Source organism: Anopheles gambiae, chromosome 2 (genome assembly GCF_943734735.2).
Source record: "Anopheles gambiae chromosome 2, idAnoGambNW_F1_1, whole genome shotgun sequence".
NCBI lineage: Eukaryota > Metazoa > Arthropoda > Insecta > Diptera > Culicidae > Anopheles > Anopheles gambiae.
In genome coordinates this window covers 64,474,240-64,546,328 of record NC_064601.1, presented here as the reverse complement: position 1 = coordinate 64,546,328, position 72,089 = coordinate 64,474,240, and the positions used below count along the sequence as shown (strand labels likewise).

Sequence of the window (72,089 nt, the reverse complement as noted above, 5' to 3'; positions counted from 1 at the left end):
TGGGCACTGCCGAACAAATACAAAATCATCTTCTGATCCTGTTTTGAACCATGATACCACGAACACTGGCATAGCAGAAAAAGTATGGTTATACTTCACGAACATCAAATCGCATGTCTCCGCTGATGATATGCGTGTGTGGCTTAAAGCTGTGCTGCCAACCGACAACATAGATGTTTACCGTCTCACGACAGGGTGCAAACCTTGATTTGATGTCCTTTATATCGTTTAAAGTGAGTATTCCTAAATCACTTAAGGATCTGGCGCTTCAATCTACTATTTGGCCAGTTTCACTTACTGTTCGTGAGTTTGTTGATCGTGGCCTACCAAAGCAACGTATACATGAAAGGGCCCGATTTGACCCTTCTGCGCTTACTTCGCATCGTTCAAGCAGTGCAAATTGCTCTTCAGCTGCGCCAAAAAGCACCGCTCATCCGGATCATTTTTTGGATCATCGATCGCCATCCCCACAGCGCGGGAATCAATCACTATCCCAGATGACCGAGATCCTAGAGGCTATCCAACCGGAGTTTCCTCCCACACCCCCTCAGTTATCACCGGGGGTGGGGCTTCAATCACAGAACAATCTCAGCAATACGAATCGCTCACCACAGATCAGCCCGTTTGCCAAACGGATAGCTCACAATTAATAGTCCCCTTCGTGATCTATTACCAAAATGTTCGAGGCCTTCGCACCAAATATAATGAATTGCGCCTTTCTGCGAATGAATCAGGGTTTGAAATGCTTGCCCTTACTGAAACCTGGTTAAATGAATCGATTCCATCCAATATGGTCCTGGATAGTGATTCTTACAATATATACCGTTGCGATCGCAGCAGGTTAAACAATGAACGATCGCGTGGGGGTGGTGTGCTGCTTGCATGTTCCAGTCGTTATCCGTCTGTGGCACTTAACATGAATCAACCTACGCTTGAAGCTTTATGTATTCGTGTTTCTTTTCCTAAGTTTCGTCTTTATGTGCGGATTGTTTATGTGCCACCGTATTTGAGCAGCGACCGCAACTATTTCGAATCCCTTTCTGCTTTCATCAGCGATGCATACATGCATATGAAACCGAATGATCATCTTATCCTTCTTGGCGACTTCAATCAACCGGCGTTAGGGTGGTCGCCTGCAGCCGCAGTAAGGTCAGATTCATCTTTACCTACGAAACATTATGTGCCTCATATCTCTTTGAATTCATCCAGTTCCTGCTTTTTGGATGTGTTAAATTTGCATGAACTCTATCAGCTGAACGGGGTGTATAACCATTCAAATCATTATCTGGACCTGGTGCTCTCTAACTCTGCTGCTGCTGCTTGTTCTTCTGTGTATCCTGCTTCGTCACTGCTCCTGCCCCAGGATGCCCATCATCCTGCTCTGGAAATTGCGTTACCGTCTTCTTTATTTAGGGCTAGTAGGGTTAGGAATGAATTGCCTTCTGCTCCTAATTCATTGAGTGTTCGTTATAATTTTCGTCTTACAGACTATCGTAAACTTAATTCTATTCTATCTCGTGCCGACTGGTCTTTTTTTTTTCAATGTACATCGGTCGACGAGGCTGTCCAATCGTTTAATGCTTTGTTAACCTCTGCACTCCTTTCATGTACACCTATTTTTCGTTCCCCTCCTAATCCTCCCTGGTCCAATCGTACTCTTCGCAACCTGAAAAAGGATAGAATGAAATATCTTAGTAGGTATCGTCTGAACCGATCTGCATACAACTTTCGTTTATTTAAGTACGCTGCCTCTGCGCATCGACTATACAACAGGGCTCGTTTTGAGGCCTATTCGAGTAGACTGCAATCGCGTTTCCGTTCTGATCCAGCATCCTTCTGGCAATTTGTTAGGATTCGAAGAGGGTGCAATACGTTACCTAATGAAATGGTACTTGATTCTCGAACTGCCTCTACGCCTGTTGAGATCTGTGAGCTATTCTCTGCACATTTTTCCCAAATGTTTGAGCCACCGGTTAGTGACCCTAACCTTATTGAGGGTGGGCTACTCTACACGCCAGAGAACTTAATTAATCTCTCCGATATTTCGGTTAGCTCTGAAACAGTTGTACAGGTGTTAATTGGGTTGAAACGTTCTTTTACTCCTGGTCCAGATGGCATTCCTGCCTCAGTTTTAATAAACTGTAAGGACGTGCTTGCTCCACACCTTGCTAAAATTTTCAACCTTTCACTTTCTCTCGGGGTCTTTCCTGCTCTTTGGAAATCCTGTTGGCTTTTTCCGGTACACAAAAAGGGATGCCGTAGCATGGTTTCTAATTATCGTGGGATAACTCAAACATGTGCCACAGCCAAAACTTTTGAGCTATGTATCTTTCCAACCATACTTCATAGTTGTAGTTCCGCTATTAGCCCTAAACAGCATGGGTTTATGCCTGGTAGGTCTACTTCTACTAATCTCATGTCTTTTGTATCCAATATTTTTAGATCTTTTGAGGCAGGTACCCAACTTGATGCAATATACACTGACTTTCATGCTGCATTTGATAGTTTGCCCCACTCTTTACTATTAGCTAAACTATCTAAACTTGGTTTTGGTGATGGCATTATTAGCTGGCTGTCCTCATACTTAAGTAATCGATCTTGGAGGGTTAAAACCGGGTCGTACTTATCTGAGGAGTTTTTTTGTACGTCAGGTGTCCCACAGGGTTGTGTGCTAAGTCCACTTCTGTTTTCTTTGTTCATCAATGATGTCTGTAATGTTTTACCTCCTGATGGTCATCTCCTTTATGCGGATGATATCAAAATCTTTTTACCTGTGTCCTCTTCTTCTGATTGTATGAGTCTTCAGCATTACCTTAATGCATTTGTTCATTGGTGTTCATCCAACTTACTTCGCTTGTGCCCTGATAAATGTTCTGTTATTTCTTTCTCTCACTCTCTTTCTCCTATTTCATTTAACTATACTCTCTCTAACTCGTCTCTCTCTCGTGTTTTGTCCATCCGTGACCTTGGTATTATACTCGACAGTCGTCTTAACTTTAAACTGCAGCTTGATGAGGTTCTACTAAAAGCTAATCGAACTCTTGGGTTTATTTTACGTTTTACCTCTATTTTTGGAGATCAAAGCTTCTTAAGAAACCTTTATTGTGCTCTGGTAAGGCCTCTTCTTGAATATGCTAGCATCATCTGGAATCCTCCTACTATTGATGGCTGTTCGAGAATTGAAAGCATTCAGCGCCTTTTTACCAGGGTTGCTTTTCGTCGTTTGTTCGGTGCTGCCTCACTACCTCCCTATGAAACGCAATTGCAGTTATTCAATCTTCACTCTTTAAGCTTCCGCCGCCAAGTGTCTCAGGCATGTTTTATTGGTGGCTTATTACTTTCTGATACTGATGCTCCTGATTTACTCTCGTCCATCTCGTTGTATGTTTCTTCTCGTTCCCTTCGTCCTCGTGATCCTCTGTCAATTGAAACACGTCATACTCTTTATACTTTCAATGATCCTATTCTATCCTGTTTCAGGTTGTTTAACCACTTTTACTATCTCTTTGATTTCGACTCCTCTCTCAACTCTTTCCGTAACCGTATTTTTTCTTCTAATTCTCTTTAATTATTCTTCTAAGTTTCATTAAGTTTTGATAGTCTCTACGCTCTACCTATGTTTTTTTTTGTTTAATTTTTTTGCTAGGTCTAGACTAGTTTAGTTAGGCTTAGTTTTTCATGAATTATTTTGTTTATTTGTTAGGGTTTATTTAGTTTTAAGTCTGCCTTATTTAGCCTTGATGGCGGATATTGTATTAATAAATGAAATAAATGAAATGAAATGAAATGAAATGAAATGAAATATTTAAAAAAAACATGTTTGAAAACTATGCAAAATAGCTTAATTGTGAAATGGTTGATATTCCAATTAATTCAATCATTCATAAAGCCAACCATACTCAATATTGGTGCTTAATCACCTCGAATACTACATACACCGTCGTCATCGGCAGATAAGTGTGGTACAGAATAACCTGTAACACGGGTTGCTATACCCAGGACGTCGAACATGTACACTCCCTCAAATCTTCTTCTATTTGGCGTAACGTCCTATGCGGACATGCCGGCCTGCATAGGCTTTTGAGACTTAATTCATTACCACGTAGCTGGATAGTCAATCCTTGCTACGGGGGGACGGTCCATGGGCTTGAACCCATGACGGGTATGTTATTGAGTCGTTCGAGTTGACGACCACGTACGACGAGACCGCCCCAAATCTACTACTCCCTCAAATCTACTACTCCGCAATATTGGTTGAGTCGGGACCAGGAAAACGCATGACAATAAGAGGTGGATGTAGCCGAAAGACCCTAAGCGGCCATATGCTAAAAAGCCTTGCTGAAATTCCGAGGAAGAAAGCGGCGGATGTTGATGGCTTGAAAGTTAAAATTGAATTTGTAACGATTTGCTCGCGGGCGGGAAGAACTACTTATTTCAGGATGTCCTTCCGAAACAAAGCACTAAAGGGAGAGATGGTTCATTGCGCAACATGGCTGCAACATGCTGCGCGTTAGGTGAGACAACCGTGCGCCCTGCATTTAGCCGGATCAGCATCAACTGCAGAATGATCCACAATGAAACTATGCTTACTGTAGCGTGCCCAAGAGGGCTGAAAAGATTCTGACTGTATCTATCAAGAGTGATGGCGATATCTACCATATGATGCTATCACCGTACTATGGTGTTGATTAAGAACAACCACGTTATAAATAAGGACATGTCAAATTAGAAGCAAAATCTGAAAGATGTGGGGTGGCAAGAGTAAATAAAGTAGTTTGGAAGTAAACGTGAGTTAATTGATCTGGGAAGCAGCAGCGGGTTTACAGTGTCGGGGGCCCTAAGCAGTAAGAAGTGTTGAGGCCCCTTTGTACATGATTACTGGGGGGTACTCGGCATCCGTCTTTGATTATGTAACATTTCAACTTAAATTTGGTTGCTGCCGGGGGAGGGTGCTTAGGGTTCGTCTAGCGCGGGGCCCCAACGTCCATCACCCACGGGGTCCTCCTTGCTAATACAGTGCCATATTCTATTAACTGTTATGGATAATGGACTAAAGATTCCGGGTCCCCTCATTGACGGGGCCCCCTACAATTGCTTACTTTGCTTACCGTTAAATACGCCACTGCTGGGAAGGCTGTAACAGTATTGAACCATTCTTTTCTATAACAGTATAGATCGGAATATTAGAACTACACATTTGGAATGGTAATATGAGGGGATATGTTCACTGTTGAAATTTGATATTTGGCACAACAATAACAATTGTCTCATACACAAATACCAATTCCATTTAATACTTCAAAACCAGTTTCAGGATAATAAAATAAAATTTTGATGGCGTTTTGGAAATGACCCTCATAAAATTGAAGACCCAGAAAATTTACATTGAAATTGTTCTAAGCATCTATTACTTATTACATAACTGAACGATAGCTCATAAACTACTGTGATATTTTTGTGGTTTCCAAAAGTATGTTGCCGCGTCGACTGTCTGATTGCTACTAAACCTTTTATATTTTCGTCATAACCCTGACAGTCCTGCTAACACTAATACTAACGTAATCCTATGTACCCTTTTTCCTATAATCTTACAATCTATAAATTTGCAGCCATTTAGGCGCCAACATGAAACATAAGTCGAAAAAAAGAGTAGAAATGGAATTCGAACCACGTGCGATATCATATTTTTGTAGTTCAATCTTACATTTATGGGCACAAAAAACACAAAATGGATTGAAGCAAAAGTGAACATTTCATTTTTAATGTTTTTAAGTACGCGATTGGAATTTAATCTAAACATGTTGTATATGAATTAGCGGCACCCTAATTTTTTAATCCACTGCACATCCATACATTATTCAATGAACACGTTGTTGAGGTTACTACTTAGCTATGCTTTCCATAAAATCACGCCGATAACTAAAAAATGATAATCCAAAAAATATACATTTATGTCAACAAATGCCTCTGAACGTACTGAACAAATGCCAAATGAACGTATCAGTTTGAAAAATACAAAATTGCATGACTTGGCTCAAAAGTAGCCTCATCGATATTTACCGGTTCTGCAAAGTACAGTAAGAACTGTCCAGGAAGTTACAAGGTTAACACATTCGTGGTGTAACGCATAAGAACAAATAGGTGTTTGAGTTATGGTTGTTGCCACTGAACGTGGAGAGTTTGAAAATAATTCGAAATTTGAAATCACTAGCAACCAGAACCAGAAGTTCAACAGAAACAACTAAAGCCCGTGTCTGCACCTCATGAAGTCGAACGCGCTGATAAAATTTTATATGCAATTTGACAGATAATGTAACTCGGCGCTCTAGCAGCAATAGAACTCGACATCGAACAAGAAAAATGTATAGGACTTCACATGTTCGATTTGTGGGTTATCACATCGAACATGTAAAATCCCATATATTTTTCATGTTCGATGTCGCGTTCGATTGCTGCCAGAGCGTCCCAATCATTTGTTGGGTTAAATTCCCTAGTACAATGTTCAGATCGACACTTCAGAAAGGCCTTTTGGCTACCAGAATAAACGGTAGACCATTTTTAGATTTTGAGATTGCCAAGATTTATTTAACTTTGTCGAATGGTTTACAAAATTGGATGTGTTGATGACAGCGCCGCATAATTAGGTCATCACGGCCTGGGAACTGACCGACCGAACGAAGGAAAGGAAAGATGTTGGTCATAAAGGAAGGATGTTGGTCAGTCGTGAAAGAAGAGAAACCGGAACCAATAACGGCAGCTTGGAGTAAACTGGACGAGCTGGCCATGGCTCATATCGGATTATGCATGGAAGACAACCAGTTGATTCATATAAAAAAGGCGGGCAATGCAGCGGATGCATGGAAGAAACTGGAAGACTTCCATGTGAAGAAAACTATGACGTCGAAGGTATCAATAATGCGAAAAATCTGTGGCTCGCGTTTAGAAAAAGATAGCAGAGAAAATTGGGCATTTACAACCAGAAAAATATCTCTGTCAGAGAAACTGTGGCTACTAGATTCGGGCGCTACTTGTCACATCTCGAATGAAAGAAGTTTTTTTTGAGATTTTGGATGAAACTTTCGATGAAGAAGTAAGCGTAGCGAATGGAATGAAATCAAAATCAAAAGGACGTGGATCAGGTAGGCTGATCGTGCTGGATGGAAGCGGAAATGAACGAATTGTGACGTTGAAGGATGTGCTATTCGTGCCGAGTATGAAATCGAATCTAATATCAGTGAAACGTCTAGTGCAAGAAGGATACACCATTACATTTAACCAGGCTGGTGCACAAATCCAACGTGGTGGAATAATTGGTGCAGTAGCTAAGATTTTTGGTAATTTGTTCGTATTATGCCTAGGAAGAGAAGAAAATTCAGTAGCTATGGTTAATTCAACTGACTGTATACACGTTTGGCATCGTCGTTTGGGACATGTTGGATGTCATAGTATTTTAAAAATGACGGAACTATCAAGAGGAATTATATTCAAGAATTGTACTTGTTCGGATATTTGTGAAATTTGCCTGAAAGGAAAAATGCAGCGAATTCCGTTCCCGAAGCAATCTGAACGAAAAACAAATGCAGTGATGGATCTAGTTCATACAGATATATGTGGACCTATGCGCAATGCCACTTTGGGAGGAAAAAGGTATTTATTAACATTTATAGATGACTATAGCAGATATACAGTCATCTATATGTTACATAAAAAATCCGAGGTAATACAAAAATTTGAACAATATGTTGAACTGGCCAAGACTCAATTCGGCAAGAAGCCCAAAATATTACGATCTGATCGCGGTGGTGAATTTACTGGAAACATTTTCAAGGATTTTCTTGCAAATCAGGGAATAATTCAGCAACTAACAGCCCCTTATTCCCCGCAGCAAAATGGTGTAGCGGAAAGAAAGAATCGCACGTTAGTTGAAATGGCAAAATGTATGCTTATTGATGCAGGTTTGAACGAATGTTATTGGGGTGAAGCAATTAATACAGCAAACTATTTACAGAATCGCCTACCAAGTAAAGCTATAGAGGATACCCCGTACTATAGGTGGTTTGGACGAAAACCTGATCTTGGACACGTGCGAGCATTCGGAACAGAAGTATATTGTCATGTACCAAGTTTGCATCGTGGTAAATTGCATGATAAGGCGGTAAAGTTAAGACTGATGGGCTATAGTGTCCAATCAAAAGCTTATCGTTTAATAGATACTACAACTGGTAAGATTACTATAAGCCGTGATGTTAAATTTATAGAATCAAACAATTACCAAATACCTAAACCCAATTTAGAAAAATCAAAAAATAGTAATGAAGTAGTAGTGTCACTACTCGATAATTCTCAGGAAACTAAATTTCAACCTAATGAAGATGATGAAGCTCAAGGGGATGTAATACTAACTGATAGCGAGACGGATTACGATACTATATCCGAATCGGAAGAAAATTATTCAGATGAAACGTCAAATGAAGAACAATTGCGTCGATCTACAAGAGTTACACGTGGACTTCCTCCAGCACGATACGCATGTACAGTGAAACCAGAAGAAAAAGAACCACGAAATTTTAAAGAAGCTCTTGAATGTGACGACAAAGAAGAATGGAGAAAAGCAATGCTAGAAGAACTAAATGCATTGAAAACTAACGACACTTGGGATTTAGTTGAATCACCAAACAGAAGACGTCCAATTGGTTGCAAGTGGGTATATAAGATAAAACGAGATGAGAAAGGTAACTGTTATAACTGCTTTCGGATGTCGTTCAAACTTCTGCAAGCCGTAGACTTATTTTAGGCAGCTTGAGGCGAGCGCCAAAATTAAAATCTATTTACCAAAGGATTCGATCCGAAAAGAACGTTCGTATAGCATTCGCTCCTATTTATAATCTTTCCGTTTACCGCCATTCCGTTTCCATCAAACCTTTTTCTATCGTTTTGGCCGATTATCCTTCGCTAATATTTCACGCTTCCGATCTCTCAATCCTATGGCATAGCTCTAGCCATCCTACACTGTCAGTGCCGCTCAACTCTATTCGTAACATTCCCTTCCACAGTGTGACGTCAAGGTAAACAAATTCTTGCGTCTCACTCCCTCTCATGCACACTGACAGCTGCTACCATGTGCTCGACCACGCCACTATTCCGTCTCGCCGGTGCTAAAATCTACTTCTGTTTTCCCACCTCTCACGTCTAATACGGCCAATTACGTTGCTGGCCCTTTGTAAATACCCTTTGCGTACCTGCCGTGGCTCGTCTGACTTGTACATCTTTCGCGTAAACTACGGATTCCACCCACCCATTAGGCCGAAGTTACGTGGTAAGTATTCATCAACAACTATCGTCTTCATCGATCGGCCGGGAGGCTGGCCGACACGGTTAAACGGCCACTTTACGCCGGAACGAAGAACTCCATCATAGGCGCTTCGTAGTCAACCTCGGCAACCCCTTCCATCAACTCGCGGGCTGCTTCCGCACTGTTTGTTCCGTGGCCGGTGGAGAGTGACGGCGCTGCTCCCGAGTGTACCGCTCTGACCGTAACGCACATGTACCATACGCCCCGCCGCTCCTCTGTGCGTCGTCCTATCGAAGCGCTTATAGGCCTGACGTGGACGATCGCGATGTTCACGAATGCTCGCTGTCTCATCAAAGTTCCGGGATCCAGTTGACTTTCCTTCATCGGGGGATCGAGCTTGGCCCGAATGCGGTAGACTCGACAGGCTTGGGAGGCATCCGCACACGTTTTCGGCAACCGCGGTATTCTGAAGCGCGGACGGACTTCGTTGATGATAGGAATATCGTTGCGGTGCCTGAAACGATCACAAAACTCATGGATTAATATAAGTGTACCACGATGTTTTGAAAGCAATTTGATTCGACTACTCGTTGGCGGGTTGCGTGCACTGGCGTTGATCAAACGCCCATCCACTACCAGTAGCCCTCGGCCGTCGAGGACGGTGTGAAGCGAACTGTCCTTCTCCGAATCGCTATGCCTGGAATGAACGATCTCAGTTTGACGCATGGAACTACAGCTATCACGTGAGTATGCTCCCGGTTCGATCTGCTTAACCAAAGTGTTTTCTGCATCCGCTAGCTCCTGTTGCGTCAACATTGCATCTTCTCTACGCCGCCTCTCTTGAGACGGTCTTTCGGCTCTGATGGTTTCTAGTGCAGAATGCTTCTTCAACGCTGTATTTTGTAGCTCTTCACTTACTCCATCACACGAGCGCACATGAACGTTCGAGTATGTCGCGCCTGGGACGTTCTTGGCGATTGGACAGGAACCGTATATAACCCATCCTAGCCGAGTTTTGGAAGCAACGGGCTCGTTATACCTTCTTTCAACACTATTGAGTGGTCTTGTCACGTGACAATTATCAATTCCTATAAGAATTCGTGGCTGGATGGTGGCGTATGAGTCGATCGGAAGGCCCTTTAAGTGTTCGTAACTAGAAGTCAACTGGGGCACTAGCAACGACTGTTTAGGTAAGGCAAGATTATTTACCGTTCTGGTGTTATGTAACTCGTATTTACGATTTCCGTTCTTTCCAGATACGACGATTTTCAGCCTTACTGAATCGTTTTCCTGACGAGTCACTCCCCCAGTCCATTGCAGGCAAAGGGGGGAGGGAGTGCCAGTTACTCCAACTTCGTTTAGAAGCGCGCTGTCCATAAGTGTTGCCGACGATCCGTCGTCTATAAACGCATAGGTGTCTACGGAGCCACGAGGTCCGTACACTTTAATTGGCAGGTATTTCAATAGAACTCGATCCTCGGTACCTGAATGCGTGCTGCAGAGTTCCACTGATGACCTGGGCGCCTGTACCGGAACACCGTCGTGTAACAGAGCATGGTGCACAGCTTCGCACCCATCCATTCCGCAAAGAGCAGTTATAAGACAAGGTGTCTGGTGGGCAACTAGACACTTCATGCAAAGTTGCCTTGAGTGAACGAACGCTCTGCGTGCTGCTACCGAAAGCTGCAAAAACGCACTGCAGTTAGATAAAGATTGACACGTTCCTTTGCACAACTTGCACTGGATTTGTACGCCCGATGAACCTTCTCCCGATGACGTTTGTGGTGACCGTATCGAATTGCCAACTGTCGTGTGTGTGTTCCAGTAGGCGGTTTGAGGTGCACGAATCGCTGGTGGGTGAATTCGAGGAGGCTGACGAGACGCTTGATGATTTTGTGAACGAAAGTCTTGAGATGGCTGCCGCCTTCCCGTACTAATCCGCTGCTCGTTTGCGATACGACTAGGAGGGTCTACGATAGCGTCGCTAGCGTCACGTGCCAATTGACTAATCCAGTGGCCAAATTCTGACAAACTTACAAACCGCAGCTGCCGTTTGTACCGTGCCCAATCAAGTGCGGCTTCCGATGGTAGTTTCGAAACGAGCTCACGTAGTAGTGCAACATCGTATGCATATTCGGGTAGTTTGAGAGCCTCTATTGTCGCGCACATATTTCGCACAGAAAACCCAAATTTCGCAAGGGACCTTAAACAACCAGGATTAGGAGCCGGCATTCTTCTCACTTTCTCAACCGTCGCTTCGATGATCTGGTCGGGACGACCGAACTGCACCTCCAGCGTTTCCATCACTTCATTCAGCCCATCGGGCAATAGCAGCAAATGTCCAACACTTTCTTTAGCCTCTCCGATCAACGCTCGCTGAAGCCGTAGTAAGTTTTCTGCCTCCGAAAAACCACATAACTCCGTCGATCGCTCAAACATCCGAATGAACATCGGCCACTCTTCCACCGCACCACTGAATACCGGTAGTTCTTTTCCAACAGCACCTTGTCGGGCCGAAATTTGCGATTGTGTGAGGTTAGCGCTTGAATATATGGTGGCGCCAGCGTACGTTCTAGAGCGATAACTCGGCGGCATTTGGAAGGAAGTTCTTCTATGAGCCTCATCATGGTACTTTCTCCAGGTAGTATAATCAGGAACCTGGGGATGATCCTGATATAACATTCGTGGTGGGTTGGCGGTGCTAGCGAAACATGGAGTAGGGGGTACCATACCCGGAGCCGAGTTTGCGCCACAGTGATCGGTAGCGGACAGCCATTCTTCTGCTTTAACCCGTTGCGCTGCGCCATCGCGCTCACTGGCTTCTGTGTAGCCTGCATCTTCAAGCTCTATCAACTCCAGTTCCATCTGTCTCAACTTCAACTGCTGCTTCTCCACTTCAACTCTCTTTCTTAAAATCTCGGCACGCCGAGAATGGTGTGCCGTAGGAACGGCGGTGCGTTTTTCCGTCACATGACCTTCTGCTAACTCCTCTTCAATCAACCAAACTGACTCCTCTGGCGTCGCAATGCACTCCGCCATTGAGTTGCGCAACGGTGATCGCAAATCCGCCTCGTTCCGTGGGCCGTTCGGCTGTGCCGTGCTCGATTCCGTGTTCGATAACCCTTCCGCAGTCGGAAAACCTCCGCTCGCAATTCCACCAACGACTTTGTCGCTTCGCGGCACAACCGCTTCAACTTGGCCACTCTCCTGCCTCACCACCGAACTGGCAACCTCTCGGGTTTCCTTCTGCTGGCCGGACGTGACACCGAACATTTTCCGTTGAACTGCACTCACAAACAAAAACTCAGCGGGTTTCTTCACAACTACAGATTTAATTTTGGAATGTTATAACTGCTTTCGGATGTCGTTCAAACTTCTGCAAGCCGTAGACTTATTTTAGGCAGCTTGAGGCGAGCGCCAAAATTAAAATCTATTTACCAAAGGATTCGATCCGAAAAGAACGTTCGTATAGCATTCGCTCCTATTTATAATCTTTCCGTTTACCGCCATTCCGTTTCCATCAAACCTTTTTCTATCGTTTTGGCCGATTATCCTTCGCTAATATTTCACGCTTCCGATCTCTCAATCCTATGGCATAGCTCTAGCCATCCTACACTGTCAGTGCCGCTCAACTCTATTCGTAACAGTAACATTTGTCGATACAAAGCACGATTGGTGGAAAAAGGTTTTAGTCAGCGTTATGGAGTAGATTATGATGAAGTTTTTGCACCAGTCGTTCGGCAAACTACTTTTAGGACATTCTTGTGCATTGCCGGAAAAAGACGAATGCTTGTAAAGCAATACGACGTAAAAACAGCTTTTCTACATGGCAACCTTAAGGAGGAGATTTATATGGAACAGCCACCTGGCTTTATAATTAAAGGTGAAGAACATAAGGTATGCCATTTAAAGAAAAATATTTATGGATTAAGGCAAGCAGCTAGAATTTGGAACGATCGTTTGAATACAGTTTTACAGCAGGAAGGATTCAGTGCTTGCGATGCAAATCCATGTTTATATCAAAAATTGACGGATGAAATACACTGTTATGTGTTAGTTTATGTTGATGATCTGCTAATTGCTTGTAAAGATGAGACAATTATCAATCAAGTAGCTCAAGCACTTTCAAGATCGTTTGAAATAAGAAGTTTGGGTGACATTCATTATTATCTTGGAATTGAAGTTGAGCGAAATGAAGCTGGTGATTTTTACATAAATCAGAAAAAATATATTAACGAAGTAGTTGTATCGAGTGGATTAGAACAAGCAAAACCTTCGAATATTCGATTGGATACGGGATACGAAAAACACGAACAAGGAGAATTTCTAGAAGATAACGAATTATATCGTAAGTTAGTAGGACAATTACTGTACATTTCAACCAATACTAGGCCAGATATATCAGCTCCTGTATCGATCCTGAGCCAAAAGATTTCGAAACCCACGAAAAATGATTGGATGGAACTGAAAAGGATAGTGAGGTATCTCAAAGGAACAACTGATCTAAAGTTACGTCTTTCCGATTGCAATACAGATTCTGGACTTTTTGGTTACGCAGATGCAGATTGGGCGGAATGCAAAGTTGATCGGAAATCAAACAGCGGATACATATTTAAATTTTGTGGTGGAACAATATCTTGGAGTTGTAGAAAACAGACCTGTGTTGCGTTATCAACTGCAGAAGCAGAATTTATTGCGTTATCTGAAGCGTCACAAGAGGCAATTTGGCTACAAAAGTTGTTGAAAAATCTTGGAGAAGAACATTTTAACATTATCATGTATGAAGATAATCAAAGCTGTTTGCAGATGCTAGAATCAGAGAAATATAGCAATCGGACGAAACACATTGATACTAGGTACCACTTTGCGAAACATTTGAAGAAACTCGGGATAGTGAAATTTGTGTATTGTCCGACTGAAGAAATGCTTGCTGACATGTTAACGAAACCCTTATCAAGAATCCGCATCCAGACTCTGAGACCATTGTGTGGTTTAGTATTTGCATAGTGAATATTGCAAGTAAGAACACAGCGTTGAGGAGGAGTGTTGGATATATCATAGAGTACAACGTTGTGTTGTTGGATCAAAGTAGACTTTAGTTTAGAATAAAAGGTTTTAGTTTTGTGTGTAACTTAAAAGGATACAGAACAGTTTAAGTTGTGTCAATTATTTTATTTGAAAAATCTAACACAGACTCGGTGCGGAAAATATATGGTGGCTCCAGAGAGGATTAGTAGAGACCTCGCAACGTACAAGTCGGAGGTTAACTTCCGATCTTGAAACCCAGAGTCGGCAGGAACATACAAGTCGGAGGTTAGCTTCCGATCTTGACGAACGTATTCCTGACCGATAGAGAAAAACAACCGGCGCTCCAACGGAGGAAGGTTCGTAAAAGCGGAAAACATCGCGAATGTATAATAGTAGCCAAAAACATAAAGTGCAACAAACCAAACGAGTGCAAAAAAAAAACGCCTGAAACAGTGCTTAAGAAGTCCAAGGTACAGAGACAGAATTCAGTAAGGCGCCGTGCGATCACCGATATATTGTGATTGAATAAAGACACCGGTGGTAAAAAAAAAACGACGTTCGCTATATCGTTTCGGTCGTACCACAGGTTTGTAAACAAAACAAAAAGGGTGTGTGTGTGCAGTGAAACGCAACCTCAGAAAGGGCGTTTAAAACGGAAGACCTGAGAAAATCTGATCGAAAATCATTACGTAGCGTACTAGTAACAAAGTGCAGTGTAAACAATTACGCATGTGGCACACATTCGCAGTGAGAACGTAATAAAACCCACAAGACGCTAACGACCGCGGTTACGGACGTTCCCGTAAAGCACCGGCAGTGTACTCCAATTACAACAACACAAGTAGATGTGCGGATCAAGAAAAGATCAACAGTTGGGGAGTGTAACAATACGGGACGTGCATACAAAAAAGAAATCTTCGAGCTAAACCGTATCCGGCTTTAGCATTTCCGGGAAACCACAAACATAAAGGTGTTGATAAGAGTGCGAACTAGTGGAGTAGTACGTGTCCAGCTTATTGACGTGTGTTGATACGGTGATCGGTAGCCAATGGTCATCGCCCCGGAAGACCCGATTATCCAACGAAAAAGCGTGGCGGCAATACTACCCAAGCAGCGGATCTGAAGGCGACCAGAAGACAGGGGTACTGACGACACCGCGGGGGATCACCTGAAGACGACCTCGAGCAGGACAAGCAGGGGCGTTGTAAGAGCAGCAACGACACGACGACACCCATCCAGATCGGCAGCGACAGCCCAGTTACTTTATCCACCGGTTACGCAAAGTGAGTAGTATGGATATCATATTTAAAAGCAACCCGAAAGGCAATTGCAAGCTATGCAAGAACCCCGATGAGTGGGACACACAAGTTAATTGTATCGAGTGTGACATATGGTTACATCTCAAATGTCTGAAGCTAGAAGGTCCCGTTAAAAAATATGTGTGTCCAAAATGCTACACAATAGCTGAGGAACGCAAGGGAAATAGGGAGGCCTTAATGTAAACAGAGAGGCTACTAAAAGAAAAAACTGAAGCGGAAAAAAGAACTAGAGAAGAAAACGAAAGGTGTGAGAAGGAAATCGAAAGACTAGAAGACATATTAAGAAATGAAGAAATACATAACCAATCCGACACAACTCACCTACAAGACGACCTACAGACACTTACAACAAACGTAAATAAAATGGCAAACTTGGGTTTTGCTCCACGCAAGAAGACAGTTTTAAAACTTCCGGATTTCTATGGCAATTATAGAACATGGCCTCGTTTTAAACTACTGTTCGAAGAAACCACTCGAACAGAAAAATTTACGAATTTGGAAAACCTTACACGGCTCCAAATTCACCTTAAGGGAGATGCATTGCGATCCGTTAGCGGGTTGATGTTGAACCCAAGTAACGTGGATGCAATCTTGGAAAGATTGGGGAGGTTATATGGCAACCCAGTTAGCATTTTTAACGCCTTACTAAAAGACCTTATGGTGGTTAAACGGGCATCTTTGGAAAATCCATCTTCGATTATTGAGTTCTGTAACGCACTGAATAACATGGTGGAAAATATGACCATGTTGAACCAAACGGAGTACTTGATGGACCAAAGGCTCCTTACAGATCTGGTCGCAAAACTCTCTCCGGACCTTAAAACCAGGTGGCTCAGAGATTCACTTAACGAGGAAGGTGACAAAATCAAAACCTTGAAAGATTTCAGCAAATGGTTGAAACCAACAGAAGACGTGGCGATCACACTTCTTGCTATGGAAGGTGGTCAAAGAGACAGACCGGCGAGGCTGAATACTCACTATTCAGCCAGCCATCAAATTTCAAATAAAAGCTGTCTAATTTGCAGCCGTCCTCATGAAACCATATCTTGTTACAAGCTAAAGAATGCCTCAGTAAACGAAAGATGGAAAATGCTGAAGGAGAAAAACGTTTGCACTAACTGCTGCAAATTCTCTAACCATGCGACCATTAACTGTCGCTCAAGGCCGCAGTGTACAGTGGATGGTTGTGGACGACGACACAACACCATATTGCATGAAGAAAAATTCAACTCAATGGGCGCGGCGTCAAAAGCACATTTAAATTTTCATCAAAACTCGGAACAATACCTATTTCAAGTTCTGCCAATAACTGTCTATAACGAAAACAATTCCATCGAAACATTTGCATTGATAGACCCAGGATCCTCAACAAGCCTCATGACAGAAAGCCTAAGACAGAAACTAAATCTGCATGGAAGCCGTTAACACTTTCGTGGACAAATGGATGCAACCAGGTAGAGGATACAAGCACGTCGGTATCTCTGAAACTCAGAGGTCCAAACGGCAGGCTGTTTTATGTCAAGGACATTAGGACAGTAAATGAACTGGACCTACCCACTCAAAGCATCAATGCAAACGTGTTGAAGAGAAAATTTTCCCACTTACAGACGGTAAATATTTCAAGCTACAAAAATGCTAAACCCACCATTCTGTTAGGACTTCCACATGCTTATTACACGTAAGCTGTGGAGTCCAAATCAGGAGCGCCCAATGAACCAGTGGCACACAAAACACACATTGGTTGGGTCGTATTTGGAAAGTGCAGAGATGGTGATGCAAAAGAAAATCAACATCTTTTCACAATACAGGATAAGAAAGAGGAGGAAGAAAAGTCAATGAGGGACCTGATGAAAAGGTTTTTTTCAACAGAAGAATTTGGCTTAAGGGAAACCAAATTCACCCCAAAATCAAAGGACCATGAAAGAGCCCTAAGTGTAATGAATGACACACTGAAATATACAAATAATCAGTATGAGATTGGCCTACTTTGGAAAGATCCCAATGTATCCTTACCAAGCAGCTACGCACAGGCGCTAAGAAGGCTCGAAAGTCAAGAACGGAAAATGAAAGGTAATGACGAGATGAAAACCTGGTATAAAAATCAAATTACTGATTATGTTCAGAAAGGTTACGCTCGTAAACTAACACCATTTGAATTGCTGAATAGAGATCCAAAGATCAATTACATTCCCCATTTTATGGTCATCAATCCAAATAAGCCAACTCCAAAACCAAGACTGGTTTTCGATGCAGCTGCAAAGAACGAAGGGATTTCACTTAACTCTACTCTCTTGTCCGGACCAGACGCCACTACGTCAATTTTTGGAGTATTAATCCGCTTTCGCGAATACCCTATCGAATACCCCCTACCCCTGTTCAGGGGACATCAAGGAGATGTTCCATCAGATACGGATCCGCAAAGAAGATCAAGTGGCTCAACGATTTTTATTCAGGGATAATCCACGCAACGAACCCCAAGTATACGTTATGAACGTCATGACCTTCGGTGCCACATGCTCTCCTGCTTGTGCCCAGTTCGTTAAAAATGAAAACGCCTTAAAATATAAAGACAAATACCCCACTGCAGTGGAAGCAATAGTAAAAAACCACTATGTTGATGATTATCTTGATAGTTTTCGGACTATCAATGATGCAATCAAGACTATTAACGAGGTTTGCCTCATACATGATAGAGCGCATTTCTTTATGAGAAATTTCGTTTCTAACTGTCAGGAGGTAATAAGAAACATCCCAGATGATAGATCCTCACAACAAGAGCTGCTGCACATCTCTAATAAAGATATGAATTTTGAGAAAATTTTGGGGCAATACTGGGACAAAACAAACGATGTGTTAAGGTATAAGCTTGAGCATACCCCGTGTTCCATAATTTCAAAAAGAGAAATGCTAGCCTACTTGATGAAAATATATGATCCATTGGGGCTAGCGGCAAACTATACTACGCAAGCGAAGGTCATCATCCAAGAAATTTGGAAAACAGAACTGGATTGGGATAGCCCAGTACCAGAACGCATAATGGAACAATGGCAAAGATGGAAGGAAAGAATAAAGGAACTAGAACACATACAAATACCTAGATGCTACTCGGTGGCTAGCAATATCGAAGTAACTGAGTTACACACTTTCGTTGACGCTTCGGAGAAAGCGTTCGCAGCAGTAGTGTACTTAAGAACATTAACAGAAAAGGGGATTGACGTAAACATAGTGGCGGCAAAAACGAGAGTGGCACCAATAAAACCACTCTCAATCCCTAAGCTGGAACTTCAAGCTTAGGCAGTACTCGGAGTCAGACTCGCCGAGACTGTTAAGGAGGAATTAAGAATTACCACTGATAGGGACTATTATTGGTCAGATTCCAAAACCGTCCTAGGATGGATCAATGCCGATCCACAAAAGTACAAACAATTTGTGGCGGTAAGAATTGGAGAGATTTTAGATACTACCAATGCTAGTCAATGGGGGTCAAAGTGGGTCTCCTCCGAAAGTAATCCTGCAGACGAAGCAACCAAGGTAGTTACAAGAAAATCTATATGGCTGAATGGCCCAGTATTTCTTAAACAAAGGGAAATTGAATATAGGGACCCCAAGCTAATCATTACTCATGAAGAAATCCGTCCAAATCTTATGATTAAAACCATAGAGAAGAGAACATTCAACTTTATAAAAACCGAATGGTGTTCAAATTGGCTAAGACTGAAGAGATCACTGGCAATCAATTTAAAATATATAGAATTTTTGAAAAGCAAGGTCAAGCGATTAGCATTTTCCCCGATAGTAGAAAAGGAAAACCTGGATAAAGCAGAAAAACTCCTATTGCAAAAGGCACAATGGGAGATATACGAAGATGATTTAGTTCAGCTTTCACTCAATGGACAAGTCTCTAAAAACAGCACAATAAAGAATCTCAATCCACAAGTAATAGAAGGACTACTACGAGCAAGGGGACGATTAGCAAATATATGCTACCTCTCCGATGACGTGAAACAACCCATAATATTACCCAAGAGGCATCACGTGACAGAATTGATCATACAGCATTATCATGAACGCTACATGCATAAAAAGATGGAAGCAGTTATTGCGGCAATCCGGCAAAGGTTTTGGGTAATCGACCTTAGGGCCGTGGTAAGAAGCGTGATCAGCAAATGCCAGCGTTGCAAAAATGAACGCGCACGTCCCATTGCCCCGATGATGGTCCCCCTTCCAGAAAGCCGAGCCGCTGTGTTCAAAAAACCCTTCACCCATACAGGTGTAGATTACTTTGGACCCATGACAGTGTCAATCGGAAGAAGGGTAGAAAAAAGATGGGGAGCGATATTCACGTGTATGACAACGCGCGCTATACATTTAGAAATCGCTAAAGACTTAAGTACAAATTCCTTCATAATGTGCCTAAAAAATGTGCAGCATAGGCGTGGAAAGATTTGTCACATATACAGTGACAATGGTACAAACTTCGTTGGGGCAAACAGGCAAATAACGGAACTCATCGAAAGATGTGCAACCAACGGTATCAAATGGCACTTCAATCCCCCGGCCGCGCCTCACTTTGGAGGTGTATGGGAGAGAATGGTCCGAGAGGTCAAGAGCTTGTTGCCAAATAATGATAATGTGCCAGAAGAAGTATTAAGATCGGCCTTTATCGAGATCGAATTTATTCTCAATAATAGACCTCTTACTCACATCCCCCTCGAAACTGAAGACGACGAACCTCTCACACCGTTTCACTTCTTGATAGGGTGTTCCGGAGAGGCCGAACCTACGCCAGCCGGGATTTCAGCAGCTGAAGCTAGCAGAAACAACTGGAAGAAGGCACAAGTTATCACCCAAAACTGTTGGGAACGTTGGTTGAAGGAGTACCTCCCAACATTAGCCAAACGAGAAAAGTGGATAGAACGCTCAGACCCAATACAACCTGATGACATAGTCGTCTTCCCAGACGAACAACGCGTGGGTAGGTGGTTAAAGGGCCGGGTAGTAGAAGTTTATCCCGCTAAAGACGGGCAAGTTAGATCCGCAAAGATTAAAGTTGAAAACGGCGAATACAAACGCCCTGTTATCAACTTATCAGTACTAGAAGTAAAGGGCAAGAAAATTGCAGACGTACCTTCGTGGGGAGTTAAAAGACCGGTCAACATCGCCTTCTTCTTCTTTGGCTCAACAACCGATGTCGGTCAAGGCCTGCCTGTACCCTCTTGTGGGCTTGGCTTTCAGTGACTAATTGATTCCCCCCCATAGCAGGATAGTCAGTCCTACGTATGGCGGCGCGATCTATTTGGGGATTGAACCCATGACGGGCATGTTGTTAAGTCGTACGAGTTGACGACTGTACTACGAGACCGGCTCAACATCGCCTACGTCAAGAAATTAGCTGAACAATTAAAAACTCCTCCTGCAAAAAGGAGGAAGCATCTCGTAAAACCTTATAATGGCCCGGTATCTATGCATTATAAGCCTGTTAGCCGCATGGAAACTAACAGACAATCTTTCAGTTAAACCAGTTGAAGAAGCTGGTATATTCTTCGACCACGAAGGAACGCTTCTCTTGAAAAGGGGTGTGTGGGAAACAACCTTCCACACGAAAATACACCCCGAAAATGACACAGAGACTTTACTGACAATGGAGAAAGAGGTGACCACAGTATTCAAGGCACTGAGCGACATGGACACTAATCTTCCAAATTTGAAATTGACATTACAACAAAACATTCGACACGCACTTCAACTCTCACAGACTGCAGTAAAAAGACGAACCAAACGATGTAGCGGCATATTTGGATTTTTGAAAGGTATTCTTTTTGAAGAAGACGATATTGACGAACAGTTAGCCCTCTTTAGAGCTTCTGAAGACCAGAAATTGAAACATATATCGGAAGACATGACTAATAAAATCAAGCAGGGTGACAGACTTAGAAACGAACTTAATATGAAAATAGACCACATGAACGAAGGTATTAAGAGTCTTAATAAAAGCTTCAATGAAAACAAAAAAAAAACGTACTTATAAAGCATGTCACAGAAACAATCATGCTAGCTGAAGACATAGTACAATACATTACGACAAGGTATCTAGAGTTAGAAATCCAGCCCCTTAGCATATTCGACTCGACGAAAATTTCCGAGAAGATACAATCAAGGTTACCCGATGGGTATATAATTCTAGACCACCCCCGAATTTCTAGCAAAGAGTTATTTAGGGGAGAAATAATAGTACATATTGAAAACGTCATCGTTTCGCAAGAGAGATTCGAAATATTCGATATCACTGTAATACCAAACCTAAAAATCTTTACAACTCTGGACTTAGATGAAAATGTAATAGCTATAAACGATATACACTATATATACCCTACAGATATTACGCGATATAATAGCACTCATCACGTGTCCTCCGATGTAGCCGTTAGAAGAGATTTGGATTGTATATCCTCATCTTTCAGACATATAAAAACAGAATGCTTGTGTGGTATAAAACCAATTAAAAACTCAATAACCAAATTTGTAAAGCTCTCCCAGCCGAACAAAATCCTATACTACTCTTCTCATCCTAACGAAATATACCTCAAATGTAACAAAACACTGACACATCCCGCGTATCAAGCTGGGGTAATAACACTTAGCCAAGACTGTAAAATACAGACCAAGAACATAGAAATCCAGCCAACCATGAAAATTGAAGCTGTAGAAACAAAAATGTATTTCAAGCCGCTGGCCAAAATACTGAATTTAAGCGCAGAGCAAAAAGAAGAAAGAAAATAGGGATCAGCTCTACTTCATAATAATTACAAGTACAATAGCCTGCGTCGCCACTTTAATATTATGAATAACCATAGCATGTATTATCAAACAAGTACGAGCTAAAATGTACACTTTACTCCCCCCGCCGTTTAAACCGTCACCAAATAGTAACCCCTCTACGAGGAATTACGGGGGTCAGGATGTTGATGACAGCGCCGCATAATTAGGTCATCACGGCCTGGGAACTGACCGACCGAACGAAAACAATTGTAAGCAAATCTAATGTAAACAATATCGACCAAATAAAAACTGCTGATCGCGATCGATAAGCAGAAAATTAGTATATAAGTTAGGAATAAGCATGAATAAATCGACTTTCAAGCACAAGAACTCAAAGACTAAGTTGTTTGTCTGTTCCAAGCCAAGTCGGACGGTAAAATCCTCCTGTCTTGGCGCTTCCCAACGAGTTCAGACTCGGTGCGGAAAATATAGGATGTGTCTTTGAGAAGAGAGTAAAGGGAAAAGAGATCGCGTATAGTGTTCGCTGGGTTTTTATAAAAGATGAGGCGGAAGTGTATTGCGCGGCCTCGTGGCTTATGTCACGTTGACGTCTTTGGTTAATCCGTGCGCGGTGTATGTCAGGCTGACGTTTCCTGGATTAACCGTGTGCGGTGTGTACAACCGGAGGTCAGCTCCGAACAGTGGTAGGGCCACAGCCTCATGTGACCGCTATGAACCAAATCTAAACTATCACCTTTTAATAAATGAAAGATGTTATTTTCTCGTGCTGCTCTTCATGAGACAGATTAGCTTCCATCTCCCCCCCCCCCCCCCCCCCCGCTCAACACTTCAAAGCCTACCGAAAACTACTGAAAAATCTTAAACTCCTACCGAAAACTACCGATACAATTTTTAAGCGCCTACCGAAAACCGCAAAAATAATCTGGCCACTCTGATTATCTCAGCGAAAACGGCACATCTTGGTTTGGAAATGTGCAGTACCCATAGCTTCGTACGTCTCCAAATAATCGACGGCTTCATCCTTCGACTTCATCACATAAACAATGACTGAAGTCGTCCGTGAAAGTGATGAAGTACCGCATACCGTCCCACGTCGAAGGTGAGATGGGACCACAGACGTCGCTATGCACTAACTCCGCTTTCCTTCACGACTTACAAACGGTTCTCGAGTTTGTTTTCCAGCCAAGCATGGTTCACATATCACTGATTTCGAGCTTTCATAATTTTCGCTGCCTTCTAGATCCAATCCATCAACCATTTTCTTATCGATGAGCTTCATCAGATTTCCTTTCCCAATGTGACCGTAACGTTGATGCCACAGCTGCAACTCCATGGAAACCTTTCCCGTTACCATAGCAGCATTTGGTGTTGCTAGGTAATGAAAGTCCATCGCGTACAGCGCACCAACCTGCTTACCGGTAGCAACGACACCTTGATAAGCATCTTCAACGGTTACTTTGCCTTTATGGAAAACCACCTTCTTTTACGAATTTTCCAGCCGACGTAAAGACATCAGATTCAGCGTCAGCTCTAGAACAAAAAGAACGTTTTCCATGCGGATTTCAATTTTCTTACCATCAACAAACGAGTAAACGTTGATCTCTCCGCGTTGTTTAGCAACCAGGTTGACGCCTTTCTTCGCAGTTGCTATGCAGACGGGCTCATCTAGCATTTCCAGGTTTTTGAATAATTCTTTTCGATTCACCATATGATCTGAAGCTCCACTATCCAGATACCACCGTTGCTATTTTTCATTCAACGTCGACTCTGATCCTGTCACAAACGATACAGATGTCGTAGCAGCATTTGCCTTCATAGGTTTTCTTTTCTCAAAATTTTCTGCATGCTCTTCGCGATGTTCGTTTTTCGGACAATCAGCTCTCTTGTGCCCGAATCCACCACAGTTGAAGCACTTCAGACGAAATTTTCCTCTGGTCTTTCCAGCAAAAGCAACTTCTTCTGAATTTTGAATGCTCGAACTTCTTCCTCTCCGTTTCGATTCGACATCCAAATACTTGCTTTTCACAAATTCCAGGGTCAGTTTCTCTGATACTGCTTCCATCGCTGTGTTCACAGACTCGTATGAAACCGGCATCGTCAGCATTAGGTGACACACAATGTCCTCCTCGTCTATTTTCGCACCGGTCGACTTGAGCTCCCGAATCAGTTTGTCGAAACAAAGGAAGTGAGATTCCAGACTTGAAGATTCGTTATGCTTCATCTCCAGAAGTTTTCGCTTAAGCATGAACCGGTTGGTCAAGCTCTTCCACTCGAAAACTTCATTCAGTCCATCCCAAATTTCCTTCGGACTCCTCTTGTCCTTTATGTATTCCAGGTGACTATCGGCGACAGCTCCGTTCAGGACCGAACGACACTTGTTGTCCTGTTTCTTTCGGAACGCCTTCTGCTCCTCCTTCTCCTTCTTTACAGCCGCTGTATCCTCATGCAAGATTTCCCAGAAGTCTTCCTCCTCCGCTTCCTTCTCGACACAGTGCGCGATTTCCAACTGTTCCAGGAACGCCAATATCCTGAACTTCCAATTATTGAAACCCGTTCCGTCGAAAGGCTTGATCTTGAGGAACTTCTCTTCGTCTCCCTGTCTCCCATTTATTCGAATGGCTTAAAGAATCTTCTAGGCTTGAATTGGGTTATCCTGGGTTATACTGGGTTATACTGGGTAATACTGGGCCCATAACCTATTAACAGAGCTAAAACACCTTTAGCGGAATTTGGGGCAAGTGTGCCATACGGGGCAAGAGTGCCACCAAGCATTTTTCCTTAAAAACTTTAGTTTAATGATCAATTGTGTATACAGTTGGTTCCTTTCCAATGACTAGGTATACTGAGCCGAATTTCATATAGACCAATCGATATTCCCCATTGTTTTGAACTGATTTATATTGAGTTTCAAAATTGAGCAGAATATTATATTTTTTTAATCCAACCAAATAAGCTCTCAAAAATCATGCGAACAATCAACCGAGAAAATATTTACACCACCGTATAGCTGAGAAAACGTGAAATTTTTTGTGGGGTTAGTTGAAAAAAACTTTCTTTTTGTCACTGAAAACTTCAATTTCAAAAAAGTTACAACTTTTGGGGCAAGTGTGCCATCTCTGTTTGGGGCAAGTGTGCCACCATCTTTCATAGGCGCGAGCTGTCAAAAATGTAAACATTGTTGTGGCGTGCTGCGGAATGGTGCGCTATTGTGAGCGGATTCCACGCCAGAAAAACAGAACAGTAAAAAAACCATATTGGGGTACAGTTGGTGGTCCAAAAGGGTTCATTGTTGACTAAATACATGTAGGAATACATACACTAGTGGTACAAACGTAATAATTTCCAATTATCTAAGAAATACGGTTATTTTAACCAGGTGGCCGTCTTGCCCCATACGAGTGGCACTCTTGCCCCATAGCCCAAAAAACAACGTCTTTTTGGACCCTTTTTAAAACGCTTCAAAAACTGTTTTGTTTGCACTTTTTTCAAACAAACTCATTTATAAGTGAGGAAATAGATGTAAAATGGTTATGAGATTTAAACCGGCTTTTGAAAAACACGTTTTAGTGAGTTATAACTTGAAATGATTAAGGTGGCACACTTGCCCCAAGTTCCGCTACTGGTTGATGGTTGAAAGAGGAATGAACATTTTATTAACTACATTCTGTTAACACTATTTCATAGAGTACTATGATCAATTGTAAACCAGTATCTCATAGTATACTTAAATCAATTGTAAACTTCAACAAGCAGCACATTAAATGTTCTAAGAAAGCTGCCAATACTTGCATCAAAGTCGCAAGCGAAGAACGCTGCGACACGCGCGCACAGCTCAAATCAATACCTCATCATCGTTGGCGCAAAGTATTGGACATAGCGAAAAATCGTCAATTTTTGCTGGTGTGGATGGCCTGTGCACGAGACACCCAAACCCAAAACTACGCAGAGCAACTTGCTGCTAAAATGAAATGCACAGAACGCTGCGCTTAACTACCACCGAAAACCCGTTACACAACACAAGCATACAACACACCCAAACAAAAATTCAAAGGCCCTGAAACACAATATCAATACACCGGCTCGAAGCCGGTTAATTTAGCAGGAAAAATTGACTAACATCAAGCAAGCAACGGTGCTCCAGTGGGTAGAGGTTTCATTCGAGAAACGATTCCATCGATATCGATGTGTGCGCTTTTCAATTTGGCTTGGATGAAACGTGCCTATTAGACATGGGCAAGAAGAGCGGGAATCATAAGGTTCGCTCGCTCCCATTAGAGAGCGGGCGCTCGCCGCTCTTCATTCCAGAAAAATATGATTCGCCCGCTCGCATAGAAAAATGTAAAAAAAGCTCGTTTGAAACTAGTTGCCCCGAGAAACAAAAAATCTAAATCTATAATACTGTTGGGCTTATACGGAATGTAAATAGCCGCATGTAAAAAATCAAATATTTTTATTGCGGTTAAAACTAAAACTCTAATTAACGTTTTTATTAAACAAAAAAAACATCACAAGCTACTGTCGTCGACCCACACTGGCTATTCCAAACACACGTATAAAACATCGTAGAGCGCGAGCGCATCGTATGTGCAAAACACACAGAAAAAAACAGTCTTGCTTGCAAGCGCACTGCTTGTCCAAAATACGTAGCGAGAAGATCAGGGTAGCTCGCGAGCGCACTGCCTATCTAAAATCCGTGCAGAAAAAAACTGCCTAGCTCGTGAGCGCACTGCCTATCCAAAATCCATGCAGAAAAAAACAAGGTAGCTCGCGAGCGCGCTGCCCATCCAAAATACGTAGCGAGAAGAACAGGGTAGCTCGTGAGCGACCGGTTGGCCCAAAATCCATTCATAAAAAACAGCCCAGCTCGCGAGCGCCAATATGCATAGTGAGAGGATCAAGCTAGCTCGCGAGCGCGCTGCCTGGACAAAATACGTAGTGAGAAGAGAAGGGGCGCTCGCGAGCTACCCTGATCTTCTCGCTACGTATTTTGGATGGGCAGGGCGCTCGCGAGCTACCCTGTTTTTTTCTGCACGGATTTTGGATAGGCAGTGCGCTCGCGAGCTACCCTGTTTTTTTTTCTGCATGGATTTTGGATAGGCAGTGCGCTCGCGAGCTACCCTGTTTTTTTTTGCATGGATTTTGGATAGGCAGTGCGCTCGCGAGCTAGGCAGTTTTTTTCTGCACGGATTTTGGATAGGCAGTGCGCTCGCGAGCTACCCTGTTCTTCTCACAACGTATTTTTGATAGACAGTGCACTCGCGAGCTAGGTTGTAGAGTCGCTGATAAACAGCTGGTTTTTAAAAAGCAAGGTATATTTCGACATACACAAATCGGATTTATAGTGGTTATAATACATATTACCTAGTTTGAATTTCTTCGTTGTATTCGCTGCACAAAACCAGTGATTACGATAAAGAATATCAATTGTTTTGTAATAGAAAAAAAAGTATTCCAGTTGCCGTACGCTATGTTTTTTTTATACAGGAGGACAGCTTTGCCTTATTGCTTAAAGGCTCACTATAATAATGATTTGTGTAACATTCGTTCCCATCGAAGATGTAAAACATGTGTATTTTTGTGTATTGATTTTTTCTCGCCATTAACTGTATACTCTATTATTCGAGAACAAACTGCATTAATTAAGCAATACCTCACGAAAAATATCACCTATATCTCCTGTCCAATTAAAGGTATGGCTAGCGCGAGCGGACGAATCACCGCTCGCTCGTGATTTGCCGTAAGCAAAAGAGCCAGCTCGCTCGTATCGTCGCAAAGAATCATTTTGCCCATGTCTAGTGCCTATGCTTGGCTGGGGGCCCCTATACTTGTTTTGCAGATGTGTGCCGAAAACAGACAACTGTTTTCACGCGAAAAATGGTATTCACATCTCAAGCCTGAGATCGTGGAGCGTGCCTGCTTTTAACGCAAAACCTTAAATTTTCACGCAGGGCGCTTCTCAACTTTTGTGGTCAACTGACAAATAGGGGAAATCGACACGGGGTGGTATTCATATGTCCAAAAAGGAACTGGGCCATGTTAATATTAAAATGATGTTTTATCATTATTTACATACAACTTTTTGCGTTAAGACAAGATAAAAACCCGTTACAGCTATACTGAAGCCAAAACTCAAAGGTGGTTTACGGGCCCCAACGATTATGTGGACTCTTCGATGAAGGGGCCCCGTCGGTAAGGGTCCCCATCGGTAAGGAGGCCCCGTCAATAAAGGGAACCGTCTATAAGGGGCCCCGTCAATAAGGGGCCCCGTCAATAAGGGGCCCCGTCGATTTGGTGGCTTGGTGTGGATGGTCGGTGCACGAGCTCACCAAAAAAAAAACGCGGAGACACTTGCTGCTAAAATCCAATGCACAGAACACAGAACAGAACGCTGCGTTTAACCACAAAGAAAACCCATTACAACAGCCACAAGCACACATCATACACAGACAAAAATTTAAAGGCCCCTACACAAAATTTCAATACACCGGCTCGTAGCCGGAGAAATACAGGGTTTCACACTTTATCTCAAGACCGCGGGACTCCTTCCCGAATCTGTCTTAGCCAAAGCCAAGACTGCGGTATGATGCTTGAAAACGTTGATGATACCTGAATTCATCGGATGCAATGCTGAATCTGCGGCACATTTCTCGAAACACACTGGTCCGCGCCGAGGACATGCGGCCGAATATTTTTTTACACGGATTACCTTTGTGTACAAATGATACGGCCAACCAGGCCGTCCTTACGAGAAATAAAAAAAAAAAAACCTTTGTGTACATCAGTGTACTGAAAACAGTTAATTATTTTTTCGTGTTTTTACCAAAAAAGATTATTTAAACAGTTCAAACTACTTTCATAACACTTGTAAATATTTTAATTGCAGAAATATGCATTCACTCATTTTATTAAATTGTCTTTTTTGGTAAAAACACGCAAAGGATAATTGGGTGTTTCTAATACACCGATGTACACAAAGGATATACGTGTAAAAAAATATTCGACCGCATGTCCTCGGCGCGGACCAGTGTGTTTCGAGAAATGTGCCGCAGATTCAGCATTGCATCCGATGAATTCAGGTATCATCAACGTTTTCAAGCATCATACCGCAGTCTTGGCTTTGGCTAAGACAGATTCGGGAAGGGGTCCCGCGGTCTTGAGATAAAGTGTGAAACCCTGTAAGCAGGAAAAATTGACACCAAGCTCGCGTCGCTTTAAAAAGCCTAGGAACGTCGTTTGGTCAACGGTGCTTCAGTGGGTTGAGGTTTCATTCGAGAAATGGTCAAATCGATGTCATTGTGTGCGCTCTTGGCTGGGATGAACCGTCCTGTTCTTGTATATGGGGCTCCTGCTACCGTTTTGCGATTGTGTGCCGAAATCAGACAGGTGTTTCACACGAAAAATGGTATTCACTTTCTTGGCCTGAGATAGTGGATTCCCAACGGCCATAAATCCTCTAAACGACCACTAAAGGGCTTCTAAACGACTCAAGTTCTCTACCTAAACGGAATATAGAATGACTTCGTTTAGCAGACGGCAAACGACTCATGCATTCTAAAAATAGCAAAAAAGCTGGTGGCGCCATCTGTTGTGGGATACCCAACCAGTTGAGTTTCATCGCTTGGAGGAGAGCTTTCTCATTTCCTCTGTACTGTTGTATGGTTTCGCATTGAAGTTATGCATCGCTAGAACTAGAACGGCGATACGATTGTGTAAATACTAAACTCCTACGGAAACCACCAGCACTGAAGCAAGTGAGATTTGAGTAATGGTCGTTGGTGTTGATACCCACGTATCTGACAACACGACCATTCATATAGATTTTTGCTCAGAAAGTTAGAAGGCTATATAGGTCATGATAAGATGAAACTTGTCGAAACACATTGCAAGAAAAGGATAGCAATATAATGATGAGTTGTAATACGCCATCTATTGATCAAACCAATGAAGCTGTGGAGCTTTCATTTTTTTTCTATGGATATTCAATTTTCCAGTCGTTTAAGCTTAATCTGTGGCGCTTGGGTTGTGTGTGTCTTCTAATGCAAAAACTAAAATTTTCATTCTTGGCCCTAATCGAGCACATCAAGTTTGTGGACCGAAGAGAAGGGGAAATGGGAAAGGTTTCAGTTAGAAGGAAGGGGGGAAGAGTATAAAAATACTCAAGAAACCTATGGACCATGTTCATTTACACATGGTTTTTATCGACTATTTCAATTTTTGCGAATACAACAAGACCAAAAACCGTTACAGCTGCATCTACATACAGCCATACACAGCCATAATACGAAGAACAATCTTCATTGCCTCGGCCATTTGGGGCCCCGTTGATGATCCCGTCGATTGAGGGTCCTGAAATTGGCCTAAAATTTGAACTAATTAAGCTGTCGGTAGCGGTCGGCAAAGTCGGGCCCGCCACAATATGCAGTTAGGCCCGAGGAAATATTTGCGCGATTTTGAAAGATAGGAAGATCCTATTCATTAAAATTAGCTGAACATATTTTAACATGACAGTTCATATCGTTGAACTCTTCGAAATTTCATCACCATAACATAGATTGTCGGACCAATCAATATGGTCAAATTTGAGGAGAAGTTAGAAAATAGAAACGAATAATTCCATAAAAACCTGACTGTTGATTGTACGAGAACAATGGTTACACACTATTGCTTTTTAAAAATGCAACGATTTTCTAGGAGCTTTTTTATTCTAAAGAAATACGCTATCAATTTGTCTGAACTGGCCTTATTTGTCCGTAAAGCCTCGTAATAGTAATGAACGATTGTACGCTTGTCTCGATAACTTTTCAGCTGTTAAGGTTTTTGTACCATCTTCAGATATATCCTGAAAACAATTTGCAACATGGAAGGAAGGGTACATTAAGAAGCTATATTGTGATTTTGCTTAATTGTTTGGAACTTTTTATGACTTTTTCACACTATGCTGCTGACTATTAATTGAAGAATCTTTACAATCAATTTTTGTAATTGTAATTTAATAAAATGAATTTGAAACTTGCTTGGATGATATAATAATTTAAGAAAAAACAACAATATAACTAATTGCATTATTTAATATTATAAACCAGTTATTTTGTGTATTAACTGTAATAATATAATAATGTATGTGTAAAAAAATGCATTGTCCTGACCCTCAACGCTCGATCATTTAGAAAGCAGCTGATCTAAAGCAGTGGTCTCCAACCTATGGTCCGCGGATCACTTGAGACAAACATACTTTCATTCCAGTTACTTTCGAATGAAAATTTTGTTTTTCCCGCGTGCAAGAAGTTATCGCTCTGACCGATTGAAAATGAAGTGGCCGTAATTCGAAGCAAGACGGTACTTCAGTATTCATTGTAAAGGTAAACACCAACTTAAAAGCAAAATATTGTTTTCATATTAGGCCGCGGGGCCACGGGGCTTTCTCAAGCTGAGAAAACGTTCTTAAGCACTCATTTAAGTTTCTCAAGCACTCAAAACTTGTTCTCAGACTCAAGCCCGTGGCCGTCGTCAGTTTTTCTCACTCTGAGAAACTGATATAGACACTCAAGCTTTATTTAGAGCTTTAAATAGAAAAACAGTTTTTAATCGCATATTTTTTTTAACGTTTTCAATTATAAACATTGAATACATTTTCCAAAGTGATTTCCGATAAACAAATAGCACAATTCTCCATATTTCAGTTAGCCGATCGCTGCTTTCTCAAAGATTCTCAAAGATTCTCAAAACCGATTTTGTTCCGATTCGACAAACGCTGAGAACGAAGATTTCTCAAAAGCACTCATGAGAGCTTGAGAAAATGAGCTCTGAGAATCCCCATGGCCCCGCGGCCTTATGCTCACGATGACGATTTTAAATCAAATCGTCCGTATTATGAAACACGAGCTAGGAAAGAAAATATCGTTTAGAACCATCGTTCTTGTCAATAAAAGACAAACGTAACTAGCTTAGCGAAAACGATAACTTTCCGACCTTTAACTTCTTTTGAGTATAGATAAAACCAACTCCGATCATGGCAGGTCAGATTTGTTCGGATTGTCAGGATAGGACTAAGCCCATCCATTATCTATCGACTTCTCATTTAAGGAGTTTACTTATGTCCTCCTACCCAAGGTAAGCCCTCTAAACTCCAACGTCCTAAAGATTTTTTATGATCGCCTAGACGATCAAGTGTCGAAAGTCCGCTTCGAAACAGTATCCACAGTACCCAAAATTTGAACATACCAAAAAGCCTTTCTGATATTACTGATTGTTTAGTCATTGATATCGATTAAAAATTGGCGAAAAAAAGTATTGAAATTGGGGTTTTTATTGATGCGCGGGTGGTAGTCCATTCTGCTCATGTTCATCTCTGTTTCATAAAGTTTTATACAGATGTGAACTGTATTTTGTCGAAACAGTTGATTTGGTATGCACTCACGGCTACCACGAAATTTTAGCAAGAACAGCAAAGTGGTGTGAAGATTTTTCTCAACCAAAACGTTAATCCCGCAAGCCGAATACGCACCTAAAATTTTATCGGGGTGCCTGTAAGCGGTTACCAACTCAAATTTTTATGTTCATTATCATTATGTTTTCTTTAGAGGCTCAGGCATGTCGTTTTGACAGAATAAATAGCTGCATTTTCAGTAATTTGTTTTACTGATATTCAGTGAAACGACAAAACCATGTATTACTCAATAGCTTTCAGTAAAAAATTTAACTGCAGCAAACTTAGAAAATTTGCAGTGTATTATTCGTATCACCATTTCATCACCATTTCTCTTCATCTGCAGTGTATTATTCGTACACCATTCGTACTTCATCTTCATCTTTCGTATTATTCGAGATACGACTGTATTTGGGACCGAAAAAATGTCGCAAAGCAAGGCGTAAGTCGAAAAAGTCGTATGTCGAATATCTATGAATATAAAGTTTATAACCGAAGTTGAAGAGTTGGAATCTATGATATCGTGTATTTTATTTAAAATAATGTTCGATAATGTAATAATTATATTTTAAAAGACGTACACAATATAGATATTCAAAATAGACATAAGCGCCACAGATTAAGCTTAAACGACTGGAAAATTGAATATCCATAGAAAAAAAATGAAAGCTCCACAGCTTCATTGGTTTGATCAATAGATGGCGTATTACAACTCATCATTATATTGCTATCCTTTTCTTGCAATGTGTTTCGATAAGTTTCATCTTATCATGACCTATATAGCCTTCTAACTTTCTGAGCAAAAACCTATATGAATGGTCGTGTGGTCAGATACGTGGGTATCAACACCAACGACCATTACTCAAATCTCACTTGCTTCAGTGCTGGTGGTTTCCGTAGGAGTTTAGTATTTACACAATCGTATCGCCGTTCTAGTTCTAGCGATGCATAACTTCAATGCGAAACCATACAACAGTACAGAGGAAATGAGAAAGCTCTCCTCCAAGCGATGAAGCTCAACTGGTTGGGGTATCCCACCAACAGAGAGCGCCACCAGCTTTTTTGCTATTTTTAGAATGCATGAGTCGTTTGCCGTCTGCTAAACGAAGTCTTTCTATATTCCGTTTGGTTAGAGTGCTTGAGTCGTTTAGAAGCCGTTTAGTGGTCGTTTAGTGGATTTGTGGCACTTGGGGAGTAGTTGTGGAATCTTTGGAAATGTGTGTATAACGGTTATTAGCCTAGAAATTCAAAAAAATACATCAATTTCTTGTCAATGACAACTTTTAACTGTCAAAATCAAAATCGTCGTATCTGCGAATCGTCGTAACTTGAAGGGGTCGTAACTCGGGGGACGCCTGTACGCGATTCCTCTAAATTTGACAGCTCCATGCGTTTTTTGAAAATATTTTAATTCTTTGAAATATTTTATGCTCATTTTGAATTTCCTTAATGTTCTTAATGCATTTAGTATTAAATTTGAGCAAAAGATACCTGTTTTATAACAAAAATCTTTAATGCAGAACTCTGGCGATATACTTCAACCCTCGAACCGGTAGTGTAAACTATTTTTCCATAGGAATCCGCTATACGCGAAAACTCGAGATACGCTATTGCGCTCGGTCCCGTACGATACCGTATATCGGATAATGACTGTACTTACAGACTGTTTAAAATTACGATTAATGCACCAAAAAATCAGAAATTAAAAGTTGGGCGGAAAATTTCAAGTCAATAAAAGCAATGAATCAAAAGTTATTTCAGTTTAAAATTAAAAAAAAACCCGGGTATCCGGTTGCCGACTTAAAGGTTAATCAATCTTTCACTCAGATCTGCCAAACAAACATACATTTATTGATTTTTCATCATTACATCATTTGCATCAATTGAATGTTTCTTTTTTATACTTCACTACAAGTTATATGTCGCAAACCGAACTACACTCTATTAATAGCGATGATCTTCTGCTGGAATAAGAATATGAAAGAGTTACATAATTCTACACATTGAAAGTTTCTGTTATAAACAAGCGTACCATAAAACACCTTGCAATTATGTAATGATAATCATCGTGCAGACGATTTGCCAACATTTAGTGGTATTTGTAGTTACGGTGATGCTTCAGTTTTCCATAGTTAATGGTATAGAAGAACACCATTCCTCCGACGATGACTTGAAAAAACGGAGCAATTCCCGTTCGCTTCGGCTGCATATACTTGTGCTGCCATCTCCAAAAAGCGCGACTAAAAACTCCTGCTATGGCACGAGGATTTTTGTCTCGTCGTCCAAACCAAGCGCCCAAATCGCCAAGTTTTACCTGACCGAACGGAGCATCAGCCTTCCCGTAAAATCGGGCTGGATCGTAGGGCCCATGGACCTTTGGATTGTACTCTGCCGGATAGTCACCGATAGCCATTTCCACTTTCCTTTCTTTTTCCTTTGCTGGACAAGTTAGACGATAATAAAAGAAGATGTTAAATATTTAAACGTATCAACGTTTTTATGTAAGCAATGATCCAAATCAATGATGAAACTAACTTATTCTCAGGATTATGACTTATTTTCCGTACGGCAATCGAAGAAAACGAGAAATACAGTGAGAAAGATAACTAAGTTTGGCAGGTTGACGACCAAGGTCTGGGTAGGAATCAAGGTGCATAAAGTAGACCAGGTGGTTGAAAATGGCTTGTGGAAAATTTAGCCAGCCAGGTAGCCTTCTGTTAACCGTCATGTGTACGACCTATCTCTAAGTAGCTGTACAACTTCGAATTCGACTTTCCTTAAACTGCAGCCTAAACTTCCCTTAAACTGAAACTTAAACTTCCCTTAAACTGCACCAGAAAAAGTCCTGTAAAATTAACTGTGATGCAACTTTTTTGTTCCTTTCATCCAAATTCGATCGGAAATTATGTTTCCTATCGCTATAGTGGGTCATGTAGCCATTTTACACATAAAAAATATCGATTTTTTTTATAAAATAACGCCACAACAAATTCGATTTTATTTTTCATGAAAAATCAACGCTACGAATGTAAAATGAGCTCGACGGCATAGTCCATCGATAGAAGAAAGATAAATTTACGAACACGCCAAATCTTAGCGCTTTCCGCACATTTGATCACACACAAATCCACAATTTCAAGCGTATCGAGTACTAATCGAGCAGATCTGGAAAAAAAAAACATTATCGAGCAAATGTCACTTGGGTTGCGTGGGTGTACCAGCAAGGTGTGTATATTAAGAAGGTGAATTATTAGCGGATTTTCCGGGCGCCATCAAGGTGGAATGTAGAGGAGGTGTCTTCTTAGCGCTTGGCATGTTGCCATTTTGAGATTAAGTTTAACAACAGCCATCGATATTTGTTTACAGGCAGCAGCTGAATTATAACGTGTAAAATGCCGATTTATGGAGTGTGGATACAAAATACAAATTTTTAATGCTAAACAAATGTTTCTTGAACGAAAACAATTCATTTATGATATCAAAATACCAGCAACATTCGTCGCATTTGGCGACTACCGTCGATCCTGGTTTTGTGCTTTTTTCTAAAGCCGTGATGCCCGAGTGTCCTACATGACGACACCTCCTTTCTACCCACTTTGGGCGCTATCATTGAGTACAGTGGAGCGCCGTTTATCCGGGTACCTTTTATCCGGCTTTCCGTTTATCCGTGCTGTTGAGAAATAACAGCTCAATACAAAGGTGACATTGCGTTACGAGGAGGATATTTGAAAAAGCGGTTATAAGAGCACATTGTCATAACAAAAAACACTTTAATTCATGGCAAATTTCAAATATTCTCGTTGGAAAAACATGAAGTTAATGAAAACTGGGTTATTTTTATAAGAAAATAAGAAAATTTTCCAAAACCTAATCAGGAATTGGTAATAAAATAATCATTTGACTCATTACTCGTGTTATTCGCTTATCCGAGCGAGTTCAAGTCCCGAGAAGCCCGGATAAACGGCGCTCCACTGTATTGTTATGTCACCGCTCAAATAGACATACAGCGACAACGACGCGCGCGACAAACAGTAGCTCAATTTTGCAAATAAAGCTACTCGTCGCGCGCGACAATTTTGCTTCATCCGAAATAATCGAATTATCTAATTTTTTACAAGCCAGATTAATGCCAAACGCAAAAAATTAGATTTGAACACATTTTAACCTATTTTTGTGTTTTTTTTTTAATTTTAAAACAAGTTAGTTGACTGAGTCAAATGAGCTACTTAATCTACACAGCGAGTGAAATTTTGAGCTATTTTTCGTCGTACGCGACGCTGTCGCTCTACAACAAAGAGGGTTTAAAAATATCAGGTGGTGGACTCTAGTGCATTTTGACAATTCGTCACTTGACCGTAGCAATAGACGATGCGCAATCTCAGATTGCGCATATATTTATCTGTCAAACGGGTCGGTTTGATATATTTATCTGTCAAAAAAAATTATATATCTCGGACACATAATCTTGAAAATTTATGCGCAATCTTGGCACAATCTGAAAATGTATGGAAATGACGTTTATAGCTCAGGGTTGGCTTCGCGAAATGACTTATGTTTTGATCAAACGAATATATGCGCAATCTGAGACTGCGCATCGTGTATTAATACGGTGACGTAAGGTCCCCAGGATTCAAACTTTGTTTGCATTTATTAAATTTGTTCATATAATTTATCTACCCCATTTTTTCGATTAAGGATTATTTAAAAATATATTTTGGACTTCGCGAATTCTTATTTAACATTAAAACATGGATTAAAGTGTGTTATTTTATGTTATTCCGTGAATTTATTCTATAATTCATTGTGTTTTCAACATTTTTGATGATAAAAATTAATAAATCATTATTTTTTCAATGTTCACATTAATTCCTCACTTTCTACGAGCCACATGGACAATTTACGTGAGATTTAAACTCTTACTCACATGATTTCAAATTTCGTGCATAAACAAATCATCAAATCTTTTGTTAATATATCTCATTTTTTCGATAAAATCAAAAGACACACAAAAATGCATATAATAACAAAGAAATCTGTTCTATTTGCTAAGCTTTGCTAAGCTAAGTATGCGGAAACCAATGGTTAACGGTTTTAAAATGACGTAAAGTCCCTTAGCTATGGCGACCCCCCAAAGGCCCTAATCCACCACCTGATATTTTTAATCCACCTTGCTCTACAAGGTGTTTGGATACAAGACAAGAAGTCAATGCTGTTAGGAAATGAAGTGCTTCATAGCAAATTAACATTTCACGACTTGACTTAACAATACCAAAGTGGGTATAAGGACTAGGTGGGCTTATAGGTTTGGCGGGAAGGCCATATTGGACGAACGAATGACAGGAGGGGATTCGATTGTGATACGTATTTTTTCACCCACACTACGACACATCATCCAAAATAGCCATTGGAATTCACACGCATACATCAACAAATGATCGAATCCCCTCCTGTCATTTCGTTTTCATTTTTCTACAGTACGGCTGTCAATTTGTTCGGGATAAGCCCACCTGTATAATAAACCCACTTTGTAACAATACTGTGAGCTCCGGTATTAAAATCAAGAAGGGCTGGAGGGGGGTATAGAACATTGTATGCGATTTGACATAACAATACTCAATAATGGCGCCCGGAAAATGCGCTAATTATTCACCTCCTTAATAAACACACTTTGGTTTACTCCTCGAGTTTTCGGGTCGTGTAGCGGGGCCTTAAGGCGGCGCTCTAGCAGCAATCGAACACGACATCCGACACGAACAAACCCATATACAGTAGAACGTCGATTATCCGGGCAGCTCGGGACCGGACGATTGCCGGTTAATCGATTTGCACGGATAATGGTCCAAGAAATGTCAAATTCATATAAAAATTATAAAATACACTAGTTTTATGATTAATTTACTTTGAATCAATCGATTAATCGTTAGTAGAAAATTATTTTAATCAATAACTATAGGTTTTACAACTGTTCATGAACAAAAATGAATTTCGAAAACACCACTAGACACTATAGAGCTGTACAAAAAACTGGTTGCCCACTTGGCTAACGCTGCAAATGTTCGCTGTACGCTTGAACAGCTGTCACATTTATGGGCATGGTTAAACCGCCCGCCGGTTAATCCACCCCCGGAGAATCGACGTTCTACTGTAATCATATGGAGGTGCACTGTCAGACACAAACAAACAAACAAACAAGACAAACATGTCAAATCCCATACATTTTTCATGTTCGATGTAGCGCGTGGCCACGGAGCTGAAAAAATGTTGAAAAAATTTTCAACTTTGTCAAAATTGCTTGTCAACTGCAAAAAAGAGCTTTTCTCGTGGCCGCACCAAAAACATACACAAGAGCGACAAAAAGCTCCAACATCCGAATATCACAGATATTTTGTTTAAGAAGCACTAACTAGGTACATAAATCAATTGCATAAATCATGCATTTTAGCATTATTATCATAACAATGGGTCACAACTGCGCCAAATAGCTGTTTGTTTATGCTTTTTCACGAACGTCAAATTTTGTCAACTTTTGTCAACTTTTTTTCCTGGCTGCTCCAGGTCACAAAATTTTGACAAAAGCTCAAAAAAGTGACAAAAGCTCACATTTTGAAAAATTTGTCAGCATTTTGTCACTCCCGTGGCCTTTCGCTTATTGGTGCTAGAGCGCCGGGTAAGGCAGCGCTCTAGCAGCAATCGAACACGACATCGAACATGAAAAATATATGGAATTTGACATGTTCGATTTGATAACCAACAAATCGAACATGTCAAATCCCATACATTTTTCATGTTCGATGTCGTGTTCGATTGCTGCTAGAGCGCCGGGTAAGTTGTTTATTGGGGTTGGTTAATATTTCACTTCATTTCTATATAGACCTTGGTATATGACTTGATGAAGCGTAATTTGACAACAGTTTTTTTTAAGACAGAATAGTGATTCTTCTCCTTATTTCTTATTTTAAGAAGGGTGATTGCATTAGATATAAAAACTTATAATATCGTGTTGTTTTATGATGTTGAAGCAAAAAGTTTCACTGGAATGGAAGAAACGCGTTAAAAATGAATACATGAAAATTCGGCTGAGTAAGCGTCATAAAAAGGTGGATGATGTTCGATCGGCTTGGAATCGAAACCGGTAAGTTAAAAGCTCTTTCGTGGTTGATTATAAGGTGGTAATGGGCAATTCCACTTAATGAAATTGAGTACTCTATCCTCAGACAAGCCTTGTTAGGTATGTTGGTTGCGGAAAATGATGCGTGGCTCTCTACTAATGCTACATGGTTGCAATGCGAGGTGGAGCAGCTTCCTCATGTTAACTGCATGAAAAAAGCGGTGGTAATAGATCATGAAGGAAATCATCAAAATGTATCAATTCGAGTGGTCAATGCTGTTACAACGATTCCAACTATGTATACATGGGCTCCAACGCAACAAAACTTTATGGTTGAGGATGAGACTGTGCTTCACAACATACCGTATATGGGCGACGAAGTTCTCGATAAAGATGGTTCATTTATCGAGGAGTTGATTAAAAATTATGATGGTAAAGTACATGGTGATAAGGAAGATAGCATTGATGATGCTATGTTTGTTGAACTGGTACATACATTGATGCAATACACAAACCAGGAATCAAATATCGACGAAAAAACCGCACACTCTAAATCGCCTATTGGAGAAAAATCGCCCATTTCGATTCATAATTTCGATCAAAGCATTGGAAAAGCTTCGTCGAGTAAAATGGAAAAAGACAACAATTGCGATGAAAACTTGACATGTAATGATTTGAATACAAATAAGGAGTTAAGATTGCTCCAACCGAATGCCATGAAAAAGAATCGACTCAATGTAAAGGCTTTTCCTGCACCGATTATATTTCAAGCTATCAGCTCACTGTTTCCTGAGAACGGAACAGGAGAAGAACTGAGAGATAAATATATTGAACTAACTGAGCGTGTTGATCCCGAAAGACCACCAGAATGCACCCCAAATATCGATGGCCCAAGGGCGGAATCAGTTTCGCGGGAGCAAACTCTTCATTCTTACCACACACTATTCTGTCGACGATGTTTTAAATATGACTGCTTTTTGCACCGTAAGTATGAGTAACTATCATGCATCCATTACATGTATAACACGTAAAATTTCGCGATTTTGAGGCATTAGTTTTAATAGTACAATTTCAAATTTCTGATGTTTGTTATATTTAAATTAGAGCACATAAAACCTGTTTTTCGTAAAAACATCCTATCTTTCCCTGAGTTACGCAAATAATGCGTTCCGGAGACATTCGCGTAAGTCGAATAACGTTTACCAACTAAATTTAACATGTATTTTTGATATACGTTTTAAGCGATGTACGCGATTATCGAAATTTGACAATTCTTCAAGAAACTTGTACACGCGGTCTCCGAGATACACTGTTAATTCCCATTAACTGAAAACGGCCGCAAAATACCGCGTATCTTGAATTTACGCGTAAGTCGAATATAGTGATTTCCACCAAAAATATCACTAACTTTCGTATAATTTTACCGGTAGTAGGTGGTTTAAGCCACTTAATTAATTATTTGATATGATTCTGACTGAATATACCAGTTTTGAACCTTTTGATTTTGAACATTCGATCAAAAGGGAAATTATTTGGCATTTTACAACTGATGTGTAAAAGCAGTACTATTTTCACAAGGAACTGTCAAATTAAGAAAACCGAGTATAAGTACCGTGTATCTCGGGGACCGCCTATACTGATTTTTGACTTTAATTGTTAAATGCAAAAAAAAATATTTTTGGTCGAGTTACAAAAACATTTTCAAAAGTACAAAATTGTAATATTCAGCTGAAATTATATCAATCAACCAATTTAGTGACTACTACTCAACCTACTACTTGAAACGAAATGATAAGAAAACTAGCTATAATTTGATTGAAGTCTTCGAAAATTTATCTAAGTATCATCTAGTATTCAGGATACGCGATTGCCTACGGTCCTCATTCATAGCGTATATCGGGAAATACCTGTATTGTAAACTAGTCATTGATTGTTGTTATGTATGACTTAGACTTTTAAACCCTCAATTGGACACTTTAAAGTCTTTTTTGACCTTGTAAAGAATGAAACTGTCATTGTCAAGTTTGATTCCGGCGTATTAGGTATGTTTTAGGGTTTTATTGCTTCGGAATCTTAAAGCTACAAATGAATTATTTGCGTGCTATGTAAATAACTGTAATTAACTAAAATTACACAATTTATTAAATTACACAATTACACAATATTACTTAAAATATACCAGTTAAAAACTAATTTTGCCGGTAAACATTAAACAAGAAGCAAAAATTTTTTTTAATACTCAGGAATTTATTTTTATGTCATATGGGGTCACAACGCACAGTTGCACACTATAAAATTGTGGGGTCTCACTTACCATGTTACCACACAGTTACTGTGCTCCGCACAGCTTTATGCTCCGCACAGTAACTGTGCTTTACAACAGTAATTGTGTTCAACAGTAAACACAGAAAAAAAGTGCTACTTGACCCATCACTAATTGTTGTAGCGTGCAGCGGTATGGTGCGCTATTATCAGCGGATTCCACCCCAGAAAAACAGACCAGTAGCAAACCTGTATTGTGGTATAGTTTGTGGTCACTAGTGCCACACACGTAAAAATTTCCATTTTTTTTTTAAGAAATACAGGCGTCCCCCGCGTTACGATTCCCTCGTGTTACGACGATTCGCATATACGACGGTCTTGATTTTGACAGTTAAAAGTTATGAGACGGAATTGGTTTTTTTTTTAATTTCTGTGCAGATAACCGTTACAAACATATTTCCTCAGATTCCACAACTCCCCGATTTTGAATATCTATATCTTGCAAATGGCTTTTGGAGGGAAATTAATGCATTATCGTACATTATTTTAAATAAAATATACGATTTCATAGATTCCAACTCATCAATTTCGGTTATAAACATTATATTCACAGATATTCGACATACGGCTATTTCATCTTACGCCTTGCTTTAGGACATTTTTTTGGTCCCAAATACAGGCATATATCGGGGGATACCTGTACGTTTATTTTAACGTACAGGTTAACTAAGAGATTTAAATCGGCTTTTGATTAACAAGTTTTAGTGAGTTATAACATGTAGGGTAAATGTACCTATAGTGGTTGTAGTACCAATAGTGGTGGTATTGCACTAAAATGCGGTCCATACGGTAAATTAAAAGTTATTAAGTTATTTTTGACAGTGTGAAATGTTCTTTAGCCTTTTACAAAGAATTTAAAAGATAAATGGGACCATTCCGTTTCTTCGTGACCGAAAAATCCATTATTTTGTGAAATATGTCAACATTTTTCCAAAATCCTTAGGATTTCATAACGAAACTCATATTTCTGTTAACGTTCTAAATGATCACTTACCCACGCAATTACTAGTTTTTCAACATGACTGTTATGAAATGTTATTGTTTTACTGAAATTATTGATCTTTTGACCATATTTATGCATTTTTAAGTGTTTTTTACCATAGTGCCATTATAGGTACACAAAACAGGCATGTTCCTATAGTGGTTATATATAAATATAGTGGTTATATATAATATTATATATAAAATCAATAAAAACAGTTCGTTTCAGATTTGTTCGATGATATTTTTGACATGTCGTACTGTTGTCATTAAAATAAGCAACAGAAATGAGTTTTCTGTAAGTAATGTACCAAACAAAGGCCAAAATTCGCTTATCTGGCTGAGTGAAAAAATCAACCTCAAATCAAGCTTTATCTTCCGGGTGTAGGTTGACGACAGGTGTTATTCAGTACTTTAGTCAATATTTTCTTCAACCAAATTCATATATTTTTTACGATCAAATTACGAAAGAAATCATTATTATGGCAGCTATCCTTGCTATTCATACAAAAACAACTTCGAAACTAAGTTTCATTGATATTATACATTGTTTTGGAGGTATCTTTGTTTACCACCACTATAGGAACACAATACGACGACTATAGGAACCATACCACCATCATAGATACAACAAATCAGTCACAAAAATATGTATTTTTTCGTAAATTTGATGTGTTTCATGGTAAACATGGTTGTGATTGCGAAGATAAAACATATTCTAATTGCTATGTGTTAAAATAATCACAAATTGACCTTCCTGACAATGTAAACCCATTAAAACACATCTGTGTCACTACAAATTGCACCACTATTGGTACACTTACCCTAATGCTTAAGATAGCACATTTGCTCCAAATTCCGCTCGTGGCTTCATGTCTACAATGGACCGTCCCCCGTTGCAATGAATGACTATCCGGCTGCGTGGTCTCGATATCGATCAACAAAAAAAATCTCAAAAACCTGCATAGGTAGGCATGACCACGTTAGGTCTTTAGGCTAAAAATAAGAAGAAATTCAATTGTTCATAGAATTTATTTAATTATTTACATAATAATTATGGGGATGGCTGAAGAAGGTTTTTTTAAAGACAATGCAATTCTTAAATTGTAAAATCGTTATATTGCGCAAAATTGATGGCTTTAATTTGATCTTAAGTCTTAAATTGCGCAAGTCGTTGTTAGCTCAATAAAAAGGAGAAAGAAAAGCGCGAGAGAAAGTGTGCAAGCGAAATCAGATCCAAGTACAGGCGACACTCGAGACACAACCCCCTCGAGTTGAGACGATTCGCAGATACTACGATTAAATTTTTAATAGTTATATAACTGTAATTCAATAGAATTTCTAGATAGTAATGCAATAGATATTTCTTGCTGATATCCGTTAGATACACACTTCTAAAGATTCTCCAACTATCCAATCTTGAATATTTATATCGTGTTATCGAGTTTTTGAGCAAAATTAATACATTATTGGGCATTGTTTTAGCTAAAATACACGACATTAGGCCGAAAATACACGGACCGGAATTTTGCAGCAGCAGAATTCCGCCTGCTGAAAAAAATGGATATAAAAGTTTGGAAATGTTGCCGTTGACAGTTTGTACCAGTCCGGCTCCAGCAGTGCTCGGGGAATCATCTCTTTAAGCAGTGAGAATGAAACAAGACTTGAATGAATGAAAAGACAAGTGACGAAACAAATACACAGTCGACACACAAAGGTAAAGTACTGACATGTGTTAGACACACGCGACAGAAACAATACAGATGAAAAAGGAAGCAACGACATTATGAAGGGGGGGGGGGGGGGAAATAAGGCTTTCGGGTCTGTTTATGGAATGTTTGGAGAAGATTACTTTAAAACTAAAAAAAATGTATTTTTTGATATTTGATTGTATCTAAAGACATTTGCCTGATCACTAAAAAACAAATCTCGGAACTTCTTATAGGAGGCATCACAAGACAATAGAATCAAACATCTCAAGACAATAGAATTTACAATACAATAGAATAGACAATAGAATCAAACAATAAAATACAACCAACACATGCTTACCATAAAAAATATATATATATGACCAAATTAAACAAAGCGGCCACACTAAAATTAAAACAATTTAGAAATGCTCGAACAAAATGAAAAAAATCCAAAGCTAACAATAACCACAAGGTAAAACATAAACTCAAATCCTGATGGAATATACAACTACAATCAGCTTTTACAAAAGAAACAAAGCTAGGGAAATATTAAACAAACAACGCTCTCTAGAACATGCAATAGGACACAGAAAAAATCTGGAATATTTAGACAGCACATTAAAAAAAACGTAAACAAACACATTTCAAAAAAAAAATAAACAGCATAAACAAGCAAACAAATATCAAAGATCTATGGGACCTAGCTCACAATTATAACAACACCAATCGGCAAAACAAGGAATCGAACATAATACACAACGACGAATTAAAAACCAAAGAATTGCTAAAAATAAACTTTGAAAATAACAAAAAATTCAAATTTCTCAATACAAACTAATCAAACTAACACATCAAACATAAATTTAATCACCAAGAAATATGGCATAGTATACTAAACAACAAGAAAAACACAGCCACTGGGAATGATAAATCACAAATAATATGCTCCGTAACTTAAATCGAAACATCCCAAAATACAATAAAACTGCAACGATATTTTGATTAATATTCCGGACAGTTGCGAGCTCATGTTTCAAATTACGGATGATTTGATTCATATTCCGAACAGCCTCAAAATTCCTTTGAGTACATAACCAATTAATTTACACACATACTACACCTTTTTAGTTTTTAGCTTGTTTTAAGGTATAGATACTTGTTTCTGTGTGTTGGTGTCCTTCAAGACCTACAGAACGACGGCCTTAAAAGCAACTGTTTTTCTCTTGTACTCGTAGATGAATAGAAAACAAGAATTGCTTCGCGAATTGACGGTCTTTCCCGAACGGCCATCAATACATCTTCTAATATCGTTGTTTTCTAGTTATTATCACTGTCTAAAAACATATTTTTATACAACAAATCACAATTTGCTTCGGCTGTCCGGAATTAAAAACAAGATAAAAAAACTTTCTTTGAATTCCGGACAGAATGAAATACGTGTTTTTATGAAATTCAGACTACAATATGATAAAATACTGTTGTTTTCGCGTCCACTATAGATTCCGATGTATTTAAATATACGTGGACGCGTTTAAAAAGAAATTTTTGAAGAAATAACACAGGTGTGGTTTTGAAGCAAATCTGATTAGAATGCCTCTGGTGGTGAACTGACCGACAGAAAATATTTATTTACTACGGCATCAGGGCCTACTAGGGGTCAGATACATTTTTAATTTATTCTAGTAGATTATGGCATTTATTAAAACAAAAATTAGTATAACCAGTGCCTAGATATGAAGATATTCAATAAAAAAACATGTCAAATGTCCGTAATTTGAAGCATTACCCGGAGTTCTTATAGCATTTTCTAGGAGTTCTCATAGCTGTGGGACACTTTATTGACTCCTTCTTACGTGAAATGAAATTAATGTAATGGGAAATGGACTCTATAGCACACTTGTTGGACACATCCAATAGGAATTTCCAAGAAATCTGGATGCCATAGAGTCCAATTTCCATCATATAAAGTTCACTTTACATAGGAAAGAGTCAAGGAAGTGTCCTGCAACTATGAGAACTCCTGAAAACCCCTGTAATGGTATTTGAATAATTTTTATATGTAATTTAACTTAAAATAGTGAATTTTCTTACAGATCTGTCAAACTACTCGCAAAAAGTATTGTTTTACAGCTAGACAGCAAGAAAATATAGAGAAGGCTGCATTTATGTTGCACTATGCCCGATTCATACTTCACAAGGCCCGAATAGAAATGGCAGTGCCTTGAGGGTTTATGTCGCCCGAAAAATAATTTACGGCGACTGATAACGCTTTGACGACGCCCGATTTGCTTGGTGAACCCTATAAAGACCAAAACAATTTAAACAACTCAAACCCATTGCTCGCATCCTACTACCTAGCTCCTAAAAATGTGAACTCCGTAGTGCTAATTAAACTAAATAAACATATAGAATCAAAACACATATTATCACCTAGATCCATCGGTTTTAGAAAAAAACGAACCGTGTATATTAAGTTGCTAGTGAACGAAGTGTACAACAAAAAAAGAAGCAAAAAAAGTTTCGGAGCTATATTTCTAGACTTAGAAAAGGCATACAATAGAGTCAAAGCAAAAACAATAGTTACAAAACTAATAGAAGCTAATACTCCACTACAAGGTGTAACGTGGATTACAGCATTCCTTAAAAACAGAAGCTTAGAAATTGAAAGTACAAAGACAGTTAAAATGTTGGTAACCGATGGTTTACCACAGGGGGATGTAATGTCACCAACACTCTTTAACATGTACACCAAGGACATCCACAATAAACAAATAGAAAACAATGACACCTCACTAATCCAGTATGCAGATGATTTTGTGATTATTGGTAGAGAAAAGGACTTCAACGAGTTTCAAAGAAATCTTTGATTTAATCAAGAACTTGAAATATTAAATCTCCCCATAAATACTGACAACATCAACTTCGTTATTTTTGACAAATAACACACAATATCAACCTAAACATACAAACCAACCCAATCGAGGAAACAAGTACTTATAAATACTTAGGCACTACAGTGGACAAACAACGGAAATTTTATAAACATATAGAACATCTAAAAAATAAAACAACTACAGTAGAACGTCGATTATCCGGGCAGCTCGGGACCGGACGATTGCCGGTTAATCGATTTGCACGGATAATGGTCCAAGAAATGTCAAATTCATATAAACATTATAAAATCACTAGTTTTATGATTAATTCATCTTGAATAAATCGATTAATCGTTAGTAGAATATTATTTTAATCAATAACTATAGGTTTAAAAATTTTTCATGAACAAAAATGCATTGCGAAAATACCACTAGACACTACAGAGCTGCACAAAAAACTGGTTGTTCACTTTACTATCGCTGCAAATGTTCGCTGTCACATTTATGCACACGGTTAAGCCGCCCGCCGGTTGATCCGTCCCCGGATAATCGACGTTCTACTGCACCAGAATGAACATCTTAAAAATATTATGCTCAAAAAACAATAACTTAGATCCAGAAAAGGCAATAACCACAGCGAGCAACAATAAGAGGCATACTTGAAACAGGGACATCATACTTGAAAAACAGCTCGAAAACTAAATGGAAAAACCTCCAAAAGCCATTTGAAATTAGAAGCGCATACATAACCAGAAAAGAACTAGCAAAAGATATAGTATACAGGCGGTCCCCAGATACACGGTTAATGGGGACCGAAAACCGGCCGCAAATACCGCGTACATCGAATTTTCGCGTAAGTCGTATCTCATAATTTTCAGCCAAAATATCACTAACCTTCGTGTGATTTGGCAAGTACTGGGTGGTTTTAGCCACAAAATTAATTACAGGTATTTCCCGATGTACATTAAACCTTTTGAAATGGTTTTTAACATTCGATGAATAGGGAAAGTATTTGACATTTGACTTTGGATGTGTCAAATCAGTACAAATGGCTCAAAGTACTCTCAAATTTAGAAAACCGCGTATCTCCAAATCTGCGTATCTCGAGGACCGCCTGTACTCCAAACCAATAAGAAAACAACTTCACGAATAAAAAAAATCAAATCATATGAGGAAAAAATATATGAAAAAGACATAAGTGCCGATTATCTGATTCAAACGGAAAAGTGTCAAACAAAACCGCGCTAAACGAACTGAAACGAAATCGGTATTATACAAGCTTGTTAGAGACTTCTTTCGTTGATTCGAGACATTGGTACCAAATTGATTTGAAATGGCTATATTGTCAAAACAAACTGAAAAAAATATTTGTAAAAGTAAGGATGGACGAATCTTACCACACTTTTCGAAACTTTTGGAAAGAGTTCGGAATACGAAAAGAATAAGCCCTCACCCAACTACAAAAAAACGTAAATTAAAAAATGATAAACATTAGGCCGAAAATACACGGACCGGAATTTCGCGGCCGCGGAATTCCGCTTGCTGAAAAACGTATGGATATGACAGTTCGAGAAAGTTGCTGTTGACACTTTGTATATGGGTTTGACAGCAGGCGGAATTCCGCGGCCGCGAAATTCCGGTCCGTGTATTTTCGGCCTTACACAAACAGAACAGGAAAAAATAAATAAAAAAAAACTGCAAAAAACAGCAGTAGAAAAAAACTATCTATATTTTGCTATGACAAAAAATAGTATATGCACAATACTACGACAATAGCAATAAAAAATCAATGAAAAAAACAACCAAACAATATGAACCTATGGTCATAAGTTTAAGAATAGAACATATCATAGAATCGAAAAAAGAATCAAAAGAAATGTACATGAGAGATTAACGACAAACGACAAACGATGAAATCACACCAAACCAATAACCAAACCAACAAGACAAACTGTGATACCTCAACTCTGTGATTTGTACAGAGACCGTTTGTATATGAGTTTGACAGCAGGGGGAATTTCTTGGCCGCGAAATTACGGTCCGTGTATTTTTGGCCTTATAGACTCGAAGTTGAAGAGTCAAATCAACTTCGAATTTCATGTTGACAGATATTATACATACGACCTTTTCGATATACGCCTTGCTTTGGGACATTTTTTCGGTCCCAAGTACAGTCGTGTCTCGGGGGTCACCTGTAATCTGGCTACAGGGTTTGCTCCACTGTTTCATAGTTTGGACATAGTCGTTGGTTTTCAAGCAAAATTGTTTAAGAAGCCCTGCAGTAACGCACTGTTAGTAGCTGCTAAAATATTGTAGAATATTATAGAAGAAACAATCATAGAGATTAAATTGTTTGAAGTATGCGTATACGGGAAGAGCAACAAAAAATAAGTAAAATTTTAGCAATGAAAAACAATTTTATTGGTTTCAAGCAAACGTAAATGTCATCAAAATTATATTACTATTTCTATGGTGTGCAGGTCTGCAAGCTTGTCATCCTGGTCCTAATCTCCAAAGACGTAGATGGCCTGAGTTAAAACCACCTGGCAAACCATGCGGTGAAGCGTGCTATCTTCTTTTGGTAAGTTATATGAATCCTTAATAGTGTTTTTACATCTGTTAGATGGAATTGGAATCCATATGTCAAAGCACATTTGACAGAACTACCGTGACTCAAAAACTGAATATGGTTTGCCCTATGTACATTCTGTGCCAATAAGAATTAAACTGCCAGAATGTTGAACAAAATATCAAGTCCATAGTAATTTAAATAAAAGGTAGAACAAAATAGACGTGCTTTCATCATCGTTTTGTCGTTTGAAAAAAAAAAAATGAATACAATTCAATTTCTTATTCCCTGCATGTTAATAATACGCAAGAGCGACGAATTCGTAAAAGCCGCTGGAATTGAATTCGTTAGCCGAATTCCAATTCCATGAAATCATCTAGCTGTCATGTTTGGACTGCCATCCGTATGGCCGGAGAAAAGCTATCCGGAACTTCAGCTATCCTCGTCGTCCATGGGGGCCTAATCCAGCACAAAGCACATCACAGGACTATTTTTATGTACTGGGTATGTGGTGGATTTCTTGGAGGTGGAGTCATGGGTTCAAGCCCCTAATGGACCGTGCCGCCATACATAGAACTGTTCCTATGGGGGTAATCCAAAAGTAACTGAAAGCCAACCTCACAATTCACAGTGGGCAACAGCCATACAAACGCCGGGATGAAAATCAACTCCTCGTGCTATTGCAGTTTTTCGTCATTCTATGCAATTTCTCTTACTATACAGGGCAGTCATATACTAAAATTGTCAAGACAGCGAATAAAAAATAATAATTATCGCTCACAACATTGTACTAATGCGTAGTAGTCAACAGCATTAACAACAATTGTTAGGAATTAAAACGAAGGCAGAATAAGTTTCCTACTGAAAATGAATTTTTAAAGTATTACGCGCTAAAAAAGTTGTGTTTTTTTATGGATTGTTTGGAAAAGAGCTGATTCCTATCTTACGACCTTTTTCAAACTGTTTTTCCTCTCTTCAGCTTTGTTTTTTTATGACTGTTTGTTTCAAATACCCGTTTATGACAGGTAGTTTGATACTTGTAGTGGATGGTTCCTACAACAACACATGTCAAAATCGCTCGAGCTATTTTCAAGAAAAAGTTTAATAATTTTCGGGGTCGCGAATGGTCGCAGCTAATTTTAACGACAAAACGTAGGAAAAATGTTGATCTTTCTTATGATATACGACTTACGAGTGAAATCGAGTCGAATCATAAAAAGAGAGTGACTCCAAAATGAAAATATCCAAAAATTCAGCAGTGATGTTTGGTTTTCAATCATTTATGAACTTAAAAAAACAAGCTTTTGGAAAACATTCAGACATAACATCAAAGTATGATGAAAACCTTACCAACGACACATTCATTCAAAATCTAATCATCATATTTATACTAAAATATTATGGTTTATGTTCAATCGAAAAATATCTCACTTTTTGTGCAAAAAACACAAAGTTTGTACTTTGATGGCCTATAGCTCAGTAAGATTAAGATAAAAACGTAAAATATTTTGGTTTCAACTAAGTTAAGTATCTATTTTAAGAAAATGTTTATGGTGTTAACCTGCGACAAAGTTAGTTTTCCGATTTTTATACAGGTGTTTGCCCAATGTGCAATGGTACAGGTAGGCTTTGACCGAAAACGGTTGTTGAGCCAAAAAAACATGTGGTGGATTTATCACCCACAGGGCCTTTTATTTGATAGGACTCCTGCGTATTGGTGGGAGCTCGGAATCGGACCTATCCGATTCCGATTCCGTGATCGGAATCAATTTTGAAGCCGGTTCCGATTCCGTGCTCCGAATCAATTCCAGAGCCGATTTTGATGCTGGAATCGATTCCGGAGTCGATTCCGTAGCCAATTCCTGAGCCAATTCCGGAGTTCACTCCCGAGCCGATCCCGCAATTGACTCCGGAGCCGATTCCAGAGTTGACTCCGGAGCCGATTCCTTAATTGATTCCGGAATCGATTCCGCGATCAGAATCGGCTCCGGAATCGGAATTGACCTGGGAATCGCAAATCACCCCGAAAACGGAATCAGAATTGACTTCAGGATTAGAATAAGTTTCGGAATGGGAATTAGTTATTGAATTGAAAAAAGAAGTTTCAGAAGCGAAATCAGTCCGGGAAGCTCCATGAGAATGGATCGTTTACAAGTAAATTGTTATTTTTTGCGGTTATTAATTGGACCCAAACGCTTATTTATATGGCGATGCCAAAACTGACTCCGTTGGAAGCCGTTTCCAATGTTTACATACGAAAGTGGTTTGGAAAACCCTGTAATGGACAGAAAAACCTTCCAACATTAACGATTTTAGAGAAAAAATAAAAAATCGTAGATTTTAAACTGTATCTGTGAGTCGCTTTCTAGGATCAAGTGATAGATTGTCAATATTGGCTTGCTTTTTATGCCATCAGACCAACAGATTAATCTGCAGTTCTATCGATTTTCGAATATTTTACCGATTCACAGACTTTACAAGTATTGCTATTTGCAAAAGAACGAAAGAACCAAAATCACGTTCAAGTTCACAGCAATGAACGACTCAGTTTACTCACGTTCACGTAAAAGAACCGGAATGCCCACATCTATTATGGAAACTTTATTTTCGACTTAAAAAGTAAAAATAATATTTTGATTTAAATAATCAAAATAGTCAATAGTTTTTGCTTTAGTCTTTACAAAGCCATCGAGGGATGCATATCTTAGTTTTATACCCATTTTCTAAGCCTGGTGGCTGACAGGGTTTCTCTAACCAGCTCAACATAGGAAACGAACAATTAAATCTCGTAAAATACATTTCAACAATAAAAATGGAAACTCGAATGATCTGTCATTGGTTGCTCGGTATACGCACGATATTCATTTGACAATGTTGAATAGGGATTTTACTGATTGGAAATGAAACTTACAGTGTTAAGCTGGCTAGAGAAACACTGTATAGCAGGCCTGAACAGATTATGGTTCTTAAGCCAAATAAGAAGAAATTTGTTGGCTTTACTACAGTACGATCTATGTCAGTTCTGAGCAGTGCATAGTACTAATTAATGTACAAAAATTAAAAATACTTTCATTACTTTTCTAGGATGGTGTAAAGCAACTCATATCTTTCGATAACATAGGCAAATCTCCCGTAATGCTGGATTCCGGAAATGAAGCATGTTCTGAAGATAGTAACGACAGTAGCCAATGTAGCAAGGATGCCACGTTAACAAAATCATCGAAAAATGGAAGCAACTTATTTGAAATCTTTGACCCAAAAGATACAGAATGGAACGGTTCAGATAAGTCATTTTTTCGCACGTTGCAAAAAACATTTCTTAACAACTACTGCGCCATCGCTGAAGCAATGTTGACAAAAACATGTCAACAAGTGTATCGTTTTGTTCAACAAGAAGCAGCTGCTTGCCTACCAATTGAGGTGAACAAGGATAATACACCACCGCGCAAGAAGAAGAAGAAGCATCGTCTTTGGTCTGTGCATTGTCGTAAAATTCAGTTAAGGAAGGAAGATAGCTCAAATCATGTTTTTAACTATTCACCTTGCGATCATCCGGGACAATGCGATGCGAATTGCCCATGTTACAGTGCTCAAAATTTTTGTGAGAAATTTTGCAACTGCAGTAGCGACTGTCAAAATAGATTTCCTGGATGCCGCTGCAAAGCTCAGTGTAATACAAAGCAATGCCCTTGCTATTTGGCCGTACGTGAGTGCGATCCAGACCTTTGCCAGACATGTGGGGCTGAGCATTACGAAATTGGGAAGATAACTTGTAAAAATGTGAGCGTGCAGAGAGCTTTGCGTAAGTATTCAATATTAGTTATATTGCATTATTTTAAAGCAAAGTGACTTTATAACCATCGTTAAAATATTACAGACAAACATCTTCTGATGGCACCATCTGATGTGGCTGGATGGGGAATATTTCTCAAAGAAAGTGCACAGAAAAATGAGTTTATCTCAGAGTATTGTGGAGAAATAATATCACAAGACGAAGCTGACCGCCGCGGCAAAGTTTATGATAAGTACATGTGCAGTTTTCTCTTTAATCTAAATAACGGTAGGTGAAGTGTTATTTCTCTACGGTAATTATAAAATAATAATCATACATAATGTAAACCTGTTTTTTTTTAGATTTTGTCGTTGACGCTACAAGAAAAGGAAACAAAATTCGTTTTGCGAACCATTCTATCAATCCAAACTGCTACGCTAAAGTAATGATGGTGAATGGAGACCATCGAATTGGTATATTTGCAAAACGTGCAATCCAGCCTGGGGAGGAACTTTTTTTTGATTATCGCTATGGTCCAACGGAGCAGCTAAAATTTGTGGGAATCGAACGAGAAATGGAAATCCTATAAACTCCAAATACTACTTTTTTCTAATTGCTAGATTCTTGATTTCACGGTTGTCATCTGTGTCGTGCGAACTTAATAAAAACGACCTGGAACTCTGAAAGGCTGGTACGATTTTAATTACAGTGGAGCGCCGATTATCCGGGCTCATTTGGACATAACCTTGCTCGAATATGCGAATAACACGGACTGATAAGTCAAATTTCTTATGTTTTTTTTTTGGAAATTAATCGTATGTTTTGATAAAAATTACCCAGTTTTAATTAACTACATTTTTTCAAATGAGAATACTTTAAGTTTGGTGTGAATTATATTGATTTTTTTAAGTCCATGTGCTATGATAACCGATTTTTTAATTATCATCCTAAGAACGCAATGACACCACTGTATTGAACTGTCATTTCCCAACAGCACGGATAAAAGGTACCCGGTTAATAGGGGCTCCGCTGTATTTAAATAAATTTGTTTTACCGTTCGTTACGAAAATTTACAAACAGGAAGGATTTTGTATCGATGTTATTTTTATTCTTGTATCATGAGGCCACCCAAGAGATTTTCACAACAAACATTATTATATTCCATGGTTTCCACATCTTGAAGCACTGTTAAAATAGCTCGTTCCATTTCTAAAAGAATTGCAGGTTTCTTAACCTGCAAAAATATATATCTGTTAGTAAAACCAAATTGATTATTGCGTCACATGTAATACAAACCGTTATTATAAGAGTTGCGTTTTTGTAAACTACATTCAAGTGTTCCTGCTTTGGAAGAAAGTTACATCGTTGAAATTCTGGCACATTTATTTTTTTGAAATACTTATTGTTAGAAGTTTTAATGGTAAGAGTTTTTTCGTTCTCGCTACATGTTATAGTGTAAGTTGTAACAGGATACGGTAGATTTCTGATTCTCCATTCAATAGCATTACGCGTCACTCTTTTGGTAAGCAAAGGTTCGGTACAACATTCTTTTAACATTTCTTCATTTTCTTTAAGTCCTGCAGGTATTGATTCCCCAAGTTCTAACACCCAATCTTCTTTATGCAGTAGAGTACTTTTATTTTTCCAGGCGCGCCGCAAAACTACACCGGTATCTGTACTGTATTCTTCGGCCATTTCCCTGCCATCAGGAAATCGATAGTGCACTTTTCGCACATTTCCTTGTATGACAGATGACTTATCAGCACTTTTTACCAAATTCAACCAATCCTCAAAGGACATGCTAGGATTGGGACAATCCAATAAAACACCGTCAAGTTATATTAAAATGTGCTGTAAAAAACACAAAAATAAGCAAATTCAGGTGATCTTAGCTACAGAATTTGTGTTTCTATTAACTTAAGTGGGTAAAAAGGAGGTTTCGTCATACAGAACATTTAGCCATCAAGGCTTTAGAAAAAAGCACAAAACCAGGATCGACAGCAGTTGCCAAATGCGAAGAATGTTGCTATATACGGGTATGATAAATGAATTGTTTTCGTTTTATAAATATTTGTATAGCACTAAAAACTTGTATTTTGCATCCTTTCTTTATATTTCAGCATTTTTCAACGAGATATTGCGGCTGCTGCCTGTAAACAAATATCGACGCCTGTTGTCAAACTGAATATCAAAATGGCAACATGCTAAACGCTAAAACACGCCTCCTTTAAATTCCATCTTGGTATTAACCAAAGTGAGTGCATATATCAGATGTCCAGTTCAATTTGACCGTTCAAATAGACAAAGAGCGACAACGTCGTACGCGATGATAAAAAGTAGCTCAATTTTGTAAACAGAGCTGCTCGTCTCGCACGACATTTCTGCTTCAACAGAAATATTCGAATTATCAAGTTTTTATACGAGCCAAATTAATGCCAAACGCTAAAAAATAGAAACACATTTGAAGTCATTTTTTATGTATTTAAACATTTATTTTTTAAGCATGTAGGTTGACTGGGCCAAATGAGCTACTTTGATCTACGCGGAGTGAAATTTTTAGCTATTTTTTGTCTCGCGCGATTTTGTTGCTCTATATCTATTTGAACGGTGACGTCACAAACAAGGAGGTTTAAAGAGATCAGATGGTGTAAGCAAAGCGGGTATAATCAAGGTTGAATATACAGGAGGGTCTAAGGCAGCGGTCTAATCTTGTTGCGCGCAACATTGTTGCTTGGAAACATATTGCTGAGGTGGTCTATGAATGTTGCAGGCAACATTTCGCTTTGACACTGTTTAGCGTCAAAAAATGCCAATTTACAGCTCAAGGTTTATTTTGTATCATTCACTTATTGAATGAAGTGTTGAAAAAACAAAATATACACCAAAAAATGTATTTTAAATGCTTAAAATCCAAATTTAGCGAATGTCAACAAAACGTAAACTGCTGCTGTGTCATTTAATACATCCGATCACCATGACCAAGGTAAATAGAAAATGTTGCCAAACAAAAATCAAATTGGTTTGAATTTGGCCGACAACAAAGTTGCGCTAGCTGTCAAAATCCATACATTTTGCCAGCAACAACCCGCTTGGCAAAATGTCGCGCGACATGCATGCTTGAAATCGATGCTTGTTAACATTTTATTTCAAGCATCGTGAGTGTCCCAGCGTGAGCGCTGAGCGCACCTCCCCTCATTCTCAATGCCGCGTTTTTGGTTAATACTCGCTCCCACCCTTTCTTTCCTTCTCTCAACGGACCTACCATTCCCGCGAGCGTAGGCCGACCAAAAAATTCCAGGAAATTCGTACAGTAAGTGTGCAGTTTTTTATTCACAGTACTGTTTGGCAAAATATCAATTCTTGATGGTGCGCGCTAGGCGAACAAAACGTTAGCTGCTGCACCACCGATGGTGCGTGCTGTTGGAAGGAAAAACACTTGCTGTTTGATGCGTTTGCTTGAGGAATGAAAGATAAATCGAGCATTAGAATGGTGAACAAAACTAGTACTATTTAAAACTTACCGATCACGCAGATATTTTAAATTAAACGGCGACTCTGTATGCCCGATCCATCTGCTTTGATCTGTTATCAGGAGCTTTGGTAATGAAATAGCTACGTGTGATGGAAAATAATAGAAAAATAAACAAACATTGAAAGCAGTACGATTGTTTGAACACAAACATCATTTGGAAGATTCTTCTTCTTATGCATGCACTTACCCGTAGATCATGTAACAAAACATACTACATTTACGTCTGCGTTGACATCTTTCACGATTAACTTAACCACTTTTCTATTATCATTTCATAATTTTCGCTGCCTCTTCCGGCACCGATCATTCCCGTATGAAATTTGCATTCGTTCTGGCAATGAGTTTCGAACGATCAAAACACAGCGCGAGAGTGAAGAACACAAAGTAAATGGCACTATGTACAAGTGTTGATCATATGGTCAAAATAAAGTATAATGGAATTTATTTTGCTTCAAATGAATTGGTTTTATTCTGATTAAAAATTCAAATATTGTTATCAGTCTAGTTGTGAACGTTTAAAATTTTGATGAAGTGAATGCATCATTACCAGATAAATGAAACGACAATCGACGCATTTTGACCATACCGAATTATGATCGTCTTTACACATAGTGTCATCTCTGGTGCTTCAGGATCTCACGCTCAGAGCAAAAATTCTCGCAAACTTCGCAACGGTGGGAGCGTTTAGCTGTGGAGGGCTGGAGGAGTGCGAGTGTGTGTCTCATGCACATAGCGAAATTTTGGTCAACACCTCGATGGTGGGAGCGTTTTTCCATGGGATGGGGTAGTGGAGTGCGAGTGTGTCGCATGATTCCTTTAAAACTAAGGCCAGGGGTAGCGAGAGGCATCAAAATGAGTTACTCTTTGCCAAGCGGGAATATTGCGCGTAACAAGATTAGACCACTGCCTTATCGACTGGATCGACCACCACTAACCCACGTGGGTTTGAAGTGGCTTTACAGTGGGTTTAGGCCGATTAAGTTATTTGGGAAAGAATATATTTAAGCACAAATTCTTGATTATGGTTTAAAATACAAATTAGCAATATTTTTTTAACTTCATAATTTTCCAATGAGAATATTTGAATATTGCCATTAATTATAGTGTTTTTTTTGTTATGACAATGTGCTCTGATGACCGTTTTTTTTTTAAATATCCTCCTCAGAACGCAGTGTCATCTCTATATTGAACTGATATTTCTCAACAGCACGGATAAACGAATAGCCGGATAAAAGGTACCCGATTAAACGGTGCTCCATTGTTTACAGGTGTGCATATCCTGGACGATTTGACAGCCATGCTGTAGAAAAATGAATACAAAATGTCAGGAGGAGATACGATCTTTTGTTTATGTATGCGCGTGAATTCCAATGGCTGTTGTGGTTGATGTGTCGTAGTGTGAATAAAAAAACAACGTATGACAGCCAAGCTACACGGACCGGACGACATCAGACGATGCCATAATACATAGGACCGCTGGCAAGAGATTCGCGTCGGACCGAGCCGTTTCGGATCACAGTGGGCCGATTTTGTATGGGATTTGACAGTTTTGGTCGCTAGTGTTTTCCATATTGCATATGGAGTTTCATTTGAATCATTCGGGCAATGGCTTTATGAGTTTTCGGTCAGTATTATGAGAAAATCTGTGATTTTCGGAAGGATAAATGAAAAATCGGTAGTTTTAGGGTGATCATCAGTGAATCGGTAAGCAGAACAAAAATCGGTAGGAATACAGATAAATTGGTATTTCTGGTCACTCTGTGTGCAGCTTGGCCGTCACAATCAAGGTGTTTTAATATGAAAAGGTTAAGTTTTTGAGATCAAAATGAAATACCTCGACGTGACAAAGCTCTTCCGTGGACACTGGTAAAAAATTAGGGAGTGATCCCAAGCTCCCGACCACGCTGGTTTTCGCTGGTCTTTTCGGGGATAATTCGTTAACGAATTATCCCCGAAAAGACCAGCGAAATACAGATCATTTTCGGGGATAGTGAACACACGTGAAGGATGAACCCATGCAAAAAAGAGCTAAAAATTTATTTATTTATTTATTTCATATATAAACCGACGGACCATCGTGTCTAATCGGCAACCTTATAATTAAATTAAGGAGCATATAAATAAACATCTAGTTATAAGCAAACATTACATGTGACGTAGACGCAATTTCTCCTTGAACGTGGAAGTAGACATACTAAAATCGAACAAATCTAACACTTCATTGAACTCGAGGGACATACGTATAATAGGGTGTCCCTGGCTATGGTTGTTGCGGGTACGCGGTACACGGAGATGGAAATTGGATCTAAGAATCCGACAGGGAGCGAACAAATTGATGCTGGCTAGTAATGCCGGGGAATCGATCTCTCCGTTAAGGAGCCGAAATATGAAAAGGCATTGGGCGTTTTTACGTCGAGAGCAGAGTGGTTCAAGTCCGAGAAGCAGACACCGCTGATGGTAGGTGGGCCGAGCGTGGTGGGATTGCCATGGATTACTAGCATGAAGTCGACTGCCTTTTTTATGGATAGGAATCATTCGCGCGTGTTTCCAGGACTCAGGATACGTGCCACGCATAAGGGAATCATTAAATATTTTGGCAAGAATGGGTGCGAGTGATTGACGGCAGTGCTTCAAAATGTATGCGGGAATATTGTCAGGTCCAGATGATGTAGATGGTTTTATATCGTTGAGTGTGCGCGCAATTAATGCTTCGTCAATTGTGGGTATAATAAAATCGATAGCATCCGATGGAGTATTGCGGGTGGCCTCTGCTAGTGTGTTAGGATTGAGAACAGGAAGGGTGAATGCATCAGCGAAACGATTGGCGAGAGTGTTGCAAATATCGGATGTATCGATACTAGTTTGGCCATTGTAGCTCATTGACGGAGGGATACTTCTTATATTGCGCCGTTTGTTCCAGAAGCTCCAGAACCGTGTCGGCTTAGAAAATAGCTGCCTTTCAGTACGGCGAATGAAGGAGCGGTAGAGCACACGATTATGTCGACGATAATTGTTCAGTGCATCGAAAAAAATTCTGCTATGCAGCGATGATCTCGTTCTACTGTAATCCGCGTAGGCTTTTGATTTTATTTTTTCAACCGTCTTAAAGATGCATTAGACCAATCGGGGCCAGGCTTTCGTTGAGCAACAGGAACGCAGGAATTAATCGCTGAGCGCATAAAAACGCTAAAGCAATCGGTGGCTTCGTCGATAGTGGAAAAGTTGGAGCAGTCAAAATTACGGTCAAACGACACAATAAGGGCATTCATACGTTCCACATTCGTTTTGAAGAAATTTCTATTGACTATACTGCGAGTGTGACTGTTGGTGGTGTGGGATAGTTGTACGGGATAATAAATCATCATATCCAATGAAGGATGATGAAAGTCCTCACTGAGAAGTGGAATACTACAGTGTGTTACGTATGGGAGGAAGTTCTCTAGAGCCGAAGTACCATTCACAGAGTGCAGAGGTGTGATTGAGTCGCACAAAATATTGGTTGCGGCAAGGTTTGCGAAGACCAGATCCAATTGACGCCCAGATTGATTTGCAATACCACTCAACTGAAATAATCCGGTACTATGCAACCCATCAACGAAATCGGTATTAGCCACGGAATTGCATAAAGGTGCATAATGCATGACAGAATAACATGGAGAGCAATCGGTGGCTTCTGATGTATTAGTCAGCTCCCATCTGATATCAGGTTTATTGAAATCTCCGAAGACGTATAATAAATCGCTCTCTTTAATGCGGCTTGAAATTTCACGTACACTATCATGTAAAGCGTTCATCACTGCGGGGTCATTCGCATGACTAGGCGGAATGTAAACAACGCCGATGTAAACAGAGACACCTGGCAGCAATGTTTTGATCCAAAGTTGTTCCAGTATGGTATTAGGCGATGCGATTTCACATGTCGGTATTGAAGAGGAACTTGCAATTAAAACACCCCCACCGCGTGAGAGGGCACTGTTGGAATGATTCCTATCGCACCTGTAGATATGATAATGATCGTCAGTGAGGAGCGAAGAAGGTATGGAATGAGTAAGCCAAGTCTCGGAAAGAATGATAAAATCATATTCTGATTCGGATAGCGCCAGGCGAAGATTTGTAGTTTTCGTTCGTAGACCACGTACATTTTGGTAGTAGATAGAGAGACTGGGATGAGCTGAACGAGGTGCATCGCCGGATGCGGTGCAAGATTGCTATTCATCCGACGGGCCAGCGTCAGCAGGAAAATAGAAATGAACATTCGGATTTATTCCCTTCCCTCATATTCCAATCAAGGTGGACTTAAAAATATCAGGTAGTGGACTCTAGTGCATTTTGACAATTCGTCACTTGACGTAAGGTCCCCAGGATTCAAACTTTGTTTACATTAATTAAATTTGTTCATATAATTTATCTACCCTCATTCTAACAGTGGTTGAAGGATCATCTCTTTTTCTCACAGTGAGTTTGATACGAAGTGACACAAATATACACGAACATTTAAACACTACACAAATTACACACAGTTCCAATATTTCGAAAATATTAAATATACAGAAAATAAGGTGGTAAGAAAGAACATAAGTGACGAAGATGGGGGGGGGACCCCCACGGGGGGAGTAGGATTTTCGGATCCTACTATGGAATCCTTGGTGAGGATTCCGGTAAAACAAAAAAACGGAAAAAAAAATAACAGAGGTGAGCGAATTATTATAAACGATTCATAATAACCGGAAGAAATCTTCTTAATCGTGGAAAGTGTAACAAAAGGCAAAAGCTTAGCCACATACAACCCTTTTCTTTTTGCAAAGGCGACAGAAAACGCCATTGGAAATGCGCCATTGCAAACTACATTACTTAGAGATGGGAAGATTCTCATCAAGGTGAAAAACAGAAAAGATGCAGAAAAATTAAAAAAATAAAGCTTAGTTGGGGAAAAACGGAAATACAAGTAAAAGTAGAAGAACACAAAACCCTTAATTCTTGCAAGGGTATAGTGAGATGTGATGCCTTCAAATTTATGACGGAAAATGAATTGAAAGAGGGATTAATCAACGATCATGTGTCAGACGTATATATTTTCAAAAGGAAAAACTTGAATGGTGAACTTGCTAATACAAGAACAGCCATCATAACATTCGAAAAAACTAAACCACCCAAGGATATACACATAGGATATTTTAAGGAAAAAGTGGAATTATACATCCCTCTACCAATGAGATGCATGAAATGCATGCGACTCGGTCACATTAAAGCGAAATGTTTTAGGGAAAAAAAATGTGCCAAGTGCAACGAAAATTTTCACGAGACATGTAACAATCCCCCCAAATGTGCAGAATGTGGAGGCAACCACTCTACCCTAGACAAAGAGTGCCCGATATTTAAAGATGAATATGAAATAAAAAGAATACAAACTATAAACAGAATCACACTCAGAGAGGCTCGAAAAATACGCAGAGACGCAGTGCCTGCAATTCCTAGGACGTACCTAAAAGAAACTTTCGCGAATACAATAGCTAGAAATAATAGGGAACATACCAACACAACAACTAACAACCAACCAGAACCAGAAAACGAAGAAGAACAAAACAACCAAAGAATAATCATAGAAAAAGTAACACAGACTCCAAAGAACCAAAAATCAATACAATCGATCGAACAAAACGAAACGGATCACATAACAACAAAATACATTGTAAACAGAACAGAAAATAACACAGAAAATGAAAATTACATAACAAACAACTACCAAGAAAATGAACAAACAATAAGAAAAAGAACAAGAAGCGAAACAATAAATTTCAGTGACACAGAGGTATATCTGAGTGAATCAGAAGTATACCAAAGTGACACTGAAAATTCTAGATACTTAAATGCAGCAGAAGAGTTAACCCCACCATATAATTAATAATTTGATTTGACAAGGTGTGAGCAGGAAAAATGAATTTTTTCAATATTATCCAAGCAAACATACAATCACTGAGAAAAAACAAAGAAGAACTTAAACATCTCACGCAAACACAAGACATTCATGGAATATGCCTACAAGAGACATCGACCAAAAAAAATAAGAATATTAAAATACCAGGGTACAACACCATTAAAACAGATAGGTCAGATGGCTATGGAGGAAGCTGTATCCTTATAAATAAAGGAATAAAATACAAAGAAATCAACATCACAAATCAAGTAGAAACAATTCAAACCACAGCAATAGTAACACTCAAAACAAAAATGACTATTATATCAATATACATAGCACCACAGGCAAGCAATATAGAGATAAAAAATACAATAGCCCAAATAATACACAATACCAAAGACATGAAAAAAGTTTTAATAGTGGGCGATTTCAATGCGCACCACAGATATTGGGGAGATGATAAAACCGATAAAAAAGGTGAAATCATCCTGGAAGAATTTGAAAATTCAGAATTAATAATCCTACATAACAATACATACACATACATTCCAACAGACAAAAACAAAAGAAAAACTTCAATAGACCTATCAATAATATCAAAAGATATATTCCTAGAAGCAAACAAACAAATCACATACTATCATATAGGAGGTAGCAACCACAAAGTAATAAAAATTACCCTAAAAATTAAAAACAGCTGCTCACCCACATTCGTTATAAATAAAAATAAAACATATAAACAAATAAATGAACTAGATCACACAAAAATTAACACAATAAAACAATGCATCAATAAAATCAAACAGATAACTAAAAATAATACTCACCGAACAAAACATAAACTAAAAGTATGGTGGAATGAAGAATTAAAAACTGCCTTTAAGAATCGAAACATAGCCAGAACTTCCTTTAATAATTCACGCACTATAAAAAACTCAATGGAATGCAAGAAAAGAACAGCTATCCTGATTTACAAAATAAAAAAACATAAAAGAGAACTATTTTACCACACTCTAGATAGTATAAACTCCCAAACTAATACCAAAGAACTATGGGACTTAGTATACAACATTAACAATAACAAAAATCATGCCAAAGAATCGAACATTATACACAATGATAATAAAATAGCCAAAGACTTTTTAGATTTAAACTTCGAAAAAAATAAATTATCCAAATTTAGAACAGATACAAACAATGCAACCCAAATAGACATGGAATTAATTAATAAGGAAATATGGAAGGAATTACTAAAAAACAAGAAAAATACAGCACCAGGAATAGACAAAATAACTTACGAAATGCTTCGTAGCATAAACGAAGAAACACTCAAGATCATCATAAAAGATGCAAACAATATATGGATGAAAGGAAAAATACACAAAAATCTAAAACAAATCAAAATTATAGCCATACCAAAACCAGAAAAAGATCCAAACAATATAAACAATTACAGACCAATCGCACTCATTCCGACTCCTACAAAAATTCTAAACTCTGCAGTACTCCTCAAACTAAATAGACACATAGAATTAAGAAAGATTCTACCAGAAACCTCTTTTGGATTTAGAAAACACAAAACAATAAATCAATGCATAAATTACCTAACAAATCAAGTATACCAAAACAAAAGGAAAAATAACATGACCGGGGCAATATTTATAGATTTAGAAAAGGCATATAACAAAGTCAAAACCAAAACACTGATGCAAAAATTAATAGACGCTAACACACCAAACCAAATAACTCTATGGGTTACTAATTTCCTTAAAAATAGAACAGTAGAGATAGAAAGTAACACAAAGATCAAAATGCTAGTCACTAACGGATTACCCCAGGGAGATGTAATGTCCCCAACTCTATTCAATCTATATACCAAAGATATACACAATAAAGTAACAAATGAAAACACAAAATTAATACAATATGCAGATGACTTTGTGATAATTGCCAGAGGAAAGGACCAAAACGAATTGAAGACCAATCTTCAAACATCTTTAAATTCATTCATAAACGAAATAGAAGAACTAAATCTCCCCATAAACACGGACAAAACTAAATATATGATATTTAACAATAAAAACCAAAATTTCAACCTCAACATACGAAACACACAAATAGAAATAACCAACACATACAAATACCTCGGCACCATAATAGACAATAAGCTTAAATTTCATAAACACATAGAATACCTGAGAAATAAAGCCATAGATAGACTAAACATTTTAAAAATACTATGCGCAAAAAATAACAATCTAGACCCACAAAAAGCTCTAATAGTATACAGGTCAACTATGCGAAGCATATTTGAAACGGGCTCATCATACTTAAACAATAGCAACAAAAGCAATAGGAAAAAAATAAATACAACAATTAACCAAGCGATACGCAAAGCTACAGGATGGACAAAAACGACACTCATCAACACCTTGCACGCTATTGCAGCCGAGATCCCATTCCAATTCAGATCTAAATTCATAGCACGTAAAGAACTAGGAAAAATAATAGTATATTCACACATATTAAGAAAACAAATAAATAAGATAAAAGATAATAACTACAATAATAAGTCAAAATCATACCAAGAGAAAATATATGAAGAAGACTACAACATTTTAAAACATCTATCCATTAGCCAAATGAACAACATTGCAACAAAAATAAACATAGACACAACACTTAATAAAGAAATAGGTACCAAAGCAAACAAAAATAAAGAGACGATTAAATCAATAACCTTAGAAAAGATGAAAAACTACAACAATAATGGACCAACAATTTTTACGGATGGTAGCTTAAAAGATAATCAGGCGGGAATAGGAATTTACATAAAAGATAGAAAACATAACATATACAAAGAATATAAAATTAAAAACATAGCATCAATAGCAACAATAGAACTGATAGCCATCGAAAAAGCTCTGGAGATAGCTAAAAAATATAAGATGAAAAACATAATCCTATATACTGATAGCCTGACCTCATGCAACATCCTAAAAAAAGCACAAAAAGAACCACAAATAGAAGGAATTATATATAACATATTACAAAGATGCACCAGCACTAACACACAAATTGTTTGGATACCGTCGCACGTAGGTATAAACGGAAACGAAGTCGCAGACGAATTAGCGAATAAAGGATGCCTAACAAGTGTAGCATTAGACAATAAAATAAGGTTTACTGATGCCAAAGATTTGTACCGTAAGGAAATGGAAAAACAGGCTACAGAATGGTACACAAATGAGTCCATTACTAATAGACAGAAATTCCTAAATTTCCAAACTGAATTCAAAACTGAAATTTGGTACAAAAACATAAAAATTAGCGGGAAACAAATAAAAATAATGAACAGAATATTATCCGGGCATGACTATTCAGATTACTGGCTAGCCAAAATGAAAATAACCCAAAAAGGTGAATGTGAAAATTGCAGAAAATCAAATACAGGATGGCACATGATCTTTGACTGTCCCAAATACAATAATAATAACAATAACAATAACAATAGAACAAAATTTGAAGATTTCCGAAAAACATGGAGAGAACCCTCTGGAAAAACAAAAAGGCAAATTATAAATTTCATAAAACAAAATCACATAGAAATATGAAAAGAATGAGAGGAAAAGGAGAAACATCTTTTATCTCTTCCTGCAATGGAAGATCATTTAAAGAAAAAAAAAATCTCCCTAAAACCTCAAAAAAAAAAAAAACAAACAAACAAACAAACAAGAGAAAAAAAAACAATAGCATAGATAACTATAATTAACTAGAGAAATAAATGGAACAACACAAACAGATGGAAACTAACTGAATTTTGTTTTCAAAACCCAGTATAGTTACCCACACACACATACACACCAAATTCAAAAAAACGGACACAAGAACAACACCCAACAGACAACACAAAACAATCTGAGTATCAAACCCCGTGAAATAAACGATGTGACAACCAAAGACTGAAAGAAGAGAAAAAAAATAAAAAAAAATAAAGAGAAATAGACTGCAAGGTCTCTCTAACAATCAAGATGGTCAACCTCTGATTATGGTGTCCCACAACATCATAGGAGGACAAACCCCATCACCCAAAGAAGAAGAAGAAGAATTTATCTACCCCATTTTTTCGAATAAATATTCTTTAAAAATATATTTTGGACTTTGTGAGTTCTTATTTAACATTGAAACATACATTAAAGTGTGTTATTTTGTGTTATTCTGTGAATTTATTCTAGAATTCTTTGTGTTTTCGACATTTTTGATGATAAAAATAAAGAAATCATTTTTTTTTTCAATTTTTACATTAATTCCTCATTATCTACGAGCCGCATGGACAATTTACTTGAGATTAGAACTCATGCTAGCATGATTTTAAATTTCGTGCATAAACAAATCATCAAATCTTTTGTTAATATATTACGTTTTTTCGATAAAATCAATAGACACACTAAAATGCACATAATAACAAAGAAATCTGTTATATTTGCTAAGCTTTGTGTGCGGAAACCAATGGTCAACGGTTCTAAAATAACGTAAAGTCCCTCAACTATGGCGACCCCCCAAAGGCCCTAATCCACCACCTGATATTTTTAATCCACCTTGATTCCAATTCATGCTCATGCTTCATCCTTGATGCTACCAACCACATCGCTAATTCTACTTCGAATCACTTTGCCAGTTGCGCCACCATATTATTATTCATGATCGTGCTATTTGCTTGTTTTGTTGTATGAAGGGGTACTGATACTAAATGAATTAAAAGAAATAAATAAAACAATAAAAATAATAGATTGACTATTAAACACGCATTTCTAACAATGAGTAAAGGGGTCTGAAGTTACTGGAGCTGCATGTTTTAAAAAGAAATCAAAACTTTAAATCATCAATGAAAACAATAAAAATGGAATTGAACTCATGTCGACCATGGTGCAAACATTACACCATTACCATTTGACCACTACTAGTTCATGAACATGAATCGTTATCTATCAGTTTTAAACCCTTCACCGTATTAATACACGATGCGCAATCTCAGATTGCGCATATATTCGTTTTATCAAAACATAAGTCATTTCGCGTAGCCAACCCTGAGCTATATACGTCATGTCCATACATTTTCAGATTGCACCACGATTGCGCATAAATTTTCAAGATTATATTCCGAGATATATAATTTTTTTTTTGACAGATAAATATATCAAACCGACCCGTTTGACAGATAAATATATGCGCAATCTGAGATTGCGCATCGTCTATTGCTACGGTTACGGTGGCTCCGGTATAAAAATCGGGGAGGGCTGGTGCGGGGTAATGAAATTTGTATGCAGAGAGTGACAGATGTCCCCCACAATGTCGCCCAGCAAAAGGGGTAAAAATCAAGGATAATATATTTAGAAGGTTGATTTTTATCGCTTTTGCTGGGCGACATTGTGGGGGACATCTGTCACTCTCTGCATACAAATTTCATTACCCCGCACCAGCCCTCCCCGATTTTCATACCGGAGCCCCCGGAAGAGAAATGTCAAGTCGAGAAATGTCATTTTGCTCTGAACAACTTCACCTTGTCATTTATAACACCTTGGTAAAAATCAACCTTCTAAATACATTATCCTTGGTTTTAACCTACCGAAAACAACCGATAAAATTTTGATGCGCCTACCGAAAACCGCCAAAATAATCTGGCCACACTGGTTGCCACCGGTCAACGTCCAGGCCCTACCAGCCAAAATCCCACGGAAAAGACGACGCGTCCCAACAACTGTCTATTATCTGACACATATCTCGTTATTAGACAAACTGTCCCAATAACTGCCTAATAACAGTCTAACAAAAATTATTAGGCAATACGTCTAAATAATGTCCGAAACCGTCTAATAACATTTTTTTAAGACGCGAACAATCAAAACCAAAAATCTCGGCCATTTTCAATTCGCTTGATTTGTCGCGTCTCTTTACTGTAGCGGTTTTGGATTAAAGTTTGTAGAAATAAACGTTCTTTGCAAATGGATAATTTACAGCGTGTGGACAACATCAAGTATTCCGAACAAATTAGAAAGACTGGAATGCTCTATAAGCAAAGGGATAAATTGAGGCTAATTGAGAAAGACGCAGCAGATCATGGATCAACGTCAGGTAAACTAGCTAGAGGTTTTTCTGTAAGGTTGTTGTACAAAATTCATTAAATCATAATTGTTTCTAGTTGATGACGCTGGATATTCGAATATATCTCATGCGGATTGCAGCATAGCTGATCAGAGTGATAATATTGTATCCGATGAATCGACTGTATCCATCGAAGATTTTTTGGAAGATGAATCGGAAGAAGAGGTACGTATATGGTTGAATATCGATTTCATTACTTTCAATATTAAAATGAATTTAAAAACAAATTTGCATAACCTTATAGGTTAGTGGAGACAGTGATGCTGAAGAAGGAGATACCGAACGCTGTTCATCAAGTTTGCCGTTTGCTGATCGTATAAGAGGATGGGCATTGAAAGCAAATCTTTCACACTACAGCCTCAATCAGCTTCTGCAAATTATTAATACGTCAAAGATCGATAAACTACCCAAGGATGCCAGAACGTTGCTTAAAACAAATAGGGAGCGTGCAAGAGTAGATAAAATAGCAGGAGGAAAATATTGGTATAATGGAATACAACAGTGTTTTTCCAACAGTTTTAAGTAAGTTAAAAGATAATATCTCCATATAACTATTATTAAAAATATTTTTATTATTTATATTTTACCTTTAGAAATCAAAGCATTCATTTGGACTCGATATTGATAAACATATCAATCGATGGGCTCCCTCTGTATAAGAGTAGCCCTACTCAATTTTGGCCTATATTAGTGTTGGGCATTGTGCGCGAGTGCGCACTGTGCGCACAGCACACTTCAATGTGCGCACTGCACAGCACACTTTGTACTGTGCGAGCACACTTCGCACAGTGCGCGCACTCCGCACTGTGCGCGCACTACGCACTGTGCGCGCACTCCGCACTGTGCGCGCACTCCGCACTGTGCGCGCACTCGGCACTTTTCGCACACTCCGCACAGTGCGCGCACTTTTCGCACAGTGCGAGCACAGTCCGGACTTTTCGCACACTTCGCACAGTGCGAGCACTTTTCGCACACTTCGCACAGTGCGCGCACTTTTCGCACAGTGCGAGCACAGTCCGGACTTTTCGCACACTTCGCACATTGCGAGCACAGTCCGGACTTTTCGCACACTTCGCACATTGCGAGCACACTCCGCACTTTTCGCACACTTCGTACAGTGCAAGCTTCACTTGCTTCACTTTGCACTGTGCGAGCACACTTCGTACCATGGTGGTACGCACACAAAGCAACCAATGACAAATCATTAGAGAGAGAGAGAGATAGATAGAGAGAGATAAAGAGAGGGAAGAGAGAGAGAGAGAGAGAGATAAAGGGAGAGAGATAAAGAGAGAGACAGATAAAGAGAAAGCGAGATTAAGAGAGAGAGAGAGAGAGAGAGAGAGAGAGCGAGAGAGAGAAAGCGAGTGAGAGATTGAGAGAGAGATAAAGAGAGGGAGAGATAGAGAGAGAAAGAGAGAAAGAGAGTGAGAGATAGAGAGAGATAGAGAGAGATAGAGAGAGATAAAGAGAGAGAGAGCGAGAGGGAGAGAGATAGATAAAGAGAAAGAGAGGGAGAGAGAGAGAGAGAGAGAGAGAGAGAGAGAGAGAGAGAGAGAGAGAGAGAGAGAGAGAGAGAGAGAGAGAGAGAGAGAGAGAGAGAGAGAGAGAGAGAGGTAAAGAGAGATAGAGGGAGAGAGATAAAGAGAGGGAGAGATATAAAGAGAGAGCGAGATAAAGAGAGAGAGAGCGAGAGAGAGAGAAAGAGAGAGTGAGAGATAGAGATAGAGGGAGAGAGATAAAGAGAGTGAGAGATAAAGAGAAAGCGAGATAAAGAGAGAGACAGAGAGAGAGATAAAGAGAGGGAGAGAGAGAGAGAGAAAGAGAGTGAGAGATAGAGAGAGATAGAGAGAGATAGAGAGAGATAAAGAGAGAAAGAGAGTGAGAGAGAGATAGAGAGAGATAAAGAGAGGGAGAGAGAGAGAGAGAGAGAGAGAGAGAGAGAGAGAGAGAGAGAGAGAGAGAGAGAGAGGTAGAGAGAGATAGAGGGAGAGAGATAAAGAGAGAGAGATAAAGAGAGAGCGAGATAAAGAGAGAGAGAGCGAGAGAGAGAGCGAGAGAGAGAGAGGTAGAGAGAGTGAGAGATAGAGAGAGAGAGATAAAGAAAGCGAGAGAGAGAGAGAGAGAGAGAGAGAGAGAGAAAGAGAGTGAGAGAGAGAGAGACCTAGTTTTCAATATCTGTAAGCATTTCAACATACATTTATATGTTACTTTAAAGCAATGCATAGGGCAGTATTATTTAGGTTGTCAGCAAGAAACAATAATAGAAAAATCCCGTCATCATTCTCCAGAAGACCGCTTTATAAGCAGGCTTTTT

At 39.1% G+C, this 72,089-nt stretch overlaps 4 protein-coding genes and 2 long non-coding RNA genes across 12 annotated transcripts; 2 read left to right on the top strand and 4 right to left on the bottom strand.

Annotated features, from left to right (window-relative positions):
* Positions 1-34,675: 34,675 nt before the first annotated feature.
* On the bottom strand, positions 34,676-35,530 carry LOC1268850 (putative ATP synthase subunit f, mitochondrial). 3 transcript variants are annotated; one of them, XR_009765541.1, is made up of 3 exons: positions 35,381-35,530; positions 34,878-35,284; positions 34,676-34,809 (listed from the first exon to the last, which is right to left on the bottom strand). XR_009765541.1 is itself a non-coding variant. In XM_307418.4 (2 exons), the coding sequence occupies exon 2, from the start codon at positions 35,256-35,258 to the stop codon at positions 34,935-34,937; it is 324 nt and encodes a 107-aa protein (XP_307418.1). In that variant the 5' UTR covers positions 35,259-35,284; positions 35,381-35,530; the 3' UTR covers positions 34,676-34,934. The 3 variants fall into 3 exon arrangements, 1 of the variants encoding a protein (XP_307418.1); XR_009765542.1 differs by having other exon boundaries at positions 34,676-34,806; XM_307418.4 differs by having other exon boundaries at positions 34,676-35,284.
* A 4,185-nt stretch (positions 35,531-39,715) lies between these two features.
* LOC1268848 (histone-lysine N-methyltransferase E(z)) lies at positions 39,716-54,850 on the top strand. 5 transcript variants are annotated; one of them, XM_307419.5, is made up of 6 exons: positions 39,716-39,977; positions 40,060-40,937; positions 50,304-50,404; positions 53,477-54,194; positions 54,270-54,452; positions 54,527-54,850. In XM_307419.5, exons 1-6 carry the CDS (start codon positions 39,853-39,855, stop codon positions 54,751-54,753), a joined length of 2,232 nt encoding a protein of 743 aa, XP_307419.3. In that variant the 5' UTR covers positions 39,716-39,852; the 3' UTR covers positions 54,754-54,850. The 5 variants fall into 5 exon arrangements, with proteins under 5 accessions (XP_307419.3, XP_061496929.1, XP_061496930.1 ...); XM_061640946.1 differs by lacking the exons at positions 54,270-54,452; positions 54,527-54,850 and adding an exon at positions 42,829-44,224 and having other exon boundaries at positions 39,723-39,977; positions 53,477-53,608; XM_061640944.1 differs by lacking the exons at positions 39,716-39,977; positions 40,060-40,937 and adding an exon at positions 43,479-44,224.
* A 400-nt stretch (positions 54,851-55,250) lies between these two features.
* LOC1268849 (protein DPCD) lies at positions 55,251-56,331 on the bottom strand. The gene is made up of 3 exons (XM_307420.5): positions 56,113-56,331; positions 55,461-56,015; positions 55,251-55,398 (listed from the first exon to the last, which is right to left on the bottom strand). Exons 2-3 carry the CDS (start codon positions 55,962-55,964, stop codon positions 55,270-55,272), a joined length of 633 nt encoding a protein of 210 aa, XP_307420.3. The 5' UTR covers positions 55,965-56,015; positions 56,113-56,331; the 3' UTR covers positions 55,251-55,269.
* A 1,135-nt stretch (positions 56,332-57,466) lies between these two features.
* LOC133391041 (uncharacterized) lies at positions 57,467-58,681 on the bottom strand. The gene is made up of 3 exons (XR_009764520.1): positions 57,884-58,681; positions 57,686-57,776; positions 57,467-57,619 (listed from the first exon to the last, which is right to left on the bottom strand). It is a non-coding gene; the product is annotated as an uncharacterized LOC133391041 (long non-coding RNA).
* A 1,160-nt stretch (positions 58,682-59,841) lies between these two features.
* Positions 59,842-60,804, bottom strand: LOC133395103 (uncharacterized; the record flags this gene model as incomplete). Its single annotated transcript, XM_061663800.1, has 1 exon — positions 59,842-60,804. A coding segment is annotated over one exon (963 nt), but the record flags the coding sequence as incomplete, so codon positions are not given.
* Positions 60,805-68,985: 8,181 nt separating this feature from the next.
* LOC1268175 (uncharacterized) lies at positions 68,986-70,687 on the top strand. Its single transcript, XR_009765210.1, has 4 exons — positions 68,986-69,745; positions 69,813-69,940; positions 70,020-70,297; positions 70,369-70,687. It is a non-coding gene; the product is annotated as an uncharacterized LOC1268175 (long non-coding RNA).
* Positions 70,688-72,089: the final 1,402 nt, after the last annotated feature.

Bases quoted from the DNA above. Each gene is read 5' to 3' on its own strand.
- LOC1268848 (XM_307419.5), top strand. From the start codon at position 39,853: ATGATGTTGAAGCAAAAAGTTTCACTGGAATGGAAGAAACGCGTTAAA. The intron at 54,195-54,269 runs GTAAGTATTCAA...AAAATATTACAG, and splicing joins GAGCGTGCAGAGAGCTTTGC to ACAAACATCTTCTGATGGCA. The intron at 54,453-54,526 runs GTAGGTGAAGTG...GTTTTTTTTTAG, and splicing joins TCTCTTTAATCTAAATAACG to ATTTTGTCGTTGACGCTACA.
- LOC1268850 (XM_307418.4), bottom strand. From the start codon at position 35,258: ATGGCTATCGGTGACTATCCGGCAGAGTACAATCCAAAGGTCCATGGG.
- LOC1268849 (XM_307420.5), bottom strand. From the start codon at position 55,964: ATGTCCTTTGAGGATTGGTTGAATTTGGTAAAAAGTGCTGATAAGTCA. The intron at 55,399-55,460 runs GTTTGTATTACA...ATATTTTTGCAG, and splicing joins ACGCAACTCTTATAATAACG to GTTAAGAAACCTGCAATTCT.